General features: G+C 44.3%; 1 protein-coding gene across 8 annotated transcripts; it reads right to left on the bottom strand.

The window, feature by feature from the left end:
* Positions 1 to 27,676: 27,676 nt before the first annotated feature.
* tle3b (TLE family member 3, transcriptional corepressor b) lies at positions 27,677 to 56,918 on the bottom strand. Of its 8 annotated transcripts, none has more exons than XM_053416723.1 (22): positions 56,525 to 56,918; positions 55,862 to 56,107; positions 55,175 to 55,275; positions 54,892 to 54,955; positions 53,470 to 53,514; positions 47,925 to 47,987; positions 46,776 to 46,880; positions 43,453 to 43,494; positions 40,695 to 40,899; positions 39,665 to 39,681; positions 36,359 to 36,481; positions 35,961 to 36,011; positions 35,390 to 35,545; positions 34,332 to 34,467; positions 34,004 to 34,176; positions 33,035 to 33,111; positions 32,680 to 32,929; positions 31,422 to 31,669; positions 31,141 to 31,288; positions 30,719 to 30,869; positions 29,303 to 29,379; positions 27,677 to 29,098 (listed from the first exon to the last, which is right to left on the bottom strand). In XM_053416723.1, the coding sequence occupies exons 2-22, from the start codon at positions 55,883 to 55,885 to the stop codon at positions 28,991 to 28,993; spliced, it is 2,364 nt and encodes a 787-aa protein (XP_053272698.1). In that variant the 5' UTR covers positions 55,886 to 56,107; positions 56,525 to 56,918; the 3' UTR covers positions 27,677 to 28,990. The 8 variants fall into 8 exon arrangements, with proteins under 8 accessions (XP_053272698.1, XP_053272793.1, XP_053272772.1 ...); XM_053416818.1 differs by having other exon boundaries at positions 40,695 to 40,896; XM_053416797.1 differs by having other exon boundaries at positions 43,453 to 43,491.
* Positions 56,919 to 72,089: the final 15,171 nt, after the last annotated feature.

Raw genomic sequence — 72,089 nt, 5'->3', positions numbered from 1 at the left:
ACTCACTGGGAACTTTTGAAAACACTTCTTAACTGATCTCCTACACTTTTTTTTTAATAAACAGATCTAGCAGTTAGAACTTACTTCAATGTTTCTTTCTGTACTGAAGCTGCGGTGATGTACCTCAGGTCTCTTTGGATGAGAGTTTCTGCCAAATGAGGCAATGTCATATGAATTTAATGACCCCCCCCCCCCCCCCCACCCCCACCCTCCCCCACTTCAAAATAGTGAGAAGATTACATGGAGAATTACAAGAGTAAATCTCTTATGTGAGATATCCAGAACTTTGGAAGAACATTCTTGGATGAGGACTGCAGTAGGTGCAACCATTCACCTGGATTTCCTCAACCTAATTTCTAGGTCAGTAAAACAATAACAATGTGTTTTCAACCTTAATGTTGAGATGAACATCATTCCTCATCAGGAAAATGTAAATACTAGCTCAAAGTTCAAAGGTTGATTATAAACTATCTTTCCTCAGTTTGAGCTGATTTGCCTTCAAACCTTTTTTCATACAACATCCAGTTGAAAAAGTGGGATGACATTTCTTTTAAAGAAACATGACAAAGGATAATACACCGTTAAGTTCAAAATCCTGTTTGATAAACAAGTCAAATTTAAATCTCTGCAGGATGGATTTATTTATCCTGAAACGTCGTCAGTGACAGTGATGACAGTGCGTCGTCAAATCTATTAGAGCCGAGTGTCTTAATTCTTTTTAACAACGATTTAAGCTTCACTGGGCCTGTGAAGCGCTTAGGAAATTGTGCTAGTGTGGAGGAAAAAGGAGTCTTAATGCATTTGCATTTACAACCCCAGTCAACACACTCGCACTCTCTCGCACGCACGCACGCACACACACACACACACACACACACGGTCACGCACACACACACACTGCAATGCACATATCTTATATTAAAGCGCTCCATTCGCTCCTGCAGCTCTTGATAAGAAAGCTAAGTCTGGGATTTAGAGCTTTAGCTTATCATCATCTTTACGAAGCTTTCTCTGCAAAGTGCAGTAAGCATGGCCCAGCAATCTGCATAGAATTTACAGAGGAGGAAAGGGGGGGAGGAGGGAGAGAGAGGTGGATGTGGTGGTGGCAGGAGGACGGGGAGAACGGTGACAATAAATACGTTGGTCTGAAAACCTGTCTATTCAGAAACAGGTGGATTTACATTCCTCAGGAATCAAAGCCGCCTCGGTGAGTAAAACCTGGTCGACTGCTGTGGTATTTAAGAACCAGGGAGCACACTGGCAATGTGTGTGTGTGCACGCGTATGCGTTTATGCATGAGTGTGTTAGAGAGAGTCATCACACTGCACACAATACACATTTAATTCCTCAACACACAGAGCTCAGTTCCGTAACAGGGGACTTTTCATTTACCCAAGAAAAAAAAAAGCAAAAGATGAGATTATTGGAGAAAGCTCATTTCCTGCTAAACTTGGACTCTGCTTTCCCAAATAAAATTGCTTTTATTCTTCACAACATGTGTTCCCAGAGATTAAGGCCCTGTAATCTTGCGAGGGCTTAATAAGACTCAGTATGCGGAGTGCAGGCTAAAACAGAAAATGTGGAACGAGCCTCGCTTAGCTCTGTTCTACCCAATGACTTTAATCCTGTTTATTAAATTATAAAGAACCTTAAAGGATAAAGATAAAGAATACTGAGTCGAGGATTTAAATGATTCAGGTTTTTTTTTTTTTCTTCCTGTCTTAGTGCGAGTTATTTGATAGCACTGGATCATGTTTAAAGATGGCAGCAGGCAAGCGCTGTGACAGACTTTGTTTTTACACATGGAGCTCTCTCCCCTCTAAGTACAAACCTGCATTAAGGACGTACTCGGCCTTGGCTGGGTTCTGAATCATGGGTATTAAAGTGTAAAGTGTTTCCCACGTGCTACTAATCCCCGAGTGTCACTGATCCCTTTGACAACTTTGAAGTGTCGACACAAGGAAAAAGGGACATTTAGTGCGTGTGTGTGTGTGTGCTCAGATATTTGCTCACATCGCAGAAGGCATCTATGTAGATCCGTTAAACCAACACATTAAAACAAGGTAAGATTGACCTCCTGCAGACCCTGTGCAAGCATCATCGTGGAATTGTTTTTCAATATCACACCAAAATGTACGTAAAACACTCCGAGCCAGATATAAGAAGATTACACATAAGCTGTGAGAGTTAATGGCCAAGCGAGGGAGTCTGTGCAAGCTATGTGGACTTGTGAACTTGTCACTGAGAAGTTCCACTGAGCTATTGGGCTAAGAGGATTGCAGGCCACTAATCCAAATCAAAAGACACACCATGTGAATTATTACATTCTGAGACAGATTATTTTACCCCCAGATTAGGGATTCAAAGCAGCCAAAGCTCCTCATGTCTTGCCTGATGAGGAGAGGAATACGCATTCCAGTGTTTTTCTCGTGCTGCTGTTGTCGTATATCTGAAGCCATCACGTTGAGGGTGATCAAGATGATCCCCTGTAAAATCAGAATGATACAACTCTTCTGCAAAACATCCACGAGATGGAGAAAAGCCAGAGGTGGTAAGAAAACTGTCCAGGGCACTGCAGCCATCAACTTTGACATTGAGTAAACACCTTTTCCCTTTCATACTTGGACTCGGTGCAGTCTTCTCCCAAGCGGTAGGTGGCGCCGCTGACAACTGTGCCCCTCCTTCTGCAGAATTCTCACCAACAGATTGATTTCTTTTCAGAGGGCTGTGCTGATTGGCCACGTTACAACATGTGTATCTTTCAGCAGGTCTTGAACGCATGATGTATTTAAAACACGAGCTAGAAGCACGGAAGACATGGAGCTGGGGCCAAAACAAGAGCCGGAGGTCAGTAGACCGATATGCTAAAAACAAAATGACCTGTCAACAGAAACAGTTATCATTGACACAGTAGAGCAGTGGAAAACATGCTTGTAAGGTAGCAAGCTATGGAGAGAGGTGACTGAGACGGTCACATTCTACCTTGTTGAGGTTAAAGTCTCAGACAACATGAGATTTAAGATTCCTTAGATGCACAGTGAGATCAACTTCTAATATCTTTTCCTAATAAACCTTTGATATCATGTTCAAATGATTCAAATAGAAGAATCCAGAAGCTTGTTTGAATCCGGATATTCTGAGAATCTGCAGTACAAGATCGCAAATTCCGTATGTGATTGTTAAAAATATTGCGATATGATTTTTTTCCCCCCCGAAGAATGCCCACCACTCCTACTACAACAATTAAATCCCCGGTGGTTAAATTGAATATTGCTCTGTGTGTTATACTCCAAAATAGGCTTTGATGTGCTTCTGCAAACTTTGAAGTTACGAGACTTTCACCCAACAGCATCGTAGTTGTACGAGTGAGGCGGAAGATACAAAAAAGTGTGAAAGAGATCCACTGCAAGCCGGAGAAGCCGGTGGAGAGAGGAGTAATCCCCCTGGATCCTTCTTTCTGTCGCACTTTGTAGACGAGTGGAGTCGGCAGGAGATTGAAGAAAACACACGGGGGGGGGGGGGGGGACAGAGACAGAGACAGTGTGTTCTCATCAGTTGTATGTGGTATTTTCTGTCCAGCGTCTCTGGATTGAGAATCGTCCATAAAGAGCTTTTTAACTATAGGTCCTGTCGTCTTTCTTCCCAGTCGGCCTCATGTCAGGAGCGACCTACAACATGGATGAGAGTCGCCACAGACCCGCAGCCTGTCTGTGAGCGATTAGCTGCTGAGAGGATTTACTTTAGCTGCAGAGGCACCGTGTAACTTATTGTGTGTGTGTGTGTGTCTGTGTCTGTGTGTCTGTGTGTGTGTGTGTAGCCTCGCATCGAGCATTTGTTTACAAGATGTCAGGTTAAGTGGTCATTGTTTGCTGATGCTCATTAGCCGCTGCAGAAACATACTCACACATTTCTGAAATCGCCGATTTAGATTCGTGGATTTATTCACATGCAGACACACATCCACATGCCCCCCCGCCCCCCACACATAATAGCACTCCGCTGGAAGGAGGCGGAACCTGAGTGACAGTTCAATTCTTTTCCTTTTTGCAAGAAAATCATACTTAATTTAACAAGATCTGCCAGGGAAAGGGTGTGTGTGTGGGGGGGGGGGGGGGTTGAAGATGCCACCAGCGAATCAGATGAAAAGTGTGATTTCTGACCCACGACTCGAGGACTGCAGCCTGATAAATGGAAATCAAATTGAACGTGATTTTTTGATATATATATCTAAGCTATGAGATGTGAAGAGACGGTTTGTTATTACAGCTTTGAGGTAAGTGGTTTGGGGATGTCAGTGTAACCTTGACGACTTAGTCATATACAGTACAAGGCAACACAAAGTACTCCCTCGTCTCTGTTAAATCCAGAGTTGTCATTGTTGTGTTTTTTATCCCCCGACAGAGACCACCGGGGGATAGAGTGCTTGTAATCAATTTGATTCCAGAGCAGAACTCATAAACCTTTTGAAACATATTCATAAAACTACAGAAATGTTTTAATCGGAAAGTGAAGTGGTGCCTTTTGATATTTGGTGTTTGTAGACTTTCACACCCGACCTGTTCGGTGTCACTCAAATCAATTGTTTTGTCATTTTGTGATGATTTGGCTTAAAGTGTGGACTGAGGTTTGATCTGGTTAGTTTTGGTTTCACATTACAATTCAGGGAGTGCACTGAAGAATTTAGAATGACGTACATACATCTTGTAGTTATGACATGTCTCCCATAACTGGACATTGATTTTGTCGTAGTCTTACATTTGAATAAATAACATGAACAAACCAGTTCATTTAGTTAATTTACGACTTCAGTATGATCATGTTATTACCACCAGCTTCACCAACAGCAGGACTCAACACTACATTAAACCTTTACTCCTTATTCTCATTCTTTTGTTTAATCCTGTCACAATTCAACAAACTGCCAACGAACCTAATCGTGGTTCAGTTTGATCCGGACTGACACCTGTTAGTTTGGTCCAGACTAAACTGAAAAGGTCCTAAGGTTCAGTCGGTGTGAGAGCTTCTTCAAACTCTTTAGGATTAGATTAGATTAGGATTAGGATGCATTTATTTGTCCCAAACACATGCACAGACATGCAAAGGCACACTCATGCAGGTATGCTTTTAACCCATCTAGTGAAGAACACACAGAGCAGTGAGCGACCATGTACGGTGCCCGGGGAGCAATTGTAAGGTGCCTTGCTCAGGGGCACTAGACAGGGTAGGGAGAATCCTCTTGGATTTTTGGGCAGATCAATCCAGGTTTGTCTTTTTGTTGTTTCTCCGTGGAGTCGAACCAGAGACGAACCAGAGACCTTTTCTGCCAACAGTCCAAGTTTCTGCCACTAGTCCACCGCCTCTCATAGAAGACCCAACAATCCAACAAACGCCATGTGAAAAGGAGGATCCAGCTCCAAGTGGACAACTGCTGTGTTTTTCCTTAATAGAGTAAAAAGTATCTGTTCTGCTTGTGTCCTTGTTTGTGTTCTGAAGCAAAACTGCAACACAAAAAGCAACAAAACACCGAAAGAATCATGAAGGTGTCAATCATTGCTCACTTTATTTATGTTTCTTGATTAATGTGAACGTCGGGGAGCTGCTGCAGTCACTCTCTGATTGGTGAGTTTTTTTCCTGATTACATTTACATATATATGCTGGTGTGTGTGTGTGTGTGTGTTTGTGTGTGTGTGTGTGTGTGTGTGTGTGTTTGTGTGTGTGTGTGTGTGTGTGTGTGTGTGTGTGTAATTTGATCTAATGAAGGTCTGAGGATCAAAATTTAAATAATAACTTTGAATGTAAGAGTTATTGATCTTACATCGGTCTATAAAACTGATTGCAATCAAACTCGTGTGCAGATCTTCATACAAAAGTGAAACATGGCGACACAGTAACTGTCCCATGATAATGTTACAGTGGAGGACGACTCTCTCTCTCTCTCTCTCTCTCTCTCTCTCTCTTACCAGCAAATAAATATTATTCAAATTTAATTGCACTGCCTGTTCAACCTTCCTCATTTTGAATTTTCTAGCATCTGCTGTTAAAATAAATGTGGGTTGTAAAGATACTGTTCTACCTGTGCTTATCTTGTCATCACAGTGACATCCACACGCACACACAAGATGTTATGATATTAAATTAACAGCTTTCTAAATGTTGCATCAGAATGATCTAAACTCAGTGGAGCCTCCAATGACTATAAGGAGTGTCAAGTATAAATACCTGCAGGACACAGAGCTATCCAATGTTTGTGTTGTTCCATCATTTGCATCCTCTACTTTAAACGTTACAACGGGTAAAAATAGTCACTCTGGTATGATAACACACACACACACACACACACACACACACACACACATGCCCCCCCCCCCCCCCGGTCCCTCACAAACATGCACAGACTTGTCCTCTAAATCATCTTCTGCAGAATCCGTCTGTGTAAGGGGAACTCCAACCTGTGTGACTATGTGTGTGTGTGTGTGTGTGTGTGTGTGTGTGTGTGTGTGTGTGTGTGTGTGTCTGTGTGTCTACGTCAACTCTCTGACTTTGTGCTTTTCTGGCCACTCACAGGATGAATGCAAACAAAGGGCTTTGGATGCACCTTCTATTTGCATAGATAGCAGGTGGCTGCACGTTGATCTTCACATAAACCACTAAATACAACAGGATGTAGTGACACTGATGCAGGAACTGAGGTGTGTGTGTGTGGGGGGGGTCTTTGCAAATAAATGTTTGACAGCTCTACGCTGAAAGAACTGTCACAAACACAGATGGGAGAGCAAACAGTGGGAACCCCAGACAGAGAGAAGACAGTTTCTTTCACCAGGTACACAGACCCCCCCCCCCCCCCCCCCCCCCCCCCCCCCCCCAAGAGTCACTCATGTCAGCTTTTTTTATTGTTGGTTCAATCTTTCCTCTGTGGTTTCCATGGCTCCCTCAGAAGCATGTCAATCATTCCCTCAGTGGGAGGGAGCTGACACGACTGAGCTTCACCAGTCGTTGTTGTGTGTGGGCGTCGCTGACGGGAGGAAAACCGCTGTGACCGCAGTCAGAGGCTGTTGAATATATACGCAGCACATTTTACAGACTCCTTTATAATACACCGATATGCATGATGGGGTTAATTTAGTGTTGTGACTGGGAGAGGAGACAACCAATGTTTTATTTTTTTAATGTTTCTCTCCTCGTGTGTTATGTAGGTTTAAGTAGTCTGATACTTTCAGGGAATTACGATATAACGTGATGATTTCCCTCGTTTGTGACTTGCACACTTAGCAGCTAGTCTCTCTCCCCCCTTTAACAAAGCCAGGTAAGTGAGAGTTTCACAACATAGGGGGTCAGTTGACCAATCAGAGCAGACAGGCCTTCATGGGGAGGCAGGGCCTTAACAAAACAGGCGCTAAAACCAAGTGTTTCAGATGGAGGCTGAAAAGAGGAGCTGCAGCAATGGACAGTATCAGGAAAGATATGTGTTTTCTGAGCATTAGAGCATGTCAACTATAAAAACATAAATTTGAATCATGAACTGATTATTATTTTAATATGTAAGTCTACCTTAACATTTGCACGTGAAGGTTTTATTTCAGCCACTAAACCTTCAGATAAGATAAGATGTCTTACTTTCCCTCACTAGAATTGGCTTGTGTAAATCTATGGGGAAAAACAGGGCACTGGATCTTATCATTGAACTGGAAGTAGACCGTCACTACAGTAGAATGATATGTGCATTTCTTGGAAGATCTGTGTCGGGGGTCATGTACAAAATCATTATAATCTCATATTATTCCACTTAAAAAAAATAGAGATAAAGCACAATGTATTATTTAAACCATATTATTATCAACCTTACTTATTATTATTTAAACCTTTCACCAGTAAAAAATCAAGGTCATTGTGAAACTAAAACTCTGTGGACTCCACTTTTGATTAATGTCATTAAAACATTAAGAGTTGAGCAAGTGTGCTTGTGACCAAAAGGATGCTAGTTCAATCTCTGGACTGGATTTATCTCAAGCAGCACTCACAGCCTCCCTCTCATTACCCTCTCTGAGTTGCCCTTGGGCAAAGCACTTATCCCTTGGCTGCTTGAGCTGTTGGAGCTCTGCAGACTGTGGTTGTTCTGGGAACCAGTGTGAACAGTTTCCCTTCATCAACAGTATTTTAACACTAGATGCCTCTTTTAAGTTGGTGCAATAACAAGCACATTCTCCCCTTTACACTCTCCAATGATCCTGGTCCCATTTTACACTGTTGATTGCAGCAGAAGTTATTTTCTCTTTTCCATCGAAAATCCATTAATTCCAAAATAATCCAATAATAATCGTTAATGAGAAAATGAGCTTAAACAGACTTCTCTTTAATTTGCTCTCAGCAAAACGTTGTACTTTTTATCCTAATAAGGGAATTTTCTAGAGTAATATTGTGGATTTAAAACTCGTATCTCAAAATCTCTTTTCACAGATAACACTCAAGTGATTTTGAAAGTAGAAAATTAAAGATCTGACAAACATCGGGCTCATGTTTGAAGATTATGTAACAAAGATAAAGTTAGAAGGTTTTCAGATGGAAGCAGAGAGCTGGAAGATTTTCAGTCTGTAGATTTGGAGTTTGAATATTTGCCTTTTTATAATTACCCTAATTCACATTTGTGTGCCCACAAACTATCAGTGATGATTTGTCTCCCAGCAGGGACAAAGCACAGAGAAATCACACAGCTAGTTCATCTCATCTCATCTCATCGTCATCCGCTTATCCGGGGTCGGGTCGCGGGGGGAGCAGCTCAAGCAGGGGGCCCCAGACTTCCCTTTCCCGGGCCACATTGACCAGCTCTGACGGGGGGATCCCGAGGCGTTCCCAGGCCAGTGTTGAGATATAATCTCTCCACCTAGTCCTGGGTCTTCCCCGAGGTCTCCTCCCCACTGGACGTGCCTGAAACACCTCCCAAGGGAGGCGCCCAGTGGGCATCCTTACCAGATGCCCGAACCACCTCAGCTGACTCCTTTCTAAGTAAAGGAGCAGCGGCTCTAATCCGAGTCCCTCACGGATGACTGAGCTTCTCACCCTATCCCTAAGGGAGACGCCAGCCACCCTTCTGAGAAAACTCATCTCGGCCGCTTGTACCCGCGATCTCGTCCTTTCGGTCATCACCCAGCCCTCATGACCATAGGTGAGGATAGGAACGAAGATCGACCGGTAGATCGAGAGCTTTGCCTTGCGGCTCAGCTCTCTTTTCGTTACAACGGTGCGGTAAAGCGAACGCAATACCGCCCCCCGCTGCTCCGATTCTCCGGCCAATCTCACGCTCCATAGTACCCTCACTCGCGAACAAGACCCCGAGGTACTTGAACTCCTTCACTTGGGCTAAGGACTCATTTCCTACCCGGAGTAAGCAATCCATCGGTTTCCTGCTAAGAGTCATGGCCTCAGATTTAGCGGTGCTGATCCTCATCCCAGCCGCTTCACACTCGGCCGCCAGCCGATCCAGTGAGTGCTGAAGGTCACAAGCCGATGATCCAATGAGGACCACATCATCCGCAAAAAGCAGTGACGAGATCCTCAGACCACCGAACTGCAACCCCTCCCCACCACGACTACGCCTCGATATCCTGTCCATGTATATCACAAACAGGATTGGTGACAAGGCGCAGCCCTGGCGGAGACCAGCACCCACTGAGAACGAAACTGACTGGCTGCCGAGGACCCGAACACAGCTCTCGCTTTGGGAGTACAGAGATTGGATGGCCCTGAGGAGAGACCCCCTTACCCCATACTCCCGCAGCACCTCCCACAGTTTCTCCCGGGGGACCCGGTCATACGCCTTCTCCAGATCCACAAAACACAAGTGGACCGGATGGGCATACTCCCAGGCCCCCTCCAGGATCCTTGCGAGAGTGAAGAGCTGGTCCGTAGTTCCACGTCCGGGGCGAAAACCGCATTGTTCCTCTTCAATCTGAGGTTCGACGATCGGCCGAACCCTCCTTTCCAGCACCTTGGAGTAGACTTTACCAGGGAGGCTGAGGAGTGTGATACCCCGATAATTGGTACACACTCTCTGGTCCCCCTTTTTGAACAGGGGAACCACCACCCCGGTTTGCCACTCCTTTGGCACTGTACCCGACTCCCACGCGATGTTGAATAGGCGTGTCAACCATGACAGCCCCTCAACACCCAGAGCCTTTAGCATTTCTGGCTGGATCTCATCAATCCCTGGGGCTTTGCCACTGCGGAGATGTTTGACTACCTCAGTGACCTCCACCAGGGAAATTGACGACGAAACACCATCAACCTCGAGCTCTGCCTCCAACATAGAGGGCGTGTTATTCGGATTCAGGAGTTCCTCAAAGTGTTCCTTCCAACGTCCGACGACCTCCTCAGTTGAGGTCAACAGAGTCCCATCCTTACTGTACACAGCTTGGATGGTTCCCCGTTTCCCCCTCCCGAGGTGCCGGACAGTCCTCCAGAAACACTTCGGCGCCGACCGAAAGTCCCTCTCCATGACCTCTCCGAACCTCTCCCACACCCGCTGCTCAGCCTCCGACACGGCAGCAGCTGCAGTTCTTCGGGCCCGTCGGTACCCTGCAACCGAGTCAGGAGTCCTCCAGGATATCATATCCCGGAAGGCCTCCTTCTTCAATCGGACGGCTTCCCTGACCACCGGTGTCCACCACGGTGTCCGAGGGTTACCGCCCCTTGAGGAACCCAAGACCCCGAGGCCACAGCTAGCCGCCGCAGCTTCAGCAATGGAGGCTTTGAACACTGCCCACTCCGGCTCAATGTCCCCAACCTCCACAGGAATGCCAGAAAAACTCCGCCGGAGGTGTGAGTTGAAGATACCTAGGACGGGGGCCTCCTCCAGACGTTCCCAGTTCACCCGCACTACTCGTTTGGGCTTACCAGGTCTATCCGGAAATTTCCCCCATTCCCTGATCCAACTCACAACCAGATGGTGGTCGGCTGACAGTTCCGCCCCTCTCTCTACCCGAGTGTCCAAAACATGCGGCCCCAGATCAGATGACACGATCACAAAATCGATCATTGATCTTCGGCCTAGGGTACTCTGGTACCAGGTACACCCATGAGCACCCTTATGTTCGAACATGGTGTTTGTTATGGATAATCCATGACTAGCACAGAAGTCCAATAACAAACAACCGCTCGGGTTCAGATCAGGGAGGCCGTTCCTCCCCACCACGCCTCTCCAGGTATCTCCATCGTTGCCCACGTGGGCGTTGAAGTCACCCAGCAGAACTACGGAGTCCCCTACTGGAGCCCCATGCAGGACTCCATTCAGGGTCTCCAAGAAGGCCGAGTACTCTGAGCTGCTGTTTGGTGCATACGCACAAACAACAGTCAGAGTTTTCCCCCCTACAACCCTTAGGCGCATGGAGGCGACCCTCTCGTCTACCGGGGTAAACTCCAACACCGCGGCGCTCAGCCGGGGATTTATGAGTATCCCCACACCCGCCCGGCGCCTCACGCCCTTGGCAACTCCGGAGAAGAATAGAGTCCAACCCTTATCCAGGAGTACGGTACCAGAGCCGAGACTGTGCGTGGAGGTAAGCCCCACCAGATCTAACTGGTAGCGCTCCACCTCCCTCACAAGCTCCGGCTCCTTTCCCCACAGCGAGGTGACGTTCCACGTCCCCAGAGCCAGCTTCTGCCGCCCGGGTCTGGTCCGTCGAGACCCCTGACCTTCGCTGCCACCCATGTGGCTGCGCACCCGACCCCAACGGGTCTTCCCACAGGTGGTGGGCCCATGAGATGAAGAGAGGGGGGGTGCCACGTAGTTTCTTCGGGCTGTGCCCGACCGGGCTCCGTGGCAAACCCGGCCACCAGGCGCTCGCCATCGAGCCCTCCGTCTGGGCCTAGCTCCAGACGGGGGCCCCGGGCTTCCTCCGGGCCGGGTCACATCTCCTCTTCCGTCGATATTCATTGAGGCTTTTTGAACCATTCTTAGTCTGGCCCCTCACCTGAGACCACTCTGCCATGAGAGACCCTACCAGGAGCACAAGGCTCCAGACAACACAGCCCTCAGGTTCACAGGGACAGCTAGTTATTGTTTTCCAAATATATTATTAAATATTAAAGCTGTGATTTACACGTGGGACTCAACTGTAACTGAAGCTTCCTGTGCAGACGTCTGGACGTTAAATGTTTCACTTGTATCGTGTAATCAGCTGTTTGTAGTAAATTCTGATGGAAACAGTCCAGTGATGCTCTGACCAGCCCTCTGTGCGATGGCCCCACTTCGCTCTGTGGTTTCTCTTTGTTTTAATCACGGTGCCTGTGCTGCTTAATTACCAGGACCAGTGTGGCGTCCACAAGGTGCCCGAGGGGAAACCTGCATGACGCAGTGGCCAACAGCCAGGCACAGGGATTTGGCCATGACGCGCTCTCTTTTTCATCCCAAAGTCTTTGTTTATGTAAAAACAGTAGTGAGCCCTTTACCCCCAGATTACTCCCTGCTGGGAGGATAAAGACACACACACACAGCCTGGGAACAGGCCCTGGTCCATGGCCAGCTCAGTCCAGGGATAAAGAGATTGAAGCACAGAGACAAGAGGCTTGACTACAAAACATCGACCCTTTGCCACAAGGTTCTCACTTGTTTGCTCTCAGTTTGAACACTGTGGAATACAAGTGTGCATGTTTAATATTCACAATGTAATTCAGAATTCATGGAATGAGCTGTATTTGGTATTTGATACAATTTTATAGTTTTTTGAGCGCCCAAAATGGAGAAGTCTGGAAAAGCTTGTGACAGGCTGTGTTGCGGTACTGACGGGCAAAATACACAGACATTTGGAATCAACAATTCATTCACCTGCATCACTCCCTGTCAGTTCCACCATGTTTTGCGTTTTGAGGTGTGTTAGTACAGACAGGAGTTATTACTGATAAGGTACAAAGATTCTTGTGTGGATGGAGATTGTCTTAGTTCTAAAAAAAAAATTCTAAACTATTGTGGATGTGAAGATTAAACCTGTGATTAGTGAACAACTCGAAAATATCCTCACGTCAGCTTTATACTCATACCTTTACTGACTTATTAGTTAAACATAGTTCCTGGTAAGCACAATCTGTAAAGCTCTCTTTCACACACACACACAAACACACACACACACACACACACACACACACACACACACACACACACACACACACACACACACACACACACACACACACACACACACACACACACACTCACACACGCACACACTCAATGCTCATCTCTTATAGCAGAGGAAACTCATTCAGCACCTTGGACAGTGCCTATTTTCCCAGAGCAGAAAGGGTGAACATGTCGTGTGGTCGAGTTCTCTCCTCTTCGGGCTTTCAGATATCTGCCAATAATCCCTCAAAATAAATATCCTAACCAGAAACAGTTGAACTGGAGTCGTGTCTGTTTTAGGAATTTTACAGCACAAAGGAACTTCCCTGGAATCTGCTCCTCAGGCCAGAATGAGACTCAGAGTTTAATCACTGTTTATGTGGGTTAAACAGGTTTTTCTTACCCTGCCGGTGTATAAAAACATTGAGGTCATACACAGTCTTCTCAAATGACAGTTAGAATAATGAGTGTCGCCCTGTGACTGTAATGAACTGAAGAGATATTGATTACTGGAGAGATGATGCTTAAAGACGAAATCCATAATTTCTTAGAAAGTTGCCTCATACTTCATGTGAATGTGTCAGGATGTTGTGGTTTCTGACTAATCAATGAATAACCACCGGCCTCTCCTTCACTAAAAAGTACTTCAGTGAGAATACGAGCCTTTGGTGAGATATGAATCTTACATTCTCAGCATCCATCCATGCGTGGAAGTTATAACAGTGTGTCTGACAGTTATCGGTTTATATCTTTGGCTGAGCAGTGATACGTTTCCAATGATGACGCATGTTTTCAAATCAAAGTAAAACATGGAGAGATACAATTAGTTGATTTGTGTATTTTGTCAATCAAAATGATAAAGAGTAAACATTCTGTTCATGTTATTATTATGAAGTTATTGAGTGCCACATACGTATGAACTAGGATTCAAACTGATCAATTAGTAACAATGTCTGTAATCAAGAGTGTTTTAGATAAAAATCGGTCAATATCAGTATCAATGTGTTAATAATCCATTATAGTTCAGACTATACTTACTGTTGTAAGTTGCCTGACGACTAAAACACCATCACCCTTCTATTTGCTGTAACAATCCTCTGTATACATTTCACAGTAAGACTGTTGTCAGTGTGGGGCACCTGCCTCCCTGTCCTCACTTCATCTCCCACCACACTGAGCTTATCCAGAGCCGATGCTTTATTCTCTCCAGCACCTCGTTTAATACCTGAGGGACGTGTAGTACGACTTGACCTCACCTACTTCTCAGACACGACAAAGCCAGTCCATGTGGCCTTCAGTCCCCCCCCCCCTCCCCCCTAATCCTCCTATATAATTACAAATACCTCTCCCCTCAGACATCTCAGCAATCTCCCAGCAAACACACAGGAGGCTGGAGGCGGGTGGTGGCAGAAATCAGATTAGGAGGCCTCTCAGCTTCATCAAGTGTACCCCTATCAGAGACTAAAGACACTTAAATAGTACATGGACACACACGCACACACACACGCACACACACACACACACACACACACACACACACACACACACACACACACACACACACACACACACACACCAAAGTACATTCTTTCTCCCAGATACACACAAGGCTAACAACTGGGACAAAAGAGTGAAGAAGAATGAGCTGAAATAAATAAATAATTGTGTTCAACAGCCCTCCGACAGTTTGATAATGATTGTCGGCATCGCTGATTGACCGATAAATTCATGCAAATGAAAAACCTTTTTTTCAGACGTCCACTTAAATTGCTGTTTATCTCTCCCACTGGGATGGAGCCGTGGAAGGAGGGTTCCCAATCACCCACCCATCCGTGCTTGAAGCCTCTGGAGGGGAGAGGGGGGGGGGAAAAGAGGGGGGAGGCTTAAGTAAACAGAAGAGAACAAATGAGCTCTGTGACAGCTCAGCAAGCACTGCCTCCCTCCTTGCCTGTCTGAATGCCTGTCCTTTGTTGGAGGCTGAATAGGGGGCTAAATATCCCTTGAAATCAGAGCCAGAGCCACCTCTCTGGATGCTCTATTCTGAGGCCACAGCCTTTCACATGCAAATGGCACTGGGTGAGGATCGGTTCTTCCCCGGTGGTTGCTGGGCTATAATGGACATCACATTTGGGGTCAGAGGAAGAGTAATGGGGAAATATTTGGGCTTCTCATCTTCAGTTAGCTTTTGGAGCCTTTTATTGTCCTTTGGGTTTTTTGCATTGTGTGTTTATTCATGCTGGATTGATAAGACCTCATTTTTGAATGGGGGGGACCAGATGGTGTCTCATGAGCTGGTGTGTGGTGTGTGGCAGGAGGAAGGGTTCGGTGCGAGAGTAATGCTTGGTTACAATTCACTGAAGGATTAGTGTGTGTGCGTTTGATGAGGACACGGGCTCGTGCATGTGTGCGAGTGTGTGTTTGTGTGTGTGTGTGTGTGGCTTGGCAACTCATTCATTAGGACCTACATCTCCAACTAATACCCTCTGTATTCCCTAAATGGGTCGGGTCGTCAAAGCACGAGCTCACAATCTGTGGTGACTTTGGTCTGATGTTGTTGGACTGAACACACACAAGCTTCTAAACACCTGCTCCAAGCTAAAGTGACAAACAGCTACAATTACACATCCTTATTCTGAGGCCCCTTTCACACAGGTGGAAAACAGCACTTTGCATGAATGACTTCCATCCAAACCAGTATTTTTTGGATAGTTTGTAAAGTGTTGTGACCAAAAGGGAAGGAAAGTGCCACCTGTTAACCAAGGTAAACAAAGAGTCCTGTGTCAGTCAAATCACCGTTGTGTGTGTTTGAAGTTATGTGTCCGAATAGGCAGTGATCACATCAATGGCAACACAAAATAAATTTAAAAGTCTCGAAAAAGGTTGTCTCTTCTCTTCCTGCACATCACACAACTGTATTTGTAAAGACATTTCTTGTCTCCTTTCCCGTCTCCACTGCATCGTCCACTGTGGATTGTTGGGTCCTCTAGTGAATTTTGTAAGTTTTCTGTGAATGTTGAAGTTCTGCGAAGTAAAAAAAAACAAAGTCCTCAAAGGAAGCTCCTCTCCCCCCTGAAAACACTCTGAAGATCCACCTCATCAGTGGCCCAGCAGAAGTATCGGTGAGAGCAAGCGCTAAAGTGAGAGTGGAAGCCGACATTTCATATACATGCTGGAAGCTGTTGACCAATCACAAAAGAGCGGGTCAACTGACCAATCAGAGTAGACTGGGCTTTATCAGGAGGGGGGCCTTAAAGAGACAGGAGCTAAAACCAGGTCTTTGAGACAAAGGCTGAAAGGAGGAGCTGCAGCGATGGACACTGAGTAAAGTGATGTGTTTTCTGCACATTAGAGCATGTAAACACTTTCAAGTGATAACCAAAATTAAAATTATCAATCTGAAAATGAGCAAAATATGTCTTCTTTAAGAAAAACACACGATTCTGGCATTTTAAAATCAGTCAGTAGAACAGAAGGTGATGGAATAAAATATGTCAAAAACAATCTGTCAATCCGAGGGTTTTCAAACGGGAGAAACTCAGTCATCTCGAAACAAAAAAGAAAAGAGCCATGCAATTTGTGCAGCCTTGAATAATCCTTGACCAGCACTCAGCAGTTTACTTAAGAGCAGCCGGAGCATTGGCTTTTTGTCCGTGGGAGAAATGATGGCAATTACCTGTGTCCTCTGTCATGTGGCTGCGGACAGGCAGGAAGAAACATATGAAGGGCTGCTGCCTGAGTACAGCTTCTCTCCATCAAGTCATGACGCAAACTTTCTGTTGGTCAAGACGGAATAACCGAGGTCATTATCAGGTCGAGGTGAACCCGACCTGATTAAAAGATAGAGAGACATTGTCATCTCTGTAAAGTTTTGTGTGAGAGCTTCTCCACTCACTTCTCTTCAAATCATAATATACATTATATCGAAGGTCAAGATCTTAAACATGATAGAGAAACAGAACAGTTCCCACAATGAGCAGCTCTTTGTCCACATGTGCAAACATTTGCTATAGACATCACAGTAGGAGGATACAATGTTAAAGAGCTCAACTGTAAACAGGTGAATTGATGCAGAAAAGGCAACTGGAGCATTTCTGTTTCCATACGTCTCAGTTTGTCTTCTGTCTGTTTTGTGAGCTGGAAAATGAACATAGCATAATTGATATTTTTTAAACCTTAAATGTATAAATGTTGGTGAATAGGAATCATTACTGTCAGACCAGGAACATGAAGCCGGTAAACATCTCAGTTTGTTGCTATTTCCAACGCTGCCTCTTAATTGGAGCAGAGTGGCACATTGGAATTCATTTGCATTTTGAGTGAAGGAGACTGAGCTCAGAGATAAATACAAGTTGTTCGAGATGACGCTCAGCAAATCCTGTTTTAAGTGCTGCACATGATTCACTGTCAAATGTCATGCAAGTCAAATTGTGATATACATGTAGCCACATTCCATATATAGTCACAAGTATGGTAATCAGTGAGCTGCATCAAGTTAAAGGGAAGTGTCGGTGTGCTTAGAGAATGTATGATTACACATTTACCTTATATATGATGTTACAGTGACAGAAGTAATCAACAGATTTAATTATGCCTCCTTCTCTCTCTGCTTATCTTCACTCGTGTTGCCTTTTGGAATCAATCGCTGTTTTCAATCCAAAACAAGTCGTTTGTATGAAATACGTTGATCCATTAAATGTTTGACAGATTCTGGGCTAATGGACGTTATTTGTACAAAAAGCAATTCATAGAAGCTCTGTGGTCAGAAAAAGAGAAGAAGAAAAACACACTTACTCAGTTTACATTTTAGTTTGTGGTGTTTACATGAGTTGCTCATAGAATTTTCCTTTCATATTCCTGTTTGCATGTTACAGAGCATAATGTTATTATGCCTCATGTCTACGTTCTTCTGCCTGCACCACCGCAACCTGAAATATATATTTACCATTTTTGTGTGTTATCTTTATATTTCAACAAGAGCTTCAACTTCTTTTAATTGTTCCATCTTGTTTACACCAGGAACATGTCACATCAAGCAGTCGTATGTCTATGTCACAACATGCTGTGAAAACTCCAACAGGTCGTTGTAAAGTAATTAATTATGCACATTTAGAAAAATGCTGTTTACATGTCATTATATTATTGGTATCCATGCAAACACGGTTAGAGAGAGTGATTTACAGGGACATTACTAAGTGAAGTATTGATGTTGTTTGTGGACGTTTCTTTCGTGGCAGCGATTCGCCTCCGTGTTCTCAGATCTTCTGCACATTAAGACACTTTAAGTGGTTTGGATTGAATCTGAGTCAAGTTTAGTTCTAAAGTGGAAAAACTTTTATACGTCTCTGATACACATGATGATCAAGGCCACACAGCATCATCGTAAACAGCTCCTCAATGTATTTTAGTCTAACTGTCATATTTAATCATCTCTTATAATTAAACTGTGATAACTGTCGTGTCCTATCAACAAATCTCCTTTTATCCAAGCACTTCTCAGAAATACAGGCGCTCTCCAAAATTAAGCTTTTGTCCATTGTTCAACTCTGATCCCAAATCAGCCGCCTGCAACACGGCAGCCTGAACCGGTGGTCGTCTCTAACCCAGTGTTGGCTCTGTGGTGACTGTGTGTCTATACCTGGAGTTCTTCAACTGAATCAGGGAAAGCTGTGTTTCCAAACTTCTCAGGTTTAGTGGCTCTAACATGAGTCGGACCCGTTCACGCCAGGTGAGCGCCCGACCTCACCAACGTGCTTGTGGGTAAATTAGAGCAAATCCCTTCAGCCATGTTCTGAAACACTGTGGAGAACCTGAAAGAAGAAGAGTGGAGGTGAAGCCCACTGGTGGGATGTCCACATACTTTTGGCCACATAGTGTGGCAGTGCAGAATCAATTTGTGGTGTGTGAGTATTTGAGTGATAAACTATACTCCAACCCACAACCTGTATATGCATTCACACCTGTGCACGCTTTGCCTTTCCCTGAAACACACACACACACACACACAGACAGACACACAAAACCCTTCTGCACTCAACCCGAGGACAATAGCTGTGCAGCGAGGTGAGACTGCAAGAGGAAAAGCGTTTATCCTGGTGGAGTAGTGCTGATGACCTTCCCTGCCGGCTCTCTCTCTCTCTCTCTCTCTCTCTCTCTCTCTCTCTCTCTCTCTCTCTCTCTCTCTCTTTCTCTCCAGGGGCTAAAACAGGAAGCTTTTGTGTTGCCTGGAGAGAGTCACGGCGGGGGGGGGGGGGGGCAGGCGAGTGGGTTAGCGGCGGGCGGACCGCTGTCACACCGCACACAGCTTTTTCAGGACACGGGCTGTACTTTTGACATGTGTCTACTGACATTACCCATGATGCCGCCCCTCCTCCCCCTCTCCCCTGGCCGGGGTTGTCTCCTCGCCTCACAGGGGTAATGGTGTGTGAGACAGGTCGAGAGAGGGAGAGGGAATACGCCGTGCATGTGTGACACAGAGAGAGAGAGAGAAACTCAGACTGGGAAACAGAAGAGTCACTGAGGGAGAGGAAGAGCTTTTTGCTTCTGCACGTCTAGAAATGACCTGTTTTCAGTGACACAACGTCACAAGCAGAACAAACTGTGAGTTAGTGTTTACATCACTCAGACGTCCTCATGTCCAGATCTCTATCCGTATGTGTGAACTAGTGTTTCTCTATTCACATGAAGGCTTCTATCTCTACGACATCCATTTTCTTCCAAAGATTCACATTTATTCTGACAATTCAAGAGTTTTATTTATTGTAAAGTTTGTGTCATTAGTTTTTACCTTGTTGTTAAAATCACGCTATGTCCTTATGCAGGTTTTATATCCTCAACATCAAGTTATTTTACTGTTTCTTTTTTCAGGCTCAACGAAGCAGAAAATCCTCTGATGTTACAATTACCACCAGTTTCAAGTCAAAACTTTGTACTTACAGTCATTTTGAAAAAAAAATTAAACACAACATCACTCATCACAGTTTCTACAATATCATTCTTAAACCTATTATTAGAAAAACCTCTTAAACCTGAGGGTTTTCTTTGCCACTGAATCAGATTGAACCTGAACATGAAACCACTGCAGAGACTCAAACCTCTTTCATTGTACACTTTCCTATGTTATTAAGACATCTGGAGCGTCTCTTCTTTTTGTCTCCCTCTGTTGAGGTTGGGGACACGTCCACCATGTCTGTCCCTGAGCTTCTATTTGTTTTGTGTGTATGATCACATCTCACATCTTTCAGTCAAGGACAATCTCCAAGCACATGCTAACTTGAGGCTCAGACTGAACACTTAACCTAGTTAGTCTTATCTGATGAAAGATTCCTTTCTACACACACCCTGAACATGACAGGTTTCTTTTTCCACCATGATCAGTTAAATATTCTAAGATCTGTGTAAGATCTTCCCCTTTGTCCAGATCTGTCTCGGCTCATGTTCTATTCATGCACCAAGTTTCATGGAAATACGTTCCGCAGTTTTTCTCGTAATTCTGCTGACAACAAACAAACAAACAAAGGAACATGTGAAAGCATCTTCTCGGTGGTGGAAACAACAATAAGTGAAAGGATCTTGATTTCCATTGGCTATGACCTTGCAGCCGCCTCCTTCTTCAGTGCAGTTGTACTTCCACTCTGCTGATAGTCAGTGAGGTTCAGTTCAGGACACCACCAGCGTGTACCAGTCCTGCACGTGAGCGTCATGGCTCAGCAGTCTATGGTTTGTTATCAGATTCTTTCACTGTCTTTCTGCGACGTTGTGAATCACAGCCGAGCTGAAACATGTCCGTTCTCCCAGTGTCAGAGGTGACTCCGTCTCCTGTGGTCAGTTCACTTCACGTGTTGACAGAGATTTGCTGTGTAGCTTCAGTGTTTGTGTCCGAGGGTTCAATCCCCGGCACATCAGTCTTATCAATTGGATGAATTTGTTTTCTTCTTTTAAGGATTGATCCCAGTGTAGCCAGTAGCGTCTCAAACTGGACCACTGACATCCTGCAATAGACTGTGAAAATGATCGGTATAATTTCCCATCTCCCTGATCAGAAGACGGAATTCTTGTTTGACGGCTTCTCAGGATTGAATGTTTCATCCAATGTTTCTATTTCTACACAAAATCAATCTTCACTGCTCGACTGTTTTTTTTATCTCCTGCTGAATAGAATAATAAAACAGATCGGACTCAGTTTGCAAGGTTCCTGTGCATGATGGTTTGTTATCGGACTCTGTTGAAACTTGTCCAAAACAAACAACATGAGAGTTGAAACGGTTAGGAAACATTTTGTTTGTGTTTCTAAGTGTAGAAATATTTTTGATCAATATATATAGCATGTTCATTAAGCAAAATTTGATGAAAATATTTATTTTTTAGATTTCTGTATTAATTTATAACACAATTTTTGTACTTTTATCATTTAGCATGGTTTACTGACTTACTTAATCTTTTATCTCAGGTTGTACAGAGATATGACGTTTTAATTCAGGAAATGACACAATCACAGTCGGTAAAAACACGGATGTGGACACCGGAACATGATTTCACATCATACTGCAGAATTCAAAGAGTTCAAAGGGATGATTGTCAGCGACAGAACGAGTTGTTGATGGATTTTCAAACTGAATCCGGTTCTAAATCAGATTTTTGATTGAGTCTGGTGTTTTGAATTCTTTCCGACCGGACTCTCCTTCCTCTGCTGCTCTGAATGAGCTGTTCTCCTTTTGTCTCTGTCGCTGCACAAAGCCCAAAGAAATCCCAGGAACAGGCTCACACTCTTTTCTCCTGTCACATTAACTTGGCACCTCACTTTCCTCTGGCTCTTTAACCACAGTGCACCACCCAAACAAATGACCTGTTCATAAAAGCACAATGACCCCCCCGCCCCCCGCCCCCACCCCCACCCCCGTGTCAGCCTTCCGGCTTCATTTCACTTCTTCCTCTTTGCCGTGACCTCCTCCAACCTTCCTCTTATTCCTTCCTCTTCGATTGTTTTGTTCTGAAAGTTGGCTGCTTTTCGTAATAAGTCAAAAACTGATTTAATTGTGTTGGATGCGTTCGTTTTATTAGAAGGAACTTTAAATAACTTCCATAATAACACCTGTTCTATTTCCACATCAAGCATCATGTACTGTGGTTCCGGTTTAACAACAGTAAACGAATCTCATACTTCTAATAGAGTATTTTTTAATCACTATTTAAAAAAATTGCAAATTGTTTACAAAATTATCAGAAGATTGTCTACAATAATAAAACTGATAATTAACATATAAGCAAAGACGATACCACAGTTTTAAAAATACATTTGCGATATTATGTTCCAACAATCTCCTTTAGAAACTACATTTCGATTTACTAGATCCAGATTTTAATGTGGATCTGCATCAAGTTGCACATCAATATTAGTCCCCTTAACAAGTCTGTTTCTTTTTCATCAAGATTCATGAATTATTCTCTGAGAAATCAACAAAAGCGATGACACAAACCACATCCTTCCATCGAGTTTAATGGTATTTAGTGGTAATCCATCCTGCAGTCTGCTTTTATCTTCCTTAAAACCTGAGGTCAGGAGTGAAAACGTAACTTCCTGTTGGAGTTAAAAGTTAAAAAACAAACATTGTAAAGCGCAAAGTCAAATTGGGCATAAAATTAACACAAACACATTTGTCTCCTGCAAAACACCGTCAGGTCCAAATGAGTGTGTTAACTGGAAGTCAGGTTATAGTTGAGCTGCAGGAAACATAACAACTACAAGGAACTTCATGTTTACCCACTTCCAGCTTATACAAGCAACACAGGGATTAATGGGTCGACTGAAGGATTGAGAAGTAATACAGATGTTCACCTGACTATATATACACACACTTAAACTCACAATCACGTGCACTGAAATCACATGCACGCACATTCGACAGCACCTACCTCTGTTTGGAGAAATGTTTTTTGTTGCAGGGCCGGGCGGACTGAGGAAGGTTGTGTATTCACTCTGGTCGCTGTGTGTGTGTGTGTGTGTGTGTGTGTGTGTGTGTGTGTGTGTGTGTGTGTGTGTGTGTGTGTGTTTGTTGGTATCAAGTCTTCCTCTGTCTCCCTCTTCTCCCTCTGAGTTTCAGAGTCACTTTTGCCCTGTGAACCTCATTATCCCTGAGGACCTCCTCATTACAGCGCCAATTGATGGAGGAGGAAGTTTGTAATCATGTTCAATTAGTGCTCCTTCGCTTTTTATCCGAGCCCGTCCACGGTGCTAATGACACATTTGTACCAATTATTTGCTTTGCTGAGCTTGTTAACCCCCCCGTTCACCTTGGCAGTTAAAGTGGCTGCTGTGAAGAACGCAAACAAATAAAACGGAGGAGAATTTTTTTTTCATTCCGCTTTGTTTCTTTCCACCTGCTCAACAAGGAATGAATAAGAGAAGAGGATCATGGTAAAGATCCATTGGATTGCATTATAATGTTACTGTGGTCCTCCTCTGTTTTCCAGTCAGTGCTGACACACTGTCCAGTACACACTCAGGGCACTGTGGGCTTCCTACAGCCTCATTTACTTTCTTGTTCTTTACCTGAAATCCTTTCAAAGCAAATCTCCCCCTGACAAATAATTTAGAAGAATCCAGTTTAAGTACTGTTCTCCCGAGTCTGTGTGATCAAAGATCAAAAGAAATGCTTTTATAACAGTAAAAGCACTGAATTATGCATAAGAACCTGAAACACACACACACACACACACACACACACACACACACACACACACACACACACTCAGAGAGTCCTCTAATTTGAGCCCCTGCTTCTGAGTGGGCTCTTGTTTCCAGCAGACACTGATGAAAGCTTCTCATCTTTAGGACAGGTCAGATGATGGAGTGTGGCCTCGCTGCTATCAAAGGAGCCCAAATGACCTCTGGGAGCTGAAGCACCAGCTCTCTTTGCCTCTACTCAAGCTCCCTTTAATCTCCCTCTGCTCTCCACACGCACTTGGTTATCAAGTGAGCGACAGAGAAAGAAAGGAGAGAGATTCAAGTTTTTTTTTTTCTTTCCACATTTGTTGCTCTCTTGAAAGGAACACGGCACCCTCGAACAATCCTCTCGTTTTTCTTCTCCGGGCTAATACGATGTGTCTGCTGCAGAGGCACTGACGTGAAGACAGGAGACACAGAGGAGAGAAAGACGTGGCCGGGGGAGAGTGCTGAAAATGGGATGGGAAGAAAGGAGACGGTGGAAGTGGCAGATGAAAACATAAAAGGCGGTGTTGGTGGGAAAAGAGAAATGGGAAATGAGAGAAAGTCTCATCATTTTGCTCTCCGTCTTCTCTCGTGGTGCCATAAGAGAGAGAGATGAAACGAGACGGCTGTCAGGTAGAGGAGAGTAAAACCTTTGCCTCCCTCGCTGAAATGGGCTGAGAGGAGAAAACGCCGAGGACAGACGTAGAGTGCCCCTGCATCACTTCTCCTTCACAGCCGACGATCGGGACTGTCAAGAGAACAAAAACACCTTTCATCAGGATTTTACAGGCTGAGCCTTTCAAAGTTGTAAAGGAGCCTTCACTGGAGCACAGTCGGCTTTTAGCGGAGATTGAGAGAGAATGTTTTTATGAACCGAGGGAAAATGGCTCCTAAATGGAGGATTTGTTCGGTAAGGTATTGAAATACTTGGTAATAATATAATACCTAAAGGAAACCGAAGAAAAAGAAATGAAGTCCGAAGAATTTCCTGGAATTTTTTCGCTTATGAGAGAACACACATGTCCAAGTCAGTCGCTCTGATATTTTTTCAGAACTTCTCCTGCCAGCGCCCAAGTAAAATATCTGAGAATGAAAATATCTCAGGATGAAAAAGACGAATCACAGACGTAGAAGATGAGAATCTGGTGTTGATGTGCTGTCAACTGAAACACTGTGCTTTCCAAAAACGAAATTCATACATCATGTCCAGCCTCGTGAATGCTCCACTCCTACACTGTTAAATTGGACTTTTCCATTACTCTTGCATTTCTCCACCTGTGTAGTCAGCATTCATGGCTTTTAGATCAGTTTCAGTCAGTAGCAATTTATTGTGGCGCACCCCAAGGTCCCATTTTAAGCCCGGTTTCTTTGCATCACAGAGTACATCCTTCCTCTTTGCTCTGTTCTAAGAAAGTGAAATTTCCCTTATTGCAAAGCTGATGACATGAAGCTTTTTATAAGTTTTTCTCTGTGAGCACATGGACTTGATCTCTGAACTCGTTGGCTGAGACACTGACCAGACTTGGCGTAATTGATTAAACTGAACAAAGATTACAACGAATACTCAGAATACAAACCTAGTTTTAAAGAGTCAAACTCTTGTTGTTTGTTAGTCTGGGACCACAATCTGTCTCAGATGACTCACAGTAGAAATACGCAGTTGCAATCGTTTCCTCCAAAACATATTAAGCAAAATCCCACAGTCATAAATAAACATGATTTCCAGAAGACGGGTGACATAAGGACAACTGCTCCTCAGGCGGGTACGATTGATGTTAGAGTATCTGAGGAGAATATGGGCCTGTATGGATTCGTAGCTCCACCATATGCACCGAGCCTCCAGCCCACACAGGGAGGTGAAATGTGTGGCAGAGAAATCCCCCGATGTTGCATCCCTAACCACCCTCTCTCTCTCCCTCCCTCTCTCTCTCTCCCCCTCAGTCAGAAATCACAGCCTCACAGCCAGCACCCCCACAAATGTGAAAATGAAAGCACTCACCACCTGTGGTGGGAGCAGAGCGAGAGAGTATGAAAGGACGTGGGAGAGGAAGACAGAGGAGCGAAGGGAAAGACGACTGCTCAGTGCGGTGAGTCAGTAGAACAGCATCCCGACACTCTGACAGGACACATACATCACGAGTAACTGTATGGCAGCCGCAAAAAAAACACACAACAGAAAGAGTCAAGATTTGCAATTTCGTAATCGCATGCTGATCGTTATCAACACAACATCTTTTGTGACAGATTTATTCCAACAAATCTTGTTTCACAATCATCACAGAGATCGTCTTGAAGCCGCAAATTCCCAAAGTAGTTTGTCTTTCTCTAAGTCACGAGTGGGAGTGTGTGAAATACGAGTGCGGCTGAATGTGTCTGTGATTCGAGTGAAGCAACAGAATAGCCACTCAGTGTGTGTGTGTGTTGTGTGTGTGTGTGTTGTGTGTGTGTGGTTTGGCAGGCCACACTGATCCTGAGCTGTGTGTCTCCTCCCTCCCACCGTTGCTCCTGTCAACAGGCCTGAAACCACAACTCATCCCGTCTGGAAACAAAGACATTAACTCACAACAGCGTCTTTGTCTCTCTCACACCTTTTTCCTCCAGTTCCAATCTCCTCTGTCTTCTCTGTCACACTTCACTTATTCAATGTCAGCGTGTGCGGTGAGGAATGAGGTCTATGGAGCGTGTCCCAGCCGTGACATTCAACTTCCCATTAAGGAAAATAAAACCCCTCAGGTTCTTCTCAGCGGTAAAAACAAAGGACGCCGAGTCGTGGGCGACTTGAGGCCCTTTGATAATCAAGCTCATGTTCTGCTCCCCCTCATTCAGGTCACACACGCACACAGGTTCCCTCTGTTTCCAGTCTGTATGCTAAGCTAGGCTAACTCTGTCCAGGCTGTAGCTTTGTATTTACGGTGAAGACGTGTTGGGATCAACCAGCTCATGTGATTATCGGCAAGAAAGTAAATCATTTCCCTTTGATAGTTGGAAACTACCTTGATTGATGGTAAGTTCCCCTTCAGCTGCTAAAAATCAAACCTTCAATGACCTTTCTTCATAACAACTTTCAGACATGAACTCCAGAGAAAGATCCCCATTGTACAGACTTAGATTTTTCACATAAGCAATTCACAACATCAAAAATCAGTGGAGTGTTTATGTACAGATCTGCACAGAGATCAGTATCTCCTGCCTCCTGGAAGGAGACTTTATGTTTCCAGGTAGTTCACCAGTTCATCGCTGCATACAAACATTTGTTGCATTCTTATGAAGACGATATATCTCAAGAAGCCTTGAGGGAAACATTTTAAATAAAAATTCTCGAGGATTAACTGATTTGGTTTAGTTAGCCAAAGGTCAAAGTCACAGTGGCCTAACAAAACATGTTTTATGTTTCTCTTAAACGGATCTTAAAATGTAATAAACATTCAATTGCCCCACATTGTTGTGAATGTGATATATTAAGAGAATTTCATTACATCTGTCACAAATGTTCACTCAAGGATGAACTGGGTCAGAACTCGGTGGACAAATGGTCACAGTGAACTCCCCAAGCACTTCTTTGGCTTCTCAAACGTGAACTCTTAAGATTGGCTTGAGATTGGAAAGAAAAATTACGGAAACCGCACTGGTTACTGGAGGCACCCAGCTGTTTCCACTTCATCCTGAGATATTTATATTTGTTTTATTAGTCCAAAGCCTCGGACTCAGATCATAATGTTCCATCTGCATCATTTCAGGTGATGATCTGGAGTTCAGTGAAAGGTCTGAGCAGCTTCAGGTAAAACAAATGCTTAACTAAACGTGTTTGTTCAGAAGAACATCACAACAATATCAGCAGTAGGTCAATCACAAGGACATGGGCCATTCTACAAAAACAGTTTTATTTATTTATCAACAACTGTACATTTCTTTTTCAGTGCTGACAGCATTTGCTACATACTTTGGTGTGACTCAGAGGGAAGAGCGCATTTCGCCCCGTTTGTTATCTTGTTGGAAATGCTGACTTGATCCGGAGCACAGTGTAGAAACCAGAATTATTCACTGTCGTCGTTAAAGTCAACATCGAGGACACTTTCACTCATGGTGGGTTTTTCTCGAGTTCACATGAAGTGCCACTCCCTCCGTCCTCAAGAGCATTTACAGGCACTGAACAGTTTTATTAAGACAGACTGATCTCTGCGTTTAATCAGGACAAATGTCACGACCCCCCCCCGTCACGACCAGCCAAACATATTCCAGGAATAACGATAAGATACCGAAGGGCAGAAGGATTCCAATAGTGCAGATTGGACTGTTTGAGTAAAGTCTGTAGCCAAGAAATCAATGGTGCAATTCAACATCTGCATTACGTCAAGTTAGCAAAAAGCACATTGTCATTCAGTTTGTGCCTGCAGCAGTGAATCTCCTGCCAACTGAGGTCCAAGGGTTAGGCTAAACATGAAACGTCCCCCATCTCCCATCATCTAACAAGGTAAAACAAACAGAGAAAGATAGCACAGACAGAGCAGTACACTTTAAAAAGGTCTATATATATATATGAATTAAATTTACATCCATCTCTTCTCCACTCTGTTCCACAGTGGTCCAAACCAGCCGAGGCTCTGCCTGAGTCGGGGGGGCTCCATGTCAGAGATTATGGAGTGACGAAAGGCCATTTTAAAAATCTCCACAAAATGTCCTGGTTCATGTTTCACGCCCCTCTGTTTGATTTGTGAAAAAGTCAGCCCAGAGAATGTGCTTTAAGAAAATCAAAGAGTTAACGTTGTTTAAAAAGTTCTAGTCTAATGTAGGTTCTGCTCTCCCCGGCGTCACTGAGAGAGAGAGGGCCAAAAAAATCATCACAAGTACACCCAGGACATGAAAATATATATTCTTATAATATATATAAAATGTCTTATTTAATCCGATATTTACACTTTTCACAAGATGTCTGAGGAAGGTTCTCCAAATGAAGCGCTGCTTCACGGGGTCGCACCCAAATACTCTCAGAGGAAAAAAAGGAACCCTCCAAAACAAAAGGACAAAAAAAAGGTTCACTCCTCTCGAGCATAAACATCCTTAGGTCAACAGATCCATTGATTTCCACCGGTTTAGATCCTCAGTTCGTCTCGGCATGGAGAAAAAGTCAAAGTCGTCTCAGTCGCGGTGCTGGAGCCGAGCAGCCGACTGCTTCTCTTTAGTAGATGACCTCGTAGACGGTGGCCTTCTTGTCACCGGATCCGGTCACAATGTATTTGTCGTCTGCGGAGATGTCACAGCTCAGGACGGAGGATGACTCCTTCGACTGCGGGGGAGAAAACACAAAACTCATTAAATCCTCCCGTCATGCTCCAGGTTATTTAACATTTATAAATGTCTTCATCTCATTATGGTTAGTAGTTTTTTTCTTTAGACTGTAATGAATCTGACGCATGTTTTATTAATCTAAAATAAATCTGTCTCAGCGCACACGCAGTTTGAGGTAAGTGTGCGTGTTTATCATAGTCACCTGGAATATGCTGGCACCGTAAGGAGTCCTCCATGCATTCAGCAGATTGTCCTTTCCTGTGCTCACAAACCATTTACCTGCAAACAGAGAAACAAATGTCATGACAATATAATCTGAACACACACACACACCGAGTGAGAAACATCCTCATCCACCTGAGAGATGATGGACATGTGATTCTGTAATAACCTCATCAATGTCCATAAAAACTAAAGGTGGTAAAATGCCATCCCATTAACAACCAATAAAAAGCACATAATAAAAAAGGAGACTCACACATTTACACTCTGATGATCATTTAAATCACTGTCTTATTAATTACCCGACCGTCTAGTTGGTAATGATTTAATTAGTGACACTGAGCTCTGAGGAAAGAGCCGGCGCCATTTGAATGAACAAGTTGTGCGGTGGTGGAGATATGAGACCGAGCTGAGGGGGAAATTAAAACTGACATTTCTGAGATAAATGTCACTGAGGCGATTGTAAAACTTCAATTGTCTGAACTTTAAATTTAAAACCAGCTGCTCTGCCAAACACACAAAACGATCTCAACGGAGATACAACACACACAATGATCTCAACTGAGATACAACACACACAATGATCTCAACTGAGATACAACACACACAATGATTAAACGAGTCACTGGATGTTTGAGTCCGTTCAGCTTCTACAGAAACTGTCGTTCCCTCATTAAGCAGCAGAACCGACCAGCAACCAATAGAAATAGTCAAACACAGGAGCTACAGCTTGTGCTCATCTGGACTTCAAACATCTGACCACCACACAGGCCTCAGGGACATTTCAGAAAAGCGGGGGGGGGATCTTAACCCAAAACAACCACCACCCACCTAACAATGTATGGACTCACACGTCCATATTTTTTAATTATTCAGGCAATCTTTCACACCTACCTACTTCATCTGAAAGTCTTTCAATGCTGAAATTAAATCATTTCAGTTTTGCCCCAAAATCCACAGGTTTAAATATTTGGTCAACAATTTTGCCGTAAATGGCAACATCTGTAATACGGGTAATAAAAGTGAAATATGAATGTCTCCTAATGTGAATAAACCATTTGGAATAACCCTCTTAATTCCTGGAAAGGTCATAACTTAAATGTCAATAACAGCAACAGAACTGTATAATCTGGTCACGTGTCGATTCCAGGAAACTTTTGGCCCAATGTGGAAAAGACAAATAGACAAAATCCTCATGTGACAACCTTGAATATCAACAACACATTTAATCGATGCCGGAATTCAGCCAAACTCTCCAGCAGAGGCTTTTTGAATTCCCATCACAACAAGACAAAAACCTTCTTATCATGCAGGAATCAAACCTTTATTCCTCCTGCTCATGAATGCATTAAGACGAGTGTGTGGGTGTGTTTGTGTGTGTGTCCCTGCTACTCACCACAGTAGGCGAACTTGAGTGAGAGGACGCAGCTCTCGTGCAGGTGCAGCTGATACTTGTCGGGCTTGGTGTGATGAAGCACCTCCACGTTGCTGCTCTCCATGCCGACAGCCAGCCACTCTCCGGTGGGACAGTAACCCAGCGAGAAGATCTGCAACGAGGAAACCGTTCTTTCAACAAGTGTTTACAGTGTTTCATCATCTTAAAACAACCAAAGATCAATTAACACGTCAGCTCCAGATGCAATGTTTTTCCTTTTAGAGCCCGATGAGATGAACAGATGGTTCATTTGCATCATAGGAAATCTATTTTTGTCTGTTTCTGTAGCAGCTACAGTTGGATTGAATGTGAAATGTATGCTTGTTCCCTTTGTGGTTCGGAAAATGAAGAGCACGTTTGTTTGAGTCCCTCTCCTTCTCTACCTGTGAGGTAAAGTCGTGTTGTTGGAGCTGCCGTCCCTCCCTCAGGTCCCAGGAGCGGACAGTGTTGTCAAGGCCTCCGGTCCACAGCTTGGTCCCGTCGTGGGAGATGTCGATGCAGCTGGCTCCGTCTGTGTGGCCCTGGAACTGCCTGGAATAACACAGCATCAAACACGAGGTCAGGAACAGGGCAGGAAACCTTCCCGGCTCTTACATCTCACGCCGGTGGTCAAATGTTTTAATCCTGAAACGTGAATCCAAACTCCTCGTTGCTCGTTACTGACCTGACGAGGGTTTGGTTGTGGAGGTCCCACACGGCGATGTTTCCATCGGAGCAGCAGGAGAAGCAGACCTTGGCGTCGGGGCTGATGGCCAGTGCGTAGCAGGCCGGAGCGGAGGAAGTGAGCTCGGCCTTTATGCGGGGCGTCTGTGAGGCCAGGTCCCAGATGGTCAGCGTGCTGGCCTCCCCCCCCACGATCAGGGTGCGGCCGTCAGGCAGCAGCTTGCATGAGCGGATATAATTGTCTCTGTTCTGCAGGGGAAACAAAAAGGACGAGCGCCGTCAGGATAAGTGGATCTAATTTATTTACCTGTACATTTTTCCCTCATGTGATTTAGTTGCATGAAGAAACCCAATTACAATTCTGTAGAGTAACCAATAGATTAACAGGATACTTGTGTGCATCCTGTGTGTTATGAACCTCATCAACCTCCCCCCACTCTCTCCCTGTGAATTCTCCTGAGAATCTCCTGCTGTATGTGAGTTTTCTGACTCTGGATCTAGCAGGAGAAACTCCAGAGAATGTCCCCAGCAACCGACTCAGACCCGAGTTCCCACACACAGCCCCTCCAGAGAGTCTCAGGAGACTATCCGGTGTCAGTGTATGTCTGAGAGCAGCTCAAGTCTCCTCTGCCACTCTGGAGGAGCTGTTCTTTTGAACGTGTGCAGTTTTTACACTGCAGCTCTTTCATGTTACAGTGAAGATGTGGATGTCAGCTTTAACGAGAGATTCGGGGAAAGAGGGAACGGGGCAGCAGTTGTTGGCCAGGCTCCAGAAGAGCAGGAAGACAGATCAATAGGACTGTGGAAGCGCTGGGTCGAATTAAAACAGCACCCTGATGGCTTTATAAGACCCAGCTGCACTCTGGACACACCTTGAGGGTGTTGGAGGCCAGAAGAGTGGAGCGGGATGCAGCCACAGCATCAGGATGAGAAATGGGAGACAGTTGGGAGGAAGTAATGAGCTGGGTAATAGCAGACCGGGTAGGCCAGTCGGAGCATCATTACTCAGCAGGCTTTTTTTCCTCTCACTAAGGATTATTTCAGTGCAGCAGTGAGACACTTAACTGAATTATTTACATCTCTATCTGCTGGGATCTGGGGGAAAAACTAAGGGGAAGTGTGGACTCAGGCAACATATGAAGGTAATCACCGTCGTCTAATGAAACACGAGAACATCATGTCCGTCTGCAGTAATAACACACATGTAAAAGACCCTTTTCTTTTGTTGTGACTTGTAACAAAACATAACATCTCGTTACCAGGCAGTCGAGTTGGGACACTGGGCTCTTGCTGCCTGGTTGGCTGATGTCCCAGATCTTGACACAGCCCTTGCCGCCGGTGTAGACGTGACGCGTGGGGTTGCTGATGGTGACAGCGCACACCACCTCCCCGTGGCTCAGCGTGTTGATCTGGCGAGCGTGGCGTGGGATGCCCGGGCCTACCAGGGCATCTGGAGGAAAGGGCACGGGCTGCATCTGGCCATCAGCACTCACGTGAAAAGAATAAGCTCTGCAGAGGACAGGGGGGGGAGAGAGAGAGGGGTTCAGTTTAAACTAAGTCAACTGTTGATACTAATTTAGTTACACACATTTCAAATGAAAAACAAAGACTCACGGTTTTCCTCCAGAAATGGACGTGAGGCTGGCTGGCAGGCCCGGAGCTCTCATGTGAGAATGAGGGTCAAACCCCGGCTGCACACACACACACAGAAACAAGAGTTAAACAGTCAATAACCAGCAAAGATAAACTAGACTAAACTAATATTCAAATTGAAAACTATGCTTCATTTAAGCTGCTAACGCCCTGAGGAACCCTCGTTTCCAGGCAAATCCCTTCAAAAAGGTGCAAATTCAGCTTCACTGCAAACAGGGAAGCTTTGCACAAGGCTCCGACATCCCACTTGCTAATGCTAATGAAAGCCGGGGAGATTTTCAAACATGCACAAGAGGCATTTTGGGGGCGAGTCTCTCTTTTTTCTTCAAGCCTTTAGAATGCTAACGAAGTAACATCAAAGTAAAGGAGCTCGGCTCGGCTTTGTACTCTCATTATGTTTACACAACATGCTGCAGCCAGCCGAGCAGAAATATTCACAATGAGTTCTGGAAAATACACGATGAATACCCAAGTTTCTCAAAGTCATTCTACTCGTACTTTACAACCCACAGCCAAGCTGGGTAATTCATACACATGCTGGTGGCGGCTTTGAGTCAAACAGATGGAGGTGGAATATACAACATGTAAACTGTACGTGACAGTTTCAAATTAAATTAAATTACAGATCTATGTCAAGTACAAGTAATTATCAAATAATTACTTGTACTTGAGCATAATTGAAGAAAAGTTGAAGTAGCCTTTAATAACCCTCAGTCATGAGTCTTTCCCTGAGCCAAGCCGAGCAGCTGAGACCGACTTAAACACATTCAAAACCTAATGCGCAATATTTTAATATATTTAAGACTTTTTAATTGTCTAAATTTCTGATCATTAAATTCTTAACATTGCAGAGACCTAATTAGAAGGATAAGTAAACAATAAATAAACATTTTCATTCATAAAATGTTTCATAGAGGGGAGAATAATTACAATTGGTGAGCGTCCGTAGGCGGCAGCAGCTGCAGCGCTCATCTGAGGTGAGATGAGACCCGGATAAACGCTGGGGCTGGTGAGGGATCCGTTCATCTCGTGGTGACTCATCATAGCAAACGGGGTGGCATAGGAGCCCGCGATGGACAGCGGTGTGCGCAGGGCAGGAGCAGCTACAGACCACGAAAGACACAAGACAATAATTTAGCTTCAGAAATATTAAAATATGACTATTTTATTAAATTCCATGAAAGATGTTTTTTTGTTTACTCTTTTGTCAATCAACCAACCAGTGTTATGTTGAGGTACATTATGTGCGTTGACGTACCTAGTGCCTCCATGCCGGGGGGTTTGCCCAGCGTTAGAGGTCGTAACCCTGGAGTGGTGCTGGTTCCTGGTGTCGGCGCCTCGTTCCTGGGTGTAGGCGTGTTGGACTTCAGGCTCGGCGTGGACGACTTGTCGTTCTAAAGCAGAAAGATGCTCTTAGGTCTTTGTGTGCAGCCTTGTTTTGTATCTTCTTACTCAAACACTCAAGTTCACTTCCTCCCACGGTCCCAGCCACACACACGGAAACGAAACAGCGTCCATGTCAGCGTTAAAAAAAAAGGAAATGTCCCCACTGGCAGGAAAATCCAGAGTGACAATCTGAGTGGACGGCTCAAGGTAATCCAATCTAACACTGACACTTCATTACAGCTATGGTGAGTATGTGTGTGCGTGCGTCAGGGGTAGAAGTATAAACCTTTACTTAGAAGCCAAGCTTGTTAAGAGTGGCTAGACAAGCAGGATGGTGACCCAACCACTCCTCTCATAATTAATCCATCTCCTTCCCTTGCAGATCAAGTTAGAGACACGAGGGTTTAGCTGGTTGAGGGACAGAGTCACGCTGGGGGCCATGGGAGCTGAAGGGTGGTGATACGGACTATAAATCTATCCTAATCCGCAGTTCAATCGTTATGTAGAACCAATGCATTCAGACTGTTTCAGCCTGGTGTGTAAGAGCTTTAGTGTCTGAGAGAAAATGGGGGATGGAGAGAGAGAGAAGATGAGATGGAGGAAGAGGAGGAGACAGCAGCTCCCTGGCCACTGTGTCTCTGGGTTATTTACAGCCCCGGGCCGAGGAAGAAATGACCATTTATTGGGTAAGCCATAAAGAAGATTGAGAGGAGTGAGCCACAGCGTTTGATTTCCTGAGAGTGCATCCACCCTCTGCCCCTTCAAGACCCTTCATAGCAGCCGACTGCTAAGCCGTCTGCGTGTTAGACTAAAGGGCATTTGTCAAGTGGAGTGGGCGTCTGTGTGAAGGGCTGTCAGTTCACCCATCACCCCCCCCCTCCACTGTAACCTCCTTATTTCATCACGTCTCTTGTCTTTCAGTGCACTCACATGGGCGTGGTCCTTTGCTTTGGAGGACGGTGTGCTGCCAGAGGAGGCGACGGAGGCGGGGCTGTTGGGGGCGGCATCCTTCTTCAGGCCCCGTGATTTATCGAGGCCGTTCTCTGGAGGTGAGTGAGCGGGGCTGGCTCGAGGGGTGGCCGGATCCTACAGAGTTAAACGAGACAGACGGAGAGCAAGACTGAGCAAACAGAGCAGAGGAAAGCCACCGGCATGTACATGTGGGTCAAACAAACTGGGGCCTCATGTGCAAACACAGATAAATATACTCATGCGTGCTTGTTCTCTCCCTCACATACATACACACACTTTTCATTCACCTGTCACTCCCTTTTCTCTTTGTGTTCTTTGTCTTATTACTCTCCGCATGAACGGCAAAAGAAATACAGCGAGTGAGCACACACTCATGGCGCACACAGCCAATATTGTGACAGAGTTTTTTTGGCAGCGCTGTGAAAAGTGTTGAGGTTTCTGCAGACAAATGACAAAGAGCTGTGTTTGGTTTCGACGCAGCGTTCACGCTGGAATGTGACTGAACGGCTCAGTTCAAACGAAGTCTCACCTCGTTGGAAACGTCCACCACCAGGTCGTCACTCTTGTCTCCGTCACTGTCCTGAAATGAAGGAGTCACAGGTTTTAGTTTCCTGGTCGTTCACTAACTGTTAAAAACTAGGTTTGCATGAACAAGTGCATTTTAATATTGGTGGATCAAAATATAACCCGCCATCTGTAACATGGTTTTGACTGTAGCGTTTATTTATTTACTTTGAATACTGTAACCAGACAAACTGAAACTGGGTAATTCTATATTTTACCAGTCAATTATTTCCAAATATTTATAATTTCAAATAACATTTGAAGAGGCCTAATGAAGCCAGAGTTAATCGATGTAAAGATACAAACGGAAACATGTTCAGGATCAGCTTCAAACAAAAGGAACCAGTGAAGGCAAACACTCACGTATCTGCTCATGTTGTCCTTCTCGTCCACTTTGCGTTTCTTGGAGTCGTGGCCGTAATCTGAAGAGCTGCGGTGCTTCTCACTCGCGGCCCGTAGGCTGTCTGACGGCGACACCGAGTTATTCTGCCAACAACAACACACACAGACCACACAGTCAGTGTCCAGCTCCCAGAGTGTGCATTATATTTAACTCATAAACCCTGTACAGTGATACGCTTCAACATCCATGAACATGAGTGTTGCATCGTGTTAATGTGAGGAAGAGGCTGGGCCATTATTGTAAATGTCATGATGTGATATGCTGTGAGACTTGCAAGTAATTAAACTTCTTTGTTGCCTTAAGAAAACTAACAAAGCACAGTTCTGCCACTGTCCAGACATGTCTTCTTTCAGTCAGGTGAATGTTTTGAGGTTTAAACGTGTCAAACCCTGAGAAACCAGAAGAGCCAGGAACTGACAAATGGTGTGTTTAAGCCCAGATATGACTCTGGAGCCTTTTCCTTTATCAGAGCAGTGACAATATTGACTGTAGAGCTAAACGTACAATGCTCCCAGACTCAACCGGACTGATTTAGGATGGAACGGACAGAAGAGGATTCTGGGACAGCTTAGCCCCGCTGCTGCCATCGTGGCAGTGGAGCAAGTAGGAAACATACGAGACAGCTGAGCGCACACACACACACGCACACGCACGCACACCACTGAAGACCACTGAAGACAAAACACCCCGGATGTTTCACAGCAAAGACATTGATCAGAAGAAGAAGATGTGAGGTGGAAGCCCAGTGCATCATGGGATATTTGGTGTATATAAACACAGATAAATGAAAAACAAGACATTGGATCCTGTTGTAGAGCCTAAGGTCAGACCCACTTGAAGCAACATTTAACCCAACAGCTCTCATTCCTGACTAAACGAGACAACATGCAAATGAAAACAACAGTGACCAAGATCTGTGTGTGTGTGTGTGTGTGTGTGTGTGTGTGTGCGCGCGTGCACACTGTGGCAGGTCAGGGACAAAACGGCATAAAATGACTGACAGAAAAGTTCATGAAAACCAACTGGAATGAAGAAGAGGAAGGACAGAAAGACGCCTTTGAGGGAAACTGGACAAGTGTGCAATGTGAAGACACAAAGAGGATGTTGCCAGCGGAGAACAGAGCCATGAAAGAGGCAGAGTGAGAAAATAAGAAAAAAAAAGAGGAAGAAAGACAAGAGAGCAAAACAGGAAAGGAACTTGGCAAGCAATGAGAGCGTAGCAGTGTGGCAATGAGTTCTCCCCACTAGTGGGAATGCCCGCACAGGCTGGCAACATCTCAGAAACAGCAAACGGGGGTTTTTGTAGTCTGGGCACTGGTGTGGTGGGGTGGCACCGCCAACCAGCCCAACAGGCAGGGAGGCAGGGATGGGGAAGGGGGGAGGGGGGGTAGGAGGCAAACCCTGAAACCTGCCCACAATGTCAGGCAGCTCAACAAATCCCTGCCTTCATCAGAGGCAGAGAGATGTGGTGAAAGAGGGAAAAGGAAGATGTCTGACATCTTGGCTGCAAATAACGGAGAGAGAAAGAAGAGGAGAGGAAGGCAACAGCCTGAAAACTGAGTGAAAGGGTGACATTAAAAAGCAACAACCTCCTGAGCCAAGGAGAGTGGAGAGAAGCAAATTTTAAAAAAACACTGTGGTTGGGCAGTTAATGGCACACAGGCATACTTATAGCACCCCCTTCAGAAACTGGCCCTGCCTCCACACTGGGAGTCAGACTTTTCCTGAAGGTCTCAGCCAACCAAGAAGCCTTCTGCCCTTTCCACACTGCCTCCTTCAAAAAATATGGACAATGCTCAGCTGCTGTTGTGGTTAAAAAAGAAAAACCACAAGAATAGTTTTATGCTTCATCCAAACTACTGCAAAACAGACTGTCCACACAAGCGTTTTGGCTCAGTATCAGTTTTAATCCCCGTCCATACCAACATGCCTGGGAATGCATATCATGTGACCTCTCGCTTACACAGGAAGCATTTGGGTGTCAGCTTAAACAAGAGCTCGTCTCCTACACATGCAGTAATATCCTTGTAAAATTAAGAATATAACTTATAAGCTTGTAAGTGATTATCCACGTTGCATTCTACACAAGAGGAAAACGTAGTTGTGTGGATGTAGTCGGAGTGAAAGTATGACGTTAAAAGAAACTTCACGAGCCAAGAAGAGTCACAATAAAAAACAACACACTGGGGTTGCGCAGTAAGTGGCACACACAAACACACACACACACTAATAGCACTCCCTTCAGTAGCTGGCCCTGCCTTGGCCTCGCAGCTTTCTGCCCTTTTCACACCCCGTTCTTCCAGTGTCAAAATATTGACATTTACTCAGCTACAGTTGTGGAAAAGAAAGCAACAAGAACCGTTCTTGAGCAGCTCGATGTGACGAAGCTGCCTGACGGACAGAAATCTCTGACATCATGACAGCCCGACTATGAATCTGCGCCTGTGACCTTTAAAGGACTGCCTGGACTCAATAACCCTGCGCTTGTCTCCAACTTCGGTATCAGATGACCTGAGACAACAGGACAGGAAGACTCTGCATGTGCGTGTGTGTGCACTGGGAAGGAGGCACGGCGGTGGAGAGATTAGGTGAGGTAGAGTTGGCAGCCGCTCGTCACCATACGAGATGAGAGTTTGGGTTCCCTTCAGACATGAGTGGCCCTATTCAGGACGGCCAGTCAATGGGAACTCAATCTGGTCGACCAGATCCAACAGAGCGTTCTGCTCCAGCTAACTGAGAGCTTTAAGCCAGTCCAATAAACAGGGACTTTAACATGAGAAGGAAGAGAGAGAGACGGGGGGGACAGAAGAGGATAAGAGAAGAGATAAGAAGAGAGAGCAGAAAATAAAGATATACGCTAAATAAAAGGAGAGAGGCAGATAAAGAGATGAAAAGGAGTCAGGTATCAGACACATGCAACAGTAAATCCTCTACAGAGGTGAAGAAAGAAAAGGAGTCAAAGTCATTTTTAATTGTGCTGAAATTAAAGGAGGTAGCCGACAATTAATCTGCACCCAGTGATCGCAATCAGTTTCCACCAAGATTAGATGGCACTGGCTTATTTGACCAGACTTAATTATTTGATTTCAGTCAGCTTATACCTCCCGGAGTACAAAAATGTGTATGTTCTTATGCACAGAGCATTAATTTCTACTGAGCAGTGAAGCTGAGGTCTGTAAAGTACACCTGAACGCCACACACAGAGAGCCGGGGGCCGACAAAGTCAAGACACACACACACACACAGGAGAAGCAGAGTCAACATACCGTGCTCGACTCGCGCTCTTTCAGAGGAATGGCCAGAGGTGAGTGAAAAGATGAGGGTCCAGGAGAGAGAAAGGCAAAACACAAATTAGTACGAGTGTCACCACATATGAGAGATTCAATCACATGACAATTATTATTCAGGTTAAACAAAGCTCTAATGTGTAAGTCAGCATCATTCATGTTGTTACCACTTTATATCTTTCATAAGTTCACAAGTTCATGCATTATATATCTCTATGAACTTTGTCTTTAGGTTGACAGGTTGTAAAAACCTGGTGATTGTTCTCAATAACGTTATCTTTATCAGGTTTTCAGTTCATCACGTAAACAGACAAGTTGATCCCTGGAAGTCTGGGTACAGACTGTGGGACCAAGTCCACGTTTAGAGATATACATTTACAACTGCACCTGATTTAAACCTAAAAATGACAGATGACTCAAACAAGACCATTTATAGTTGATTCTCTGTTAAACAGCTGACCTGATGGTGTGTGAGAAAGTGACAAAGGTTTAGTAGATAATCTTTACTTACATTTTATCTATTGTCGCTTATATAATCATTAATAAATCCATTAATAACATCAAATTCCTGTTTAAACGTTGACTCACTAATTGGTATCATAACATTTAATGACAAAAATATAGATACAGGTTGTTATTTAAATCTCCTTTAAATTACACCAACATTACTATCAACATCCAAACTGAACAGTTCTACACTGTCTATTTTTGCATGCTATTAAAATGTGTTTATCCTCGAGTGTGCAAACATCTACAATTTCCTTCTTTCCTGTTTCGTGATGTAGGTATAAACTATTTTCACATTAAACTATATTATATTAAAGCCAAATAAAATGACCCTTATAAATATTTCCTCACCCAGTAATTCTGTGCACAAACACTTAGTTTTAAAACATACAGCGACATGTTTCTTATGATAAATGTGTCTGGCTGGTAAGACCTGTTCTTGGCAGTTACAATCAGCAGTAAAATGCTTCGGGCAGTTTGTGCGGCTGGCTGTGCTCCTCACCTCGGTGCTCCAGGTCGTGGTGGTTCTTCTCATCCTTTACAGGCAGGTGGGCCTGACTGCCAAGAGCTCCCAGAGCCAGCAGGCCGGAGCCAGCGCCTGTCACAGAGGGGATGCCAGGCGGCTGCAGGCCTGAGGGGTGAGGGGGCAGCTGGATCGGGGGGCCGTGGGCGGCGTGAGAGAGGTGCTGGGCCTGGAGCTGCTGCTGCTATAAACAAATGCAGAGAGACAAGAGACAAGACAGAGGACAAATGGGTCGGCTGGGAAGAGAATATGTGAATGATCGCACTCTACTCCAGCGTTACAGCTGGATCTGACAATATTTAGTCCAAGGCCAAAGCGATTATGCATAATAGCCGAATGACGACGACTCCCAACATGCTGTTCCAGCTCATTCACTGTCTGAGGGAAAGAACTGATTCAGTTTGTATCTGCAGATAAACAGTGTAGTTATCATCTGCTTCAACATGCTGGATTAACTGAAACAGTAGAATACATTTGTTAATTGGTATTAGTCTTTAATTTATCTCACAGTCATCATCTTAAGCATTTGTCTTTGCATCATTAACACATCATAGGGCACGGTCACATTTCTTTCTCACAGTGAAGAATAAGACGTTAATAAATAAGTTAAACTGTTGTAGATTCATTCTGTGCATTGAATAAAAGAATGGTCGACTGACACAGCTCTGAGCGAACGTCTGCACATGGATGCTCCTCAGTGTCGAGCCTATGAAACACTGCCTCCAGGTTTACATGACAGATGTGTTTCTCCTCTCATATCACACCTCACTCACTACAACCCTGCCACACTCATCGCTGCTGCTCTACAAACTGCCTGTTGTCTCTGTCTGAGGATACAAGACCTTCATGTGACAACCATGTTTGACGACATGTCTCCCGCTGGTCGAGAAGGGATACGGAACACTTTCCCCCAAAGTCTGCGCCTCAATCATAGCTGGAACTGTTACAAAAAAAAATCTAAATCAATAGATCTATATTTGAAAGCCTTCTGGAAAACCAAGCAAGCAGAAATGCCCACTCTCTAGCAAAACGCTGTTAAGCACAGACACACTCTCTCACACCTCCCAAGAGGCCATGAATATCTGCGTGAGAGGCAACCAGAGAGGAGTGAGTAGATAGACAGGAGTTAAATAGCCACTCAGGCAAGAGGGAAGCAAGTGCTTTAAAACAAGGTTAAATAACACTTAGCACATCCATCAACTGCCTCTCTAAAAAAAAGAGAAAAAAACATGATTGCTATTCTGCTTGCTAGATAGAACTTCAATAACCTCATCCATACATTCATTACACGACAGGGGGAAAAAACCAGACAAGGTTATATGTAGTGGCTTAGCACATTTAAAGGTTTATTTAGCAGCTGGCCATTACTCAGTCAGCTCATTATGTGGAGCTGGACCTGAAATCGCACAATGGATATAAGCAACCGAGGGGCGGCATTGTTAATCGATATTGTGCTGGTGTGCCCGGCAGCCTATTTGTTGTGTAAAAGGGAAACCGAGCAAAAAAAAAAAAAAAAGGAGAGAAAGAGAGAGAAAGGGGGCAGCCAGAACAAGAAGAGGGGGGGGGGGGCGGGCGGCAGAATCAGAAAAAATAACAAGAGAATGAAAGAGAGAGCGAGCAAGGGATTGAGGCAGGGACGTCCCTATTGAGTGTGCCTAATGAGGAAAAGCGTGCAGGGATCATTATCAAGAAGCCTCATTAGCAAGCTATGGCTGAGGAGAGGAGCGAGGAGGGACGAGGGAAGGGGAGTGGGAGGTAGCGGGGGGGGGGGGGGGGGTAGAGAAAATTTCAGAAAATAAATTGCTTCCAATTCAATATTCATGGATAAAGAGCTGGCTTCCTTTCACACTTATCTTTTTTCATTATGTGTAAATGCCGCTTCAGCTCAGGCAACTTCCACAGGAAACAGGCAATTAAAGTTAACTAGGCGAAGCTGGCTCCCTGCAGAACTGTACTGTCAGGTGGAACAAGCATCAACAGTCGCGGCACAAACCAGCTGGCACACCGGCTCAATAAGTCTGGCAACGATCGGCACATTACCTACTCGTCTTCTGTACTCAAACACATTCTCTTCAGTCGTTGCGAGAAAGATTAGACAACAACCTTCTGCTAAACACCGAGCTGACTCGTCTGAGTAGGATGGACACGACGGGTTTTCGATCTATGCCGTCGGTTAAAGAAACGCGCTGTCACGTGTCTGACCCCCGAGTAAGACAGATAACACACAAAGATGCCAAAAATACACCCAAACACACCCAAGTTGTGGTCTTCAAGGGGTATCATCAACTCCCTTCACAAAGACGTGTGTTAGGCTGCCAGCAAGCAATGCAAAAGAGTTTCTCTGGCTACATCCATACTAATACGTTTCTGTTTTGATCTCCAACCACTTGAGCGTATTAGCATCAGTAATAATCGCCACCAGCATGTCTGAAAACATGACCATGCCCATTTGCATACACTGCTCATGTGCGGGTCTGTGAAAACACAAAGTAGATTGTCTACTCTGCAGTTGGTTGTTACCACATGGTGAGAAGTAAGATAAGGGATTATTTTCATGAACCTACAATTAGGTGGAGTTTTTCTGCATTTATTTCAAACTAAAATGGGGCCAACCGCGCTTTTAAACTTCTCAGTTTTAGGCAATAGGCTCAAATGTAGCAACACTGATGTGTTGTAAAACTAAAACGCAGTAATGTGGATGTAGCCTCTATGTCCCGTAACATCCCTGAACACTGACCATGAAGGCTGGATAGGCACTATGAGGCGGCGGCTGCTGCTGCTGGGTCAGAGAAGAGAGGGAGAGATTCAGCCAGAAATTATACAAGCAACAAGCCATGGGTAGTAAATATTATAACTGTTATTTCATCACTTTATCTGCATTTTTCTTCATTGATCTTTTGATTATTTCGTTTATAAAAAAGAAAAGAAAAGAGTCTGAGGTGAAGCATTTAGATCAACAAAGAAAAACCAACAATATTAACATTTAATACGGTTGAAGCAGCTTTTTACTTGGAAATTAACTGTTTGGGAAAAGGAGAACTGCAAACTGTTGGCAACAAACGTGTGGATGTAAATTAATCTAACTCTGTATACACACTCAAACCACATGGAAATATGAGCTTCACATGCAAATTTTCTTTCACAAAGGAGATCACTGTGAGGAAATGAAGCAGTGTGACATCACAGACTAAACCAGGCAGTGTAAAAGCTGTGTTCTACAGATTAGCATTTGTGCAAGGGTTGGTGAGAAGCAGCCCCCCACCTGTAACTGACTCGTTAACCATTACCGAAGCACAATCTCACCCTGTGTGGAAATTATGGAAATGAGACGACAGCCCCGACACTTGTCAAATCAAACTCATGTCTCACCTCTGGCGAAACCAGGGCAGGAGCGTGAAGCCTGTTTGCATCTTTGTCTTTGTGCTCAGTTCAGTTGGTGTCATAGACAATATTTTTGGGAAATTTATTATATCAGGCAAACATTGTGTTGACATTTCTAAAAATTAAATGATGGCATTAACAACTTGTTTAATTTGGACAGTGCATCACTTGTGAAATTACTCTCATATGTCCTGATGCCAGGGAGCAACTAACCGTCACAGCGTCAGGTAAATAGACCTACTTTTGAATTTGCCTTTTCTTTTCACTACAGGTAGATTTTTATAGGGATTGTATTATATTTCAAATATTTGTACAAATGCTTTATTAAAAAATAAACATAGGGTTGCGACTTTTTTTCATCGTTAAATTAGTCGTTAAGTCATTTAAATAAGGGTATGGGAACCGGGATTAAAACTGATCCATAGCCAAAACACTTACGTCTGTTTAAGTTGGACGACGCAAATGAAAACGGAGTGTTATGGATGTAGCCTGAGACTTTACTGACAAGTCTCACACCGCGGGGACCTGGAGATTGATCACTTCCCATGTCCTTCCATGTGTTTGTTTGTGCATGTGCATCTGGCCCTGCCAACCCTTAATGGAGACAGGGTCACTCCTGTTGTAGACAGTCTCACTGAGCCAGGTTTAAAAAAAAAAAAGAAGCAGGAGGAAATAGGAAGTAATTACCTTGAAAACTGGAGGTTGTGCTCCTGGCTCATTTACCTTAATCGAATTTCGATATCCGCCTCTCATTAGACTTGACCCCCTACCACTGGGACAAGCTAACTGCTAACTAACCTCTGCTACAGAGGGCTAATCAAAAGGGTCAGTTCTCCATCTGGGTCCAAGCTGGCTATTAGAAAGCAGCTAACCTTCTCCCTCTTTTTTAAACTAAAGCAGATGGAAGAAATCACTAAAAAGTATTTTTAGCCAGAGTGGAGTTTGTTTGTGTTCAAGGGTTGTGGCTACAATTAAAAGGTCAGGAACTGAATTTTGAAGTGCTTCTTCTAATAAAGTTTAGTTTTCCACAGATGCTCTCAAATGAAATTTACAAATTAAGGACATTAAACTTTTATTATATGGATACTGAGTTTAAAGCTTAGCGCTAAAAACCTTATGAACTGGTGAGAATTAGATCAAACATGATGCCACATTATTCACATCTTCATTTTGAGTATGATGAGTAGTACCAAAGTAAATTAAAAGGTTCACAACAGTCTTGTCATAATGACTACAGATAACAAACTGGGAAATTGCAAAGTGCACAGTTACATGCAAATGAAATCCAATATTGACACTAATAGATGGCCAAATTAAAAAGGGACTACATACCACAGTGTTTGTTAATGTCTAGTTTCACTCGTTAATAAAAATGCAAACAATACGTGACAGAAACAAGTAGCCCATTTAGCCTGGCTAAATAACGAGACTTCAACGCCATCAGTGGGGGGGGGGGGGGGAGGGTAACCATCATGGAGTAATGTGAGCATATGATCTATCACAGGGTTTCTGCAGGTTTCAACAAGTTAAATTTAAGTCTTTCTGAGACCATAATGAATGAAATTTAAGGCTTAAAACGTTAAAGGCAGAGACGGTAGGTATCCATAGACTTTCCTACAACCAAGCTGAGTGTACTGAGATTAATTCTGCCCAGAGTGTTTGTAGGGGATCAGTTATGAGCTCCATGTTGGTCTTTTTTGTAGTTTTTATTACAGCATACAAATTTCTGTATCGCTGAGAAAAAAAACTACAATACACTTGATGTTACAAACTTTACTTGCTCAAAGAAAATTGCTCTTTAAAGGGCAACAGAAGAACAATCTTAACGTGTTTATCACACAATATTTGAACATATTCAAGACTTTTTAATGGCCTAAATTTCAGATTATTCAATTTTAGACTTTTGGAAGACTCTGATTCTCCTGTTCCTCCAACTTTGACGACTTTGCTTGAATCCGACCTGAATCTTTTATCCACGACACCTCACAAACGGTCGGTGCCTGTGAAGTCCATACTGCTGTAATCGCTGCTGCAATCACAATGCTTGTCCTAGCCTGAAAGCTCTAATTCCTCTTGCTATTGGGTCAGAGGCAGAGGTAAGCCTGTTGGCTGGAACCTTTTATGTAATTAAAGTGCAGCCAAAGTGAAACGTGAAAAACACCATGATCTGATCTCAGCCTGGACTGTGTTACTCTGTATCAGATGTTCTTTGACTCCGCCTGAGACGGGGAAAATCAGAGCGGAGCAGCCGTTAGGAACTGCAGCCTATAGCCAACAATCAGTGGAATTACAGCATTGAACACATCGAGAGCACATTACAAACATTGTCAACTCAAATAAAAACATGATAAACCACTGGAGACGGGGGCAAGTCTGCATGAGGGAGGACGAGGCACGTGGCTAGTTTGTATTCAGTATGAACGTTCAAATGCCACGGAGAAGAGGAGGAGGAAAATGGAAGCAGATTAATACACTAAGCTTCTCTTTTTCCCTTTTCACCTCTATTTTCCTCCGGAATGTATTGCCCTTTCCCAGGTTGTCCTTGACATACAACACTTCAGCTGAAGCCTGTGAGCGTAATGTAGCTTATTTGAATAGCCTATATGCCGTTTTCCTCTATGCATGCAGTATTGCCCCCGACCTCGGGTCAAATGAAGGAAGAAGAGGGGGTATACACACAGTGAGAGGCAGATTGGGAAGTCCACGTACCCCGATGATCGCATTCAGCTCAGTCATTGTCACCTGCTTGGCCCGTTCAACAGCCTGAGCCACCTGCTGTTGATGCTGCAGGACACATGAACACACAGATGAGACTCTTGATGGGAAAGCATTCATAACTTAAGACTGATAGAACATGGTTCACATACACAAGTCTAGAAAAAAAACATTGTAGCTGAGATAATCAAAAATATAATGCACAGAAGTCATTTGAGTCAATGATGCTACAGTCAACTAAACACCCTTTGCAGCTGTAGCTCTTTTTCCACTAGTAGAAAAACCTGTTAACACCCACTAACATCTGGCTTTTTGTCTGTGATGTTAATGGATACACTTAGCATCCACTCCTAGAATAACTGACTCTGCAGATACAGGTTTTGTCTCTGGCTCCGATCTTTAGTGATGGGCACATGACACCTGGTGAATGTTCCAGTTTCTGCCTCTTTATTTTGGAAGTCTAGACATTTTCCTATGCTATGTTATAACAGGAATTGGTCCATTAATAGCCACGAATGTTTTTGTACGTTGGGTTTTTAATATGGTGGGAACGACAGCAATTTTTTCTTAACATCTTGCAACGCTGTCAAGACACGCGTCAAAACTGGGTATACTGGTAATTTTGGTGTAAACATTGTGATCATAGTTAATAAATACCAGTCGTACAGAACTCTTGTTGAGAAATGGGTATGGCCATTTTTTGTTCACTGCATGTTTAAACTTGTCTTTGTTCTTCAGAAAAAGTCTGTAGATTTGGCAGAATTATAATGTAAAAAAAAAAAATTGTACTTTGTTTGGCAGATGGTTAAATAAGGTGTGGACCAAATGGGAGCTGCATGATTTAATAATTGTGAGTGATTAAACTAATTAACATTTTTATTTGATTTATGATCCCAATACGTTAGTGTGGTTTTGTGGCTTAAACTTGATTCAGTTACATTTCATCATTAAGACATTGGCAGTTTCTGTTGCTATTAAGCTATAATGAATGTCTTGCTTTATCTAATATGTCATTGGGAGGGTCTCTGTACAATAAGCCACTTTCACAGTTTCCTGTACAGTTACGACACTCATTCACATTCTTTAAATGCTGCTAGCGGGGTTGACACTCACCTCTTGTGACAAGAATGGCATGATCTGAGCCAGAATTGCATTGAGACGTTTGGCAATCTCAGTCTGTAGGCAGAGAGAGAGAGAACATATTAGAATAATTGTCCTTCAGTGTACTGCATGCCACGGGCAACACTGTAATTAAGCAGTTAAACTACCTATAATACAAAAGGGCACATGTTTGTGCACACACACACACACAAATGTGCCCAGCCTCCATCTGGGTAGACCATGTATTTCTTAACTAAAATAGGACAGCCTTAGAACAAATCCCCCCCCCCCCCCCATCCACCTCCCTCTCTCTCCTGCTTCCATTAGGTCTTATTTCATTAGGAGGCTGAAATATGCTAATGCCATCTGGCTGGAGAGACCCTAATGAGGTCCATACTTCATAATTACAGCCCACAGAGAGCAGGGTGGGGAATGCTGAACCAGACAGGTTAACTCTCTGGCCCTATCTATCAGAGGCATCTTTGGTATCGACCATGGAATATTAGCTGGGAGAGTAAGATGATACCACAGGCCTCGACAAACAGCGAGCACTTTACTGTGCTCGATTTGGACAAATGGATGTGCTATGCAGCCTGTCTACTGCGATCGAACGTCCCAAGACATTTTGCCCAAACCCATTTCCTTTTTCTTTATCTGTACTTTCCACAGAGAGTGGGAAGGCATAAAAACGAGGCACACAAAAGTAGAAAGCAGGATAAAGGACATGGGGGTGGTGGGCTGTGTGGGGGTGATGAATGGTGAAGTGAAACCCTGTGATTTGACACTAAGGTAATGTGGTTTGACTGAACTGAGGGAGGTGAACTAATTGATTCTGAGAGATTAGGGGTGAAAGCCCAGCAGGTGTGTGTGGGGTGAAGAGGTCTTTCCCGCCGTTTTATACGCTGCTGCATTCCACTCATTTTCTCCCTTAACCTTGTTTGACTGTGAAAGGGGGGGAGGGAGGAGGAGAAAGCAAGTGAAAAGGAGAGGGAGGTGCCGGTAGCCTTCTGCACAACGTCTGTGTCACTCTGTCCATTTCGGAGGAGGTGAGACAGGAAAAGAAGGACAGAAGAGGAGAGGGACAGATCTTTACTGGCCTGTCAGGAACTATCTCACAACCTCCTGCCTGACCTTAGACACACTCTGCTTTCTCTCTCCATCCTCCCCTCCCCCCCTTACCTTCCTTCTCCAAACCCTTCTTCACACCCCTCCATTCTAATCTCCACTACTCTCCTCTGTGCCCTCCCTCCTTCCTCCCCCCCATCTTCCCCCTCCTCTGTTGCTGGGGCAACGCTATCTGGCACGGCTGATCGTTATGTAAATTGGGTTGGGGCCCTGACCAGAACAGCCTGTAAAATCATATTAGGCGCAGCACAGAGGCAGGTCATTAAATTGAATTTTCGGCCTGTCGATCTGATCGGCACGGGAAATTAATGAGGGATAACTGGGAGTGGGGAAGAGGCTGCACGGGGGGGACGCATAGAGAGAGAGAGAGCGGGTGGGAGGGAGGGAGAGAGCTCTATGGAGACTCATAAACCATCATCATTAGCGGGGGCTGGATACAATGCCACACAGTAGGATTAGATTGTTTCAGTATCACACCACTTCTCTGGAAATGGCTGCAAGGGGAGCCACATGGGGCTTGTAGGAAACCGTGGTATGCTGATACACTATTAGAACAACAACATTGCAAACCCTCACCACAAACCAATTCCCAACGAAAGCCGTCTGATTGTTCGTAGCAAATCGTCACGCCATAGCAATCACTTAAAGCCAAAAGCATCTGTGGAATGCAGGTACACTGCTAAAAACACAGGTTTCACTCAGCGGTTCATTCTGAAAGAGGAGCTGCAGCGCCAGGTGTTTCGGGAGTCGAGGCCACGCTGAGTCGGGTCCATGCTTTTTTTTAGGTTAAATGTTCCTGACCTCTTGAATTCCTTTGAAAATTCCCCCCAAAGTTAAATTATTGCTTTGAAGACAGGAAATAAAACAATAGAGCGGACATCCTGTTTGAGCTCTAACTACTGTACTGCTGATGTTGGACTTTTTGTTGGTCATTTCTCAGCAACACTTTCAGAGAACATGAGGCCAAACATGACTGACACACCAACCTGAGAGACAGGCAGTCAAACCTCTAAACTGAATCACAGCTGCATCTTGTCCTTGCTTTTCACATTTAGTCACTCCGCTCTGCTCAGGCACAGTTCACACGTGTGACGAGACCAAATGGACACATGGCTTATTTAAATGAGCTTTTGACAGCTAAACTGAAGGGGAAAAAATACCGATAACACATCACATCGAATGACTTGCAGCATTCCTCAACGACTCTAATTTTAATTTGGAGGCACTGTTTTTCACAGAGCTTTTAGTGCAGACACAGCCACTGGAAAGAGTTTATTGACACTTAAAGCCAGTGAAAACAGAAGCCTTTAAACCAGCAGAAGCTTTTCACTGCAGCTCCACAATTACAGGTACTCGGGGTTCTCTAGTAGCACCAGAGCTTGGAGAGGCTCACTCTCTCCCCACTGCATCCCTCTGTCTATGGTGCGCTGAAAGCCATTTGGCTGTTTGTCGCTCCAGGCATTAGCCCCCAAGTGGAGGGCAGAGTCCCTGACGAGTTTTCAATTGGCGAGGAAAACAAGTGGCATATGATGGGAGGAGGGCAGAGATGGCTGTTTGGGAATTATCTTCTCAGCCAGGGCAGAGGAGGAACGAGGCACTTAGAGGTATCTGGTTCATTACAAATGCATGAAGAATATTTTGCATGTGCATGTCATTCTATTTTGAGCTGGTACACGTAGAAATGAAGTGACATCCTCCTCTGCAGGGGGAGCAAGTGGAAATGGGCCGTTTTCCAACAGATTGTGTTCGATGTCACTAAGAGTTAAAATCCTCATGACATGCACAATATTTCTTTGAATTATGCAAATGCACTGACATACGCACACAAGTATTTACTTCCATTTCACCACATCAACACAGACACACAAAACCCATCATCAGCTGGTTGAGTACACACTCGCACGGCCAGACACTAATTGTGTAACTCTGTTCTACCAGCCCCTCTAGCCTGGCTATCAAAATAAAGCGTGTCTCACAGCCTCCAGTAACCTCGTCAACCTCCCTTGAGAGACTGTGTGTGTTCTCATAGTCAGTTTGTTTTGGCTTAGAGAGAGGTCGGCCATCATCACCTTGGCAAACAATTCCAGGAATCCAGTATAAATTATTCATTTGCACAAGCTCTCTTTCTCCCTCCCCCTGTTCCTCATTTCATCCTCATCCTTCATCCAGGAAACGGACATGACTCCTTGATGAGGCACTTTCTCGGTTTCCCTCATTAAGTCAAAGAGGTGAGAAAATGGGTATGCATAACACGATTAACAAAATGGCTACCGAAAGGTAAAAACAAAAAAAAAGCATATTAAGGAATATGATCAATTGATGGTTAATTGCCTGGATTGATGTTTTTTCTACTCATGTTCCTTTTTCTTTCATTTCACCAAAGAGAGCTGGAATCAAAACGAAGGCAAGCGATAAACTGGGACCACAACAGAGAAGAGAGGGAGTGAAAAACAAAGCATCCCCCACCAGAAAGTCAGCAGGGCACGTTGCTGAGGCAGCCTAATGAGCTGCGCTAATTAAAATCACTTATTGACAGCAACCGAGGGTGATTACCTCCACCCTGCACTCTTTGCCATCATAAGAGACACTGTCAAAACAAATTACCCCCCCCCAGCAGCCACACAGATCCCTGTGCTAGCAAAACCATTCAGATCAGCAGGAAGCTGTGTCTGTCGGAACTTGAATTACAATGTTTGTGTAAAGTCACAACTGGTGCTACCATGTAAGGGATGTGAGTATTTATTTATATGCACGTGTGTGTTTGTGCCCATTCCCTCGCTTTTCAATCCTGATTTGTAGCTATAACAACACAAAATGAGTTTATCGCGTCTTTTTTCTCACTGCAATAAATCTTCTTCACAAGCAGAGTAATATGCCTGCCTGCAGCCAATAATCCAGCCCACCTCTCTTCCTACCAATAACAGGGACGGCTATGGGCTGTCGGTTTACCTCTCGCTGATGTCATCAAAAACACTCGTTCACCAGGGATGGGAGAGAGGGAGGGAGGTGGCAGGAATCATGCATTATTCACAGGACTCCGTCGACTTCACCGGGCTTATTGATAAACAAAGAAGATGCACGGGAGAGGACTTGTCGATTAACCCATTTACCCTGAAGCCTCTCACTCCTCTCCTGTTTCCATCCCTCCTGTTTGCCCGCTTGTCTCATCCACTGCCACCAGCATCAACACACAACAACCAGCTCAACCCCCACCCAGCATCGCCTGAGCCTTCTTGTTGGTGATAAGTGCCTGACAGAAAACGCTCAAGAATGGGGAGGGGGTTGAGTCGCAGCGAGCTCCATGAAAAACACAAAACACACCTACTTAGCACACATAGCAGCACCACACAGATACCCAATGCCTACAAAAAACCTCTACACCTGATGAATTGTGCAGCGTGCTGCTGTTCCGACTGGGCTCCCCTCCCACTGACGCCATTAACCTTCTGGATCTGAGGGCCATGACGCCTCCGCCCCACCTCTCTGTCTCGCCTTCTCCCTCTCTGACAGACTCCCACTTTCATACATCATATCAAACAGCTAATGACACGAGGGCCATCATTCACATCACTCCATCGGGGCGGCAGGGAGGGAAATAATGAAAAGACATAAGGGCACCAGGAGGAGGTGGGAGAGGAGAACTGAGGAGGAGCGAGGGAAACAGAAAGCATCACGGAATCTTAGAGAATGGATATGTACGTGTCAAAGATAAGAGGGACATCGTGAAATAACTTTAATCTATTTTTAAATAAACAAAAGATTATGCTAAGACAAAAGAAAAATGCAGATAAAAGGATTTTATCATCTCCCCCTGTTCCTGCATGCCTCCAGTCTACTGATGCCGAGTCCCCACGACTACATTTTAGTCTTTAAATGCATCACTCTTACTACTTTTACATCTGTTCAATCACTGTGATAAAACAGAAACGTATTAGTGTGGATGTAGCCTGAAACTACTCATTGGGGGGGTGTGGTGGTATTTGAGCCCTGTTCATCAGGAGAAGTCTTTCCACTGCAGCGTGATGCCCAGTGCTGGGTGGCAGCTGAACTAATGAGCTTTTAGCCCAGCTGGCACTGGGGAGGCAGTCACACAATGGTGCAGACATGTCTCCGCGCGCACACGCACACACACACAGAAGGACAAACCACACAAAACCACATTCTCTCAGTCTGTCTGCCAAATACTTCACTTTAATCTTATCAAACCATCCCCATCAGGCAACGCGCCCTTCGTGTTGTTTAGCCTGTCAGCATTTTCACTACAGGAAGCCGGTATGTGTATCCCTCCTAATGGCATTTAAGGATGAGGGCAGACACTAAGGTCAGCGATGTGTGTGTGTGTTAGTAGGTGTGTAAATATCCCTCAATCACTAAGGGGAAAAAACAACATTGTTTTGGATTTATACAGACCATCTCTGATATGGCTACATACCTGTTTGTGCATCTCAATGTTGAGCCCATAGGACATCTCGTAGTACTGTAAAACAGAAGAGAAAACATTCAAAAAAAAATTCCAAACAGATTTTAATTTGTACATTGCATCACAGAAGTAATTAGACGCAAGATGTGCCACTGCATGATACACTACATGTACAACACAAAATAGGAATCTGACTTTTGTGGACTGAGGAACAGAGAATGTTAATGCATCAAAGCTGTATAAAAAAAACTTGGTGGTGATATGACCAACAAAGGAGAAGTCGACTATATGTTGCAACACTCGAGTGAAGCTTTAAAAAAAACAACACAATGACTGATTAACCAAAGAGGTTGAAAACTTCTATGGCTTCAGAAACCAAGAGGAGAGCCAATGCTATTATTGAGAACAACATTACCTGCTGCAGAGTGCCAAAAGCTTGTGAGCCCACCACCAGATACAAACTGAGACTTAATAGTTTGTCTTGTTTATCTAACACACACTAAACAGTTTCCATTTTTACAGCTACTCCCACCACCTTCTGCTTTCTCACAAGGAAGATAATATTTAACAAACGTACTGTTGCGCTTGGTTAGTGCAAAGTAATTCCTTGCATGTACAAACAAGATAAGCTCACATGTACACAAACTACGAGTGAGCTCTTAGCCACATCACCTGTAAGATAAAGGCTGATCTTTTTACCGTGCACACAATGCAGCTTTTGCTGTATCAGAAATAACCTTTGGGTTGAGATTTCGTTGCACATGCACAGATTTCATTGTCTATCTGATCACCGGGGAGCCCTGAACTGAATGTAATTTGATTTAATTACAGTTATTGAGCCATTTTACATTCAACCTGCCACACCGCTTTGATGGAAATTAAACACCTATAAGGAGAAAACGCCTGGCCCCAGAAAGCACTTTGTTATCTTTATGGCTGGAGAAAAAGACATAAGTCACCTAATATCTAAGAACCCCTAGGTGTGTCTAAAGTGTCTGAGCGAGCGCACGGTTCAACTTAGGAGATATTAAAAGAAAAAATAAAAGAGTACAGGAAACCCTGATTAATGTGCAAAGCCAGCAGACCAGTCATTAACCCCCAGTGGGTCATGTTGGGTGTGTTAGGGAGGGGTGGCCGAGGGTCATAAAGAGGACCCCTGAGCCAGAGCCACGGGGAGGGGGTCGTCACACCACACAATCAATAGTTGGACATTTGACCCCATGCTAGAGTCTCGGCTGCCTCTCCGCACACCCCCACCCTCCACCTCCTTATCCAATGAAAACACAGGTGTGAGTCAACAGCAGCGAGCAGGAACAGACGCTAACATGGTTTTTGTAAAACACCGGGGCTGCACCACCTGTGACTGTTCACCTGGGGCAAAAAGGCGGATATGCTAGTAAATCAGATTCACAGCTTTATGAGGATCGCTCTTACCATGACGTAGTGGCGCTGCATCTCTGTCTTCTCATTGGCCAGTTTGTCGTACTCCACTTTAAGGCTGAAGAAAGAAGGAGAGTTGTGTTTGATTTCTGGTGATGGCTAAACAACAGAGTTGACCCACTGATTTATGGAGATGAGAAAAACTAAATATGGAACATAGATATGTTTATGTTTCATCCGTGTAGAATTGGTGAGTAAAGTGGAACTAGACAGAGGCAGCTTCCTCTTCCTATTCTTTCCAGGAAGACAGCGTTGTGTACGGGGGGGCAATCCTTACCTGTGGTACTGGGCCTGCAGGAACTGAAACTCATCTTTGATCCTGTCGCAGGACTCGGCCACGGTGAACTTGAAACCAGGCTGCCCTGGCTGATGAGGTGCCTGGAAAGTGCAAGGTTGGAAATACCACAGGTGTAAGTAGCGCCATCACAGCCGGGATAATAGTCTCATCTGTCTCTCCTGCCACTTCCACCCTCTCCCCCTTTCTTTTCTTTCTCTTGATGGTTTGTCCTCACATTTCCCCTGAGCCCTGACTGGCGGAGGGATGGAGCCGCTTTCACTCAACAACATGTGCCATGACAGAGAGGAGGGTCACTTCATCCAGCCTCAAAGTAATGTTACACAGTGAGCAGAGGAGAAACATGCAGGGGGGGGGGGGGGGGGGGGGTGAGACACTTTAAATCAAACACAGTTGTGGGATTTCGCTGTGCAACAAGCACAATTAACCTTGTCGCACTAAAACATGCAGCAACAGCACAACAAGAAGAGGATTAAAGTGTGTTTCTATAGGATCTGCTGTGGATCTGGTTGCCAATAAAACACGATCTCCCAGTTTGTGCGCTGCCACAGCGGTGCAGACCATAAATAGTAAGGTGTGGATGAGCAGCTCCTCTCTGACGAGCTAATTAGGCTGTTGTGAAGGGCGGTGCGGTTGCATCAATTCACAGTGACAAAGACAGCTACTTACCGGATGCCGGCCTTGTGGATACATGTCGGCTCCTTAACACGAGATAATGTGCGTGGTTTCTCTCGCTCGCTCTCTCTCTCTCTCTCTCTCGCAGTGTCAGCGTGTAGTCCCAGTGAAGGTGCGGGAAAATCACCGCCACCCCCTCCCCCGCACACGCACGATGGCGGCGGACAAAGCCTTGTTCTCGGCTTCGAGGCGGCGCCCCTCAGACCCCGACCGCTGGATGCGATCACCTGGTTTTCGTACCTGAACACACAGAGAGAAACGGGGCACAGCTGAAGAGCCGGACTCCGACACGAAACTTAGCCTATAAAAAAAAAAATCCTAAGAAAACTTAAAGTGTTTAATCAAAGAAAAATTGTGTCTTAATCTAGAAACAACTAATGGCAGCGAAACGGATAAATCCCCCAAAGTTGAGACGGTTGATCCAAACGGTACCAACGGGTTTTCTCGTAAAATCTATGTCTTCCACGAACAGGAGCGCACACACACACACTCACACAGACACACACACACGCACACACACACGGGGGGTGTTTCGGTGTCCGGGAAGATCAGAAAACAAGGAGCCGCTGCCATGAAGCCACAACATCCACCACCTCCTCCTCCTCCTCCTCCTCCACCCGCACCTCCCGCCTCGTTAGCGCCTCGCTCCGTGTTTACCTTTGTCTCAGGTACAGAAAATAATCCAGACACGAAACTTAATATCCTCTCGAAGGGAGCTGGAGAAAAAAAAATGTCCGTCTCCGCGTCTCTTTCTTCTTTTTCTCTTCCTCCTCCTCCTCGGGAGAGTCGTTGACCCGCGGCGGAGAAGAGCGTCGGCTCCGTCCGGCTGAAACGTCGGAAGTCCCTCGGTCGCAGGGCGAGTTGTTTGCCCGCGGACAAGTTCGCAGAAAGCGGGCGTTAGATCCGGCGGCGGCGGCGCAGTCCTCCGGTGAGTCCGGGTGTCGCTTCTTTCACGCTCCTCGACGCTTTTTGAGAGAAAATGTCGTCCGTCGGTGAAACACAGCGCGAGCTCGTACCCGCTCCTCCGCCGCTCGCGCTACCACACACACACTGCTCCCTGGCACGAGGAGCCCACAGCGCGAGCAGCCAATCAGCGCCCGCGGACTGGCTCGGCGGCGCCGGCCAATCGCGGCTTGGCGCTCCCACGTGGGGGCGACCACTGCCGCGACGCTGCGATTGGTCCACGATCCGTGACCTCACTCACCCCCCCCCCACACAGACCCACACACACACACCCTCCTCCCTCCCTTTCGCCATTTTGGATCTGCAGCTTCTTCAAATAACCATCACTTCTGGAAGCTCGCGCTGCATCTGTGCACGTCGGTGATTTAGTTTCATCAAGTAGAAGTCAAACACACTTTAAATGAGACTTCCGGTTCATTCAGACGGAGAAATGACGCAAGAGAAGACTGTCTGCATCTTAACATGAGCTTTTATATGTTGTTCACATGTGAGGGAATCACACGTGAAGCTGGTCTGGAGCAGCCGGTGTCCAACTGTGCACATCTACACTTAGTTCTATCAATAAAGTTGAGATGTTTCAAACCCACTACATGTTCCTTTAAAGAGGAATAACATTGTCAGGGCTAGAGAGGATCCACTGTGTTAATATGAGATTTAAATGTGTTTAATATGAGATCAAATCTTATCTGGAGCTCGTCTGGTGTTTGAACCCAGATAATACAACTTTCTGCTCTCATGTCAAATATCTAGAAAAGGAAATGTGATCCTGAGAAATAACAGGAGGTCGTAGAAATGTTCATACAAGAGCATTCGTGTTCTTTGAGAGACGAGAATCGATCGAGATGTTTCCAACCAGACCTGGAGCATCTACACACTTCTTCATCTTCATCTTCAGCATCTTAATCATCATCTTCATCAGCATCTTTATTATCATCTTTATAAGCCGCTTCTTCTTCGTCTCCATCAGCAGCAGCAGCATCATCACCATCATCATCTTCATCTTCATCTTCTTCTTCATCATCATTACCTTAATCATCATCATCTTCATCAATTCGTCTTCATCAGCAGGTAAACTACCACCCGTCTGTGCTCCAGGATTTCAGCCTATCACGTGTTGTCGGCTGCAACCCGTCCCCACGTGGGTCCACCACGCCTCCTGTCCCTCCTCTTCTTCCCTCCCTCGCTCCTCCTTCCCCCCACCACCGCTCGGCAGCCAATGGCGTTGCAGCTGTCTCCCTGCGCGGCCCGCGATTGGCCGAGCGCCGTCGAAGCTGTCAGTCAGGAGCCCCGCTTGTCAATTAAAGCCACGTTGGTCTCGGGCGCTGACAAATGGCTGCGCTTCTCCCTCCTGCCTGCGAACAGAGCCCGGAATGGCTGCTTAATTAGCTTCGAATGGCTTTTCCTTTCAGCTCAAACAATCTGTCACTACCATGTGGTAAAAAGAGCCGTGCATAAAACAAAAGGAAAAAAGAGAAAGAGCCAGCAGGGGCTAAATATCAGTTTGATCCCCCCCCCCCCCCCTCCCCCAAACCCTCCCCCATGAAAAACATGTGCTGCAAAACAAAGCTTCTACCTCCATCAAACATGGTTTCACTCATCTGTCCACATCTTCATCTGAAAAATCTATATGTTGGTTTGTTTTGTGTCCGTTCAAACGTTCACATTCAAATTCTGATTCTCCCTGGAACAAGTGCACCAGGTTTCACCGGCTTCTAGACATTATCATTTTACTGCTTGATTTAGTAGGAAGTTGTTAAATGTTAGGGCCGGTAGTTAAATCGCCTTACGGTAAGAGATCACTCATTTAGTATTTCATTTTTTTTTCTAACAGATTATTCATGTTGGGCTCAACTCTGGTAGCCGAGGCTAACGCCGGTTGTTTTCTTCGGGAAGAGGGTCATGTGATATGAACCTGACAAATCGGCGAAGGCAACGTCATGACCGGAAAGAGCCAATCAGCAAGCGGATGAGTTTCTCTGTCATCGTTTCAAAACATCTCCGTTTCTGCCCGTCCAGACTAAAACTAGCTTCTACGACCTTTTCATTTTATTACTTGATGTAGTGGAAAGTTGTTAAATGTTAGGCCCGTTAGTTATATCGCCTTAAGTTAAGAGATCAATCATATAACTAGTATTTTTCAGGACTTAAAAATGTATTTACCTCAAGAAGGATTTAAACGTGATGTATTTTTATTTGCATGCATATCATATTATCAGATGTAAACAGGGAAGGTAAGAAGATTCTAAAATGGCCTGTGAATAACATGATACAGGATGTTAAATAAGTCAGTGACATTAGCCAGAGCAACTATTTTGGTTTTAGGTTGTCAAATTTTTTGTGTTACATATGTTGTATTGACACGAGTTTGTGTCTCCTCATTTGATTTTAACCTTTGGTTTTGCTTTAATTAATCATGTTTAATTGTGACATATGATAAAATGTCTGGTGTCTAGAAAAACCTTAAAAAAATCATGTTTAGTACATTCCACATCTACAGCAGAATAAATTGCCCTAAAGTAAAAGGTGTGCCAAATTTTAAACATCAGTGTGTAGCTAGCGTGCTGCGAGCTTGAGCTGTTGCTAAGCAACAAATGGATCCCTCCTGCAGATGCTCCGACATGATTTGGGATAATAACTCATGTACTGAGGACATGTCAGTAAGCTACACACTCACTGGGAGACTTTACAGGTCTGTCACACAGAACTTGTAATGATTAGTTATCCTAGTAGTCCTCGTAATAATCATAGTAGTTTGAATGTAATCAGACTTTCTGTGCTGCACCTCTTGAGGGAACTTTGTTTCTGGCAGCTGAGAAAACTAACAATCACTGAGTTGCACTGACAAATCCGTCCTCCACACATTGACCTTTCATATTATGGCTTCGGTTCTAATAAAGGTGTATTCAAATGTCCTTGTTGCTTCAAATTAAAGCGGAAATACATCCAAATATCTCAGGGGAATCACAAAAATGCATGAAATGTTTGTGCGCAACCTTTTGACATCGTCTCTCCTTACCAAGGATGCACTTTCATTGCCAGGACATTCTGCAGACATGTCACAGGTTAAGTTTCAGGATGTGCTTGAATATAAACTTCACCAGAGATCCGTCCAAAAACAATGGAATCAGACCAGAAAGTTTTCACAAAGGTTAACAACATAATCCAAGTTATAATGTGGTGAAATTTCCCCATCTTTTCTTGATAGTTTTTAATAAAAAAGTTTGAAAAGTTCAATATTGGGTTATGAACAAAAAATCGAATTATCAACCAATCTTTCAGTAAAAGGAAAAAAAGTGACTGAAATAATTTCCTCTGTGCCTCCCCGTGGTTTGACCTTTGACCTGGAACACAATGTTGGTCGGTTGGATGAGTTCAGGCTGCGTGTTCAAGACACACGGAACAAGAGAGGAACATACTAAATGAATCCAGGTTTGTTTCACTCATGTTGCAGAGACATGACAGACTAAGACTTCATCGATACTACTTCGGTTTTCATTTCAAAACAGCTCTTTCAATCTAATACTATCTCCGACTACACAAGCATTTTGGCTCCGGATCATTTTTTAATCCCCGTCCATACACACACGCCTGGAAACACACATCAGGCGGTGGTTTAGTGGCAGAAACTTGGACTATGGGCAGAGAAGGTCTCTGGTTCGTCTCTGGTTCGACTCCACGGAGAGACAACAAAAGACGAACCTGGATTGATCTGTCCAAAAATCCAAGAGTCTCCCTACCCTGTCTAGTGCCCCTGAGCAAGGCACCTTACTCCCCCAACATCTGCTCCCCGAGCGCCTGTACGCGGCTGCTCACTGCTCTGTGTGTACTGCACAAGATGGGTCAAAAGCAGAGATTAAATTTCCCTACCTGCATGAGTGTGCCTTTGCATGACTGTGCATGTGTTTGGGATGAAGAAATGCATCTTAATCTTAATCTTAATGACCACTCACATGACCAAACAGGGAGTTTTGGCCTCCTACACACGACAGCGGTTGTGTCGTTGTAGAATTTAAATGCACAACAGCTGTAAGCAAAGACAACAGGGTCAGTAACACCTGTAACCAGATCTCCATGTTCCGTTCTAGTAGCCAGTTGTTTTCTGTCAGGAGACGATCATGTGCCACGTCATGACTGATAAGACACAGTGAGTCAAAGCAAGCTGCTGTGTGTGTGCCTCCATCATCGTTTCCAAATATCACATCTTCTGCACGTCCAGAGTCAAACCATCCCCGGAGTTTTCAAACTCAAACGGACCAAACTTCTCCATTTCAGTGTGTTGTGTATAAATTCCCTGTGACCCTTGGGATGACTAAATGTCTAAGTGTGATTTAAGGTTGTTTGAAAACAGAATCAACCACCGTGTTTTTTGTAAAGTTTGCACGACTGAAGTGTCCGTGCAGAGTGGCAATGCTTGAAAACCTCTTCCTCCACCTCAAATATGGGATTCTGCCAAGTTTACAGTGAGAGCAGCTTACTAAATATTTTATGACAAGTTGCAAGTCATTTGCCAAGGCACTATTTCAACCGACTCATTTCCATGTCACTGTACTTAAAAATGACATTGAGATGGTTTGTTAGTTTTATATTTACTGACTGTTTACACGAGTCTCACGCAGGTATTTACACCGTTTTATCTGTCGCCTTCACACAAAAAGATTTATATTGTACAGAAACAAGGAATAAATTAAGGAATCAAATTAAGATATTCTCTCATGTCATAATAAGAACCACACAATCCTCAGCCAAGTAAAATCACCCCTGCAACGTCTTTCGGATCCTGTCTGAAATTAGCTTGTGGAAACCCCCCCCCAAAAAATAACCCAACCTGTCAAAAATAAATTGATGTTGCAAAAAAAGAGAGCGAGAGACGACCTGAAAGGGACCAAGAGACAGCCAGACCCACTATGAATAGACAGAATAGATACTGAGACAACCCAAGAACAAACCCTCATCAAACCAAAAACACAAAGTCAGACATCAGAGTTCCTGAAAAAGCTGCTCGGCCATTTGCTTTCTCACATACAGCCCTTAAGTGCAAATCTAAAGGGCAGCTGAAGACAGGTCGGCTCTTTAAAGCAGGAACTTCAGGATGAATGAAGTTTCTGTGGCGCAGTGACAGAAGACTGTTTTTCAGTTTGGCGCCCAAGTTCATACATCCTCCTCTATTCATCATGCACTGGAGTGAGCGTGTAGTGTTGGGTTATGCAGAGTTGTTGGTCAGCAGTGCTGATATTTGTCAGTTTGCTCTTCGCTGAGGAGCCTGGCGCTGGTATGTGTAGGTGCAGTGTGAAGATGTGGGTTATCTGGGAACTGGCAAACACAGCGGTGGTCTCCACAGGCCCCCGCGTCTCTGATTTAAGAACCACATACAAACATTATCATACAGCTTCATCTGAGGACTGTGGATGTGTCACTCACACTCACACACTAGCACGTAAACACTCGCACACACAGATCCACTTTTCATCCCACTCAATAGTGAGTGGCCTAGATCAGGGAGCACCAAAGGGTGGGCTTCACCTCTGGGACGAGGGGGGGGGGGGGGGGGGGGGGTACTACCCTTGTAGACCCCTGCACTGTTTATTTGCACTGGAAACCCAGACGCTGTGAAACTCCCACTCGGAGGCACTACACAAATATTGGGGCTATTTGCAGAGGTGGTTTTAATTCTTCACAGAGCAATGATTGGCTCTTTTCACTCCCGTCTCTGCGCGAGCTCGTCCACTGGATTCCTGCAGCCGTCTATGCCCCCCCCCCTATGCCCCCCCCCCCCCCCCCCCCCCCCCCACTGCACCCCACCCAGCTCACACCAGCCCCAAAATAAATAGAACTGATGTATATTTTCAATAGCTTCGTGGCCACTAAAGACTCAAATCCCATTTACCCTGCTTATGGCATCACATTCTTTGCTCAAACAAACCCTCAGCACCGAGAGTGAACCGATGCTAGTTCCTGCTTCTGCCGTGTACACGGATCTGGATCCTTCCTGAGAAGAGAAACCCTGTTCTCTCGCCTTTTGGAGGCCTGCGGTGTGAAAACAAGGAGGGGCTGTGCAAAGCCATAAAGCTGTTCTGGAGATATCTGGTGTGGCATGTGAACTTATAAATGAAGAGGGATTGGATACTTCTTCAAAAGCTTAACACTGATGAGAGTTTTTCTTTCTGTGAAGTTATTTATGTATCAGCATCCATCCGATTTATTGCTTCAATTATTCAACTGTCCGTACTTTCAACCGTCCCAGTTACGTCTCCTTGGGCGCAGAACAAAATGAGGCCTATTTCCATACTGGTCTGGTTGGTGGGTTGGTCACAGCGGTATTGTGAAGCACCCACTGACTCAGGATTATTGACATGCTTTCACAGGGGAGTTCAGGCCATGAAAGGAAACATTCCTCGTCACAATGGACCCAGTGTGTGTCGCGGGGGCTGCGGACTTGAATAGGGCCCCTAAGTGTATCAATAGCCCCTTTTATACACAGATCCCGCTATATTGCCGTTAAGAAGACCCCTCATTATGCCCTCTTTGCTTGTTTACACTGATCCAAACACGCTGGCATAGTGCCACCGCAGTGTGTGATTTTACATGGCATGCTGACTTTCCAGTAGCAGAGGTGCGACATGTAACACAACAGCGTCAGCGTCTGTCCCTCCGGCTCGTCCTTTACCACAGAATCCACTCGGCTCTGTGGCTCGCCCGGCACAAAGGCACAACAACAACAGCCTCCTGTTTACCTCCCTTTTTATACAGAACCGAGAAAAAAGGGAACAACATCCCCGTCTTTAACAGGCTGTGCAGGAGAAGCTAGTGTGTCTCGTCAGCCTGTGATCAATGCAAACAAGTCGAAAGGCGCCTTTATCAAAACAGGCAAACACAGACGTGAGCAGGGAACAAAAAAAGGTGACGGCTTCTTGTGGCTGGAGGCCCTTTGTTTGTTTGTCCTGTTCTCTGGTGTGTTTACTGTATGTGTGCATATATGTATATGGAAACATGATGCATGTTTGGAGAGGAACATGGGCAGTCTCTGATGCTATCGTCATTTTATAATGGCCGCAGAGAATAGCATCACCAGAGTGAGATGTCTGAAAGCTATGATGGATTTCATACGTGTGTTTCAAACACAGAGAGGAGCACCTGAGGTATTTCTTGTTTAAAAATCCTATCCGGTGATTTGATGTAATCCTTCTTTAAAAGCCGAGCACATCCTCTGCTAAGTGAACCTGTGACAAGTGAGCTTTTAAAAAACACAGATGTCTATCAGGGCAATTTGTTAAAGTACTAAAGGTAAACAAGAGGAAGAAGGGAGACGAGTCAGGAGACTCGTCTCACTTCTTCCTCTTGTTTTTATTTTGTTCTCGTCTCTTTGTGAGAACTTTGAGTTGAAAGACTTATTTCCAGCTTCCACATCACAGGTTAAAGATGCTCATACTTATTCATAAGCACGACTGTCGCGCCATCTATGGCTTGAAAAATCTATTATTGAAAAACCTTTTTAAAGTGATTACAAAATTATGATTAAATTGTGTTTTTTTTATTTTGTTTTGTAGTTTTGTAATAAAAAAATCAGCTCACTTGCAGATGCAGGTTAATTATAGTGTTGTTGTGTTCTATGGACCTTCTGCCCTGGATCATAATATTAAGCGCTCGTGCAGTTTGAGTGTTTGTTGTGGACGCGGTGTCAATTGGAGACGAGTTCACAGTTGTTGATACTGAAAACAGGATTGAGCCTTTTGTCAGACGGCTCTGCTGAGCATTAATGAATTCAGAATGACTCTGCCTCTGGTGCTGTCTGTGATTAATAAGCTCATTAGTCAGCACTCATTGTGACTGAGTCCACAGCCCAGCCCGGCGCGAGCCTCTTTAGTGGGCTGGTGTTATTTTTTGTGATTACCGTCCAAGTGGCTGCTGTAAAAGGCAGGTCAACACTGTGACCTCATCCCGTCCTTCAGCTGGAGAGTGAAAGGGAACCTAGTGATGACAGTGAGACCCACTCTACCAAGTGACTGATAACACATCCAGCGAGGTGCCAAGCACCACTTCTACCACTGCTACGACCACCGATGAAAAACAAGAGAGGGCCTGGTTTAACAATCCTGTCCCAGAGAAATGACCTTTTTACATTACCGTACTGTTTTCCCTATTATGTCGTGCGGACAAATCTAATCGCTCTCTGGATTACATTAACAGGCAACATTCTTTTGAGTGACTGAAGCGCTACATTAATGTGCTGCCGCAGAGTGACTGGACGGAGGGAAAACCACAGGATGTGAGTCAAAAGACCGGGGGTTCACATCCATCCCGTCTGTGGTTTGGTTTATGCAGTAAAAGCACTTATGTGTAGGTTAAGGAAGGATGGTGGTTTAGGTTAAATGTAACAATTACATTGTGTGTCGTGAATCAACTCACCTCGCAGACATTTCCATATTAAATCAGACCACAACCTTTCCATAGTTTAAAGATGAATAAAGTATTATGAATTCCATCCTTATTATTATTATTATCCTATTATTTAGTTACACAATTCATAGTTTTTAGTTATTTCCTCGTTAACTTAATAAAACACAATATGGTCTCCATTATATTCCCTTTAAAACATATAGGCTGTTACAGATGAGTTGTATTCAACCACAGTTTGCAGGAGCCAGGGTTTGGTCCATGGGAGCAGAGAAGTTCATCTGAGGGCACACGTGTATTTTCTATTTGTTATCATATTGTGACCAGACTCTCATGTTGAGATAATGTGGTTCTTTTATGAATAAACCATCAATTTTAACATAAGCTGTTCAAGCTTCAGACTGAAAACGCATCATATGTCTCCTTTAAATGTATTTGAATTATGGTGAAAATAAAAGTCAGAGCTTTTTTACATCCTTGGCCACTAAAGCTGATTTGATTCTGAGAACAAAGTTGTTGCCCTGTCTTCTCGCCTATTAATCTATTATATCTCATAAACTCATCTGTTCCACCCGATGAAGCTGATTCAGTTTTAATGTTTTATTCTGTAATTCACATGTTGGTTTGGATATGATCTGTTCCCTCATCTCAGAAGATTAAACTGAGAAAAAACATCAAATGAAAAATGATTAAATTGTTACATTATGAGAAATAGAGGTTGTTCTTCATTGGCAGAAGTTTGTCCCTCAGCAGAAAACAGGAATGTGAGTATGTGAGAGCAGCCTGACATCCTGGTGACATTTCAAATGTCTCCTCCATGTAATGATCTTGTTTTTGATCAGTCACTCCTCAGGCTGCCAGATAACCCAGTTCATAATGGACCAGTAAAAAATGTGGTTTCCAAGGGAACAAGCCCCCACATGCACTGCCTCAGGTCTGGAGGCAGGATGAGGTGTTTCCCTACGTTTACCTCGGGGGGAATTGTGTTGTGTTTATATGCTCGCTTATGAAGGGTATGCAATCGTGTGCGTGGCCTGGTGTGCTGGTTTTGGTGCACGTGGACCCGTTCAGCCTCGTGAGATAAATGGAATGAGGTAAATCACCTGGGAGATTGCAGCCAGGTCATCGATTTCATGGGTCATCAGATAACACCGGGGCTTGCTGAGCACATGCCCTTCAGCCCTGGGCAAAGGCTATCGTTTAGCCAGATCAATGGCTCTAATTACTCTGCTCCGCCCGCTGCAATAAATTCAGAAGCTCTCATATTGTGTTCCAGAAGCTGGAACGAGGAAGCACAGTATCACTGATGTAATCACATTGAAGTTAACTGAATTTTTATGAAGATATAGATTGTTTTAGCATCGTGTTCCGACTGGAGAGTCGTTTCTCTGTCGCCCATCATCCTGACATTACCTTCATGTCAGCTGTTTTCTCACAGGGACACTTTGGATTTCTTGATTCACTCATGATCGATTAAATCAAGTTGCTGTTCTGATTTTTTATACAATTCATATTTGGCATAGTTCATATAGCAGTTGATCTTTTTTTCCGAAAGATGTTATTTTATTTATATTTGGGTTATATAAGTAAATCCAGAGCTGTAGAATTAAAAGTATTTCTAGTTGTAGTTTTTAAATAACAGAAATGGTGCTACAAGGCCATAGAGAGGGCGCGAACAACACCACCACAACAACGTCTCTGCACAAACAAACAAATAGCAATGGAAAACAAAAACAAAAAAGGAGATCCACAACAATGAAGAAAATTATACCCCAAAAAAAAGAAATGTTCGTGTGTCAAGGCCAAAACATTCAGTAATTACTTTTTAGAAAAATACTCGATCTCTGAATCACTGATCAGAAAAAGAAATGGTCGAGAGATGTGAAATAGTGCGAACACTCAGTTACTGTTGTGTTTTTAGTTATAAATCCCACCTCCACCATGTTAGTGGATGGGACATAGATCATTCGTAGGTATCACACTGATTTATGTTCATTGTGTTCATTTAGTTCCTGTATGTTTGGCTTTAACTAGTTATCTGATGATTTAAAAACAGGTTGAAACACCATGACTAACACCTGAAACTGAAGAGATACCACAATCACCGGTAGTTTGTACAACGGGAGGAAGTGGAGACCCGTCCTCCATTTTCATATACGGTCTACGCTTTGTTAACAAGAGACTGGGAACTAGTTTTAGTTTATAACTGAGAACAGGACGTCACAGGGATATAAATGCACTGCTCATGTGAAGGCAGCGCGTCAGCTGACGTGGTTCATGCTGTTCTGAGTCTTTGTCTGATTCAAAACAAAAAAGCTCACTGGTCCACTTCGATTTCCTCTCAGCACGACTATTGCTTTGTGTGTCACTAACTCATCACACACACACAGACACACACACACACACACACACACACACACAGAGCATCTCATGTTAATATCTTCAAGCCGTGTGCACTTAAAAGTAATGCTGTTGTCAGTGTGCCGCCCTCCCTCCCTCACCTCTAACATGCTGAGTGCTGCCATCCTGCTATCGGGTTTCTACACACTCATAACTCTGCAGTGGTCCACTTATCACGGAGGCTGGCACGCAGCCCACTGCCCATCACGTCATGTCGTTCACTCTCTCTCTCGCTCAGACGCAGGAAGCTACTCGCTCGTGTGAATGAAATTCTGATGCTGTGATCCACTGTCTCCGTTTCAGGCACAAACAAAATCTCGTCATGATATTTTTTTTGTCGCATCAGCTGATACCGATTATAATATTGTGCTACTATTTTTTGATTATCCTAAATCGTCCCTTTTATCTACAACAACGTGAAGGAGACGTGGCGGTGTGAAGAGTCTCGTGTAATAATGAACCTACAGATAATTATCTCCTGATTCTGCAGCTCAGCTAAGACAGTGTGAGCTCATTGATTAGTTTCCTGCACAGACACTGTTCACCGCTCTCACAGCATCATTTAGAGCTGCAGCGCGGAGCCACGTAGGTAGAAGTGTGCACTGTCTGCTCAGCACCAGGCAGCAGACCAACACAGTTAAAGACGCACCGGTGAATGTGATGAAGCATTTAGCAGCTAAACAGTCGGATATTTCCACCGGGAGCTGGAGGAACGGAGCTAAAAGAAAGAAGAGCGAGTGTTGTCCAGAAACACGACTGCAGATGAATGATAATGCTGCTCTCCGCCTGCAGAATGTGTGAGTGCATGTTTGCCACGAAATTCAGCGCATCAAGGTGATGGTATGGCAAATGTATTTCCAAGTGTTATATTCACTGGAACGACAGAAGAGCACGTAGCTCCACCGAGGTCCAACGTTCTAAATTCCACACCAAACCTGACATGATATTTATTACATAGTTCCAAATGATGGAAGACACATCGATTCCAACTGAACCCAAACTATCTCAGCTCCACATTGGTGGTAGTGACAGGTTACATTTAACATCCAGTAGATTCACTTGGATCTGCACCAAATTGCACACGTTCATCGATGTGAGTCTCCTGAAGATGCCTGATTGTTTTCATCAAGAAATCTGGTGATGCTAAGGAAAGTGACGTGAAATGACTGGATCCACCCCTTTGTTCAGATTCTGTCCATGTCCCTAACTCCCACCAAGAAATCCATTCATTAGCTTTTTTGCGTAATCCTGCTGAAAACAAACACACAAATGTTTCCCGGGTGAAAACCATAACCCCAATGGCGGAGGGTGCAATAGTACAATAACAGTCTCCCTTAAAAAGCTAAGAAAGTGTCATTAGAGAAACAGAGAATCAATATAAATAAATGATCAAACGATGAAGAAGGCACCAGTCTGAATAAATCCTTATAAAATCTCAGGGGTTAACGTTGGAAGCTTCTCTTTTGAATCAGCACCGTGTCTTTAAAGAAGCAGCAGCGTGTGTGACGTGACCTGTCAACACGGGGTGAAGTACTTAGCCATGCGGTATGACGCAGGGTGATTCTTCCTCCTTGTTCCAAGGGCTGGGTCTAACTCACGGTGAGTCAGGAGGTTAATTCAGTAGGAGGCATCTCCTTTATCTGTTGGCACAAGTTTTCAACTCATACATCAGCTCCTGTAATTCCGGTCTTTAAGCAGCGTGAGCTTGTTTTCAGCCGCTGTCTGACCAAACACAACTCGTCATGTCTTCACTGCCAACATAAAATGAATACAGTTAAATCCCGTCCAGGCGGCCTCTTGTTGCTAAGAAGTGTGTATTGGTTTTCACCCACAGCCATGTGTGTGTGTGTGTGTGTGTGTGTGTGTGTGTGTGTGTGCTGCCCCCATACTGGCAGGCCACTGCAATGCAGGCACATATCCAAACATGCCCAGCAGCCAGCCTCAGGGCCTGTGTAGCTGTTTAGCCCATAATAGTGACTGATTAGAATACCAGAGGCCAGAACTGAACCCAGAGCAGTTGTTGACAAGGGATATTAAGCAAAGTGGGGAGTCGAGCTGCAGGGATTTCATGATGCCACCAGGGAAACATGTGCTGGCCCGCCACACTGGTTCTCTTTAACACCATCGCATCCCAACAGCTGATAACTCGATCCAAGAGGCTGGAGAGGAGGGTTCCGCTGCTTCGCCCCACAGCCCTGCAAGAGGAAACTGAGAAGCAAACCATTAAGCTCCATGACAGCGCTGCAGAGGCAAGACCCGTGTCACCATTCTCACACCGTACTGTTTTTATTCCTATTCTATGCTGGGGTTCATCTTCCCACGGTTTCTCCCACCACAACCACCACAGCACCGTGACAAGAGATAATCCAAACTGCAAATTAAGTGAGGAAACACCTAAAACAATACTTATTAATATTGTTTTCATCTTCTCTGTCATCATCACTGACATATCTTCACTCTCACTGATTACTTATATCAGGAACATCAGGAATTTCATGAAACTTAACACCAACCAACTCAAATTACAACAATACAAGTTATTGTAACAGCTTTATCTTACAAATGTCTTATTTCAATTAACTTTTGAACAAATTGCAGCTTAATTAGTTGTGTTAAGTTTAGTATTGACAGTCAGAATTTGAGAAAGACTTGAGAAAGACTTGTAACAATACTTAATAATGTTAATAACAATAAATAATATCATTTGAATTCGAAAATAACAACTACTAAGTTGCATATAAAAGTAACTCTTAGCAGATTGAGTACAAAAACACATGTTTTTATTTCATCTCTCACCTTCAGTATTCTATTCTGAAGTTGTGAGGGACAGTTTCTAAAGGCGCAGAATCACCATAAAAAAATCATAATCCAAAAACATGAAGCACAGTAAAGTATTAATGAGATTTTTTGTCTTAAGGGAAATTTAATGCATTTCATTTTGTCATTGACAGAGGGCTATTAGCACCTTCCAACAAGTCCCCCGGAGATCTGTCCTCTGTGTTTGATTGTGTTGCACGCCTCTGCAAAGAGCCACCTCAGTGTAATGACTTGTTCATAATTTGTCACCACTCTGCCTCTTTCAACAACACAACCGTTTGTTCTGCGGTGCTGTCCACTTCACTGCCGTCTCCCAGGAAAGGCTTTTAGGGAAGAGCCGCGTGGAAGAGAGACGGGGACCACGACATGTCTCACACTTTACATTATTCATGCAGAGAAATGCATTTGGCTCCGGTCGGGTCAAACCTAATATTATGTTAATAAGGAGCAGGAATCCTGTGAGAACCAGTGCACTCATACAAGGAAGAATACTCTACCATGAACATTAAAAACTGTTCATGCACTTTGCTGCGTTTTTTCCGCTCCTCCAGACAGCAGTCGGATGTAGACCACTTCAGGCAATGAGGCGGAACTTCTGACCTTCTTGTGGCCCGGACAGAATGGATGTGAGCCTTAAGTGGCCCCACTTGTAAAATAGCAAATACGGCCCAGATATCCCACAACAAATCTGGAGCTGTCCTGGCAAACGTGTGGGGCTCTAAGCAAACTGAAATCTGGATGTGGCCCATGTGGTCAATGGTGAATACGACATAAAGCACAAAACTAATTCAGGCCACCTTTGGCACTTATAGTCGATACGTGTCTGGGCCAAAACTATTCTGGTATGTATGCATCAGTTTGATAATAATGGTAAATCTAGACTGGTCTGAGGTCAAGGATGTTGCACATGATTTAGATTTGGTTGTTCAAAGGTCAAAGGTCGCGATGGCCTCACAAATCCTGTTTTCTGTCGCTTGACGATCAAATCTCAAGAGAAACTCTTCAAAATTGGACTAGTTCTCACTTGGACTCATCAAATATGAACTTATTCGATTTCAGTTCTATGTGACACAAATACGCAAAAATGCTCATATTCACAAAACACAATACAACTATTCATGCAACATTACATTCAGACTCAGAGAAGCATCAGACTTTACAACCCAAGAAACGACTGTGGGATGAACTGTATATCTTTACAGTCTTTACACACTGGGGACATTTGTTCTTGTTTCATGTGATTATTTTGCACGTCAATATATTTTTACGAGTTGCTGTTTTTACTTTTCACTGTGAAAGTGAATATTATGCTGTTAAAAAGCAATGAAATAAAAAACGCTATTTTTTTTAATAAGCTGTCACACCACAAATAAAAGAACAAATTATGGCACAATACAGTAAAAGGTTGAGATAAATCAGTGTGGCTCCTGAGCTGATTCACCGGATGAGCCTTTTCAAGTGGATCATCTATTTGCTGTCACATGAATGATCCATGTTTATAGTTTATTTCCACCATTTGATTCCGAAGTTTTCATGTTTGGTAACAAAAAAAGGGATGTTGGATGAGGACTGACAAACACAATTTAATAGTTTGATATTTGAGTCATATCAGGAAACAAACAGTGTGATCAGTGTTCGAAATAAATTATCT

This window comes from Pleuronectes platessa, chromosome 1 (genome assembly GCF_947347685.1).
Source record: "Pleuronectes platessa chromosome 1, fPlePla1.1, whole genome shotgun sequence".
Taxonomy (NCBI): domain Eukaryota; kingdom Metazoa; phylum Chordata; class Actinopteri; order Pleuronectiformes; family Pleuronectidae; genus Pleuronectes; species Pleuronectes platessa.
This window is presented reverse-complemented; position numbering and strand designations above follow the sequence as displayed.

What these genes read in the sequence shown, in the direction of transcription:
- tle3b (XM_053416723.1), bottom strand. Translation starts at nt 55,885, where the DNA reads ATGTATCCACAAGGCCGGCATCCG. An exon ending in GTGCCTATCCAGCCTTCATG is followed by an intron (nt 40,900 to 43,452) that starts GTCAGTGTTCAG and finishes ATTTGTTTATAG; the next exon opens with CAGCAGCAGCTCCAGGCCCA. An exon ending in CACAACCAAACCCTCGTCAG is followed by an intron (nt 31,289 to 31,421) that starts GTCAGTAACGAG and finishes GTGTTATTCCAG; the next exon opens with GCAGTTCCAGGGCCACACAG.